This window comes from Dendrobates tinctorius, unplaced genomic scaffold (assembly GCF_039654945.1).
Source record: "Dendrobates tinctorius isolate UK_male_01 unplaced genomic scaffold, ASM3965494v1 ptg000051l, whole genome shotgun sequence".
NCBI classification, from domain to species: domain Eukaryota; kingdom Metazoa; phylum Chordata; class Amphibia; order Anura; family Dendrobatidae; genus Dendrobates; species Dendrobates tinctorius.
The window spans coordinates 24,131,961-24,204,049 of NW_027361719.1; the positions used below are offsets into that span (position 1 = coordinate 24,131,961).

Consider the following 72,089-nt stretch of genomic DNA (forward strand, 5'->3'; position numbering starts at 1 on the left):
TTTTTGTAAATATCTTTATTTTCCAGCATTGCTGTGGCATCGCTGCTTAGAGCAGAAATCACAGTCTCATTAAAAACCCGGCCACAGGCAGGGTTTCAAAGGAGCTCCGTAATGACAAGCATGGGGGTCTTCAACAGACCCCCGGCTGTCATAGCCACCTAATGGCGACCCAAAATCACGTCACAGGCGTGTTGATGAATGCAAGGAATGATGCGCACCCATTCTGGCGCATGTTAAATGCCGCTGTCAGAGATTTACATCAGCATTTAACAGGTTAACAATCACGGGCTGAGTACGGCTCCACTCACGATTGTAAGAGGTAAATCTTGGCTGTAACACACAGCTATTACCTGCCAGGTATGGGACGCTCTCACCCCGCGAGCCCACTCCATACACCCGTTTCCAACTTGTGCTGTACATGTACGTCGCATGTCATGAAGATCATGGGAGAAAGGATCTCCAGAAGCATTTGTGATCGTAATGGGGGACTTTAACAAAGGAAAACTCAACCTGGATCTCCCCAAATTTACTCAACATATAAACTGCTTCACGAGAGAGAACAATACGCTTGATCACTGCTATACAGTCATAAAAGGGGCCTACAGGGCAGTGAGGAGAGCAGCAGTGGGCTTTTCAGATCATTGTCTAATTCATTTAATTCCAGCCTACAGGCAAAGGTTGAAAACATCCAAACCTACAGTTTATACAAAGAAGACATCGTCTGAGGAGGCAAAGTTGCAACTACAAGCATGCTTTGAATGCACGGACTGGGAGGTATTCCAGGAAACATGCTCGGGTCTGGATGAATGGGTTGATGCAGTGTCCTCATATATCCGTTTTTGTGAAGACACGTTTATTCCATCCAAATCTGTCCACTTTCGGGGAAACAACAAGCCGTGGTTTAAAAATAAAGTCAGGTTGATCCGTAAGAGAAAAGAGGAGGCTTATAAAGCAGGCGATATTACTGAATTCAAGAAACTTAGGAACTCGCTATCTAAAGAGATCAAGTTAGCCAAACACGAGTATGCAAAGATTCTGGAGGAAAGGTTCTCATCAAAAGATACTAGATCTGCATGGAGAGGATTAAGAGAGGTCACCAATTATAAAAGCCACCCCACTATAGTGAGCCCCAGCAGAAGTCTGGCAGCAGAGTTAAATGAATTCTACTGCAGATTTGAGGCAAGCTCTACACACAGTGGCTATTCATCTCTAAGCTCCTCAGTCTGTTCATATAAAGATCATTCATTGTGCAACACCCAAGTAGTGATCTCCGAGGCAGAGGTGATACGCATCCTGAAGGGACTTAAGGTCAAAAAGGCACCTGGCCCTGATGGTGTATCTCCAATGTGTCTGAAAGTATGTGCTACCCAGCTTGCCCCTATACTGACAAATATATACAATGTGTCACTGAAAGAGTGCGCTGTACCTCAGTGTTGGAAAAGTTCCACAATTATCCCTGTCCCCAAGAAAGTGGGATCCTCTGAGTTGAACGACTATAGACCAGTAGCACTCACATCTGTAGCTATGAAAGTCTTCAAAAGAATTATGATGTCCCACCTGATAAAATTCACGCAGAAGTTATGGGACCCGCTTCAGTTTGCCTATAAGGAGAATCGTTCGGCAAACGACACTGTCAATCTGGCACTGAAGTACATTTTGGATCATACAGATGAACTACACTCATTGTCACGCGGGGCTTAGGTCAACTAAGGCTGAAATACCCGAGGCCCCTGTGGTGTCCCTTTAACTAGGGGAAACCCTGTCTGACCCTCAACCCAGGGTTTTTGCTGATGGTGCAAATGCCTGAGCCTCCGACCTTTCCTTATCTCCTGCTCAGCCCTAAGCTTAACCCTCCACCCTCCACCCAGTGAGGAGACAAACCACCAAAGCCCCACACAATAATGACAGGCAGGGAGAACTTAAACTGCACCGCGCCGCATACACACAGGACTATACAGTAATGTGAACTGGGCACAAGAAAACACAAATATGGGAAGGTGAAAAGGTAACAATGGATCATACGCCACCAGATACGAATCTCTCTCTCTCCAACACCTCCACTCCTGACCGGAACCACTTGGTATGAAACACAAGCTATAATCGGCGATGCCCATAGGCCAGCACGACTATTTAAAGACCGTGGGTGTGACCAAACATCCAACCTGATCTCCAGCTAGATTAACCCCCGATAGCCTGAGAAAATCAAGCCGGTGCCACTGAGGCTATAGTGGACGGAGGTGAAACTACCTCTGCCTGCCGGACACTGTGGTGTGAATAGCGTCCGACATGACAGTACCCCGTCTTCTACGAGGGACCCCAGGGCCCTCAAGACTCATAGGACCCGGCTTGTCCGGATGACGATGGTGAAAAGAACTGACCAGCCGATCCGCATGTATGTCCGAGGCTGGTACCCAAGACCTCTCCTCCGGACCATACCCCCGCCAGTGTACCAAATACTGAAGAGTACGGCGCACTACTCGAGAGTCCACTACCTTGGAGACCTCAAACTTTAAATCGCCATCCACCATGACTGGAGGTGGCATCGGCGTCGTGTCCACAGAGCCTACCACCTTTTTCAATAAAGCCCTGTGAAACACGTTGTGTATCTTGTATACCGCAGGAAGTTCCAACCGATAAGCAACTGGGTTAATGATGGCAGCAATCTTAAAAGGCCCAATAAACCTTGGACCCAATTTTAAAGATGGAATTTTGAGTTTTATGTTTTTAGTCGCTAACCACACCCATTCACCCACACACAGGTCCGGACCTGGCACGCGTCTACTGTCAGCCACCCGTTTGTACCTCGCACTCATGCTCAACAATCGCTGTTTCACCCTCCTCCAGACCGATGATAATTGAGCTCCTAGCTGGTCCTCCTCCGGGACGCCCCCCGAGTCACCCTGCCGTAAGGTACAAAATTTAGGGCTGTTGACCGTAAACACAAAAGAACTGAGACTCTCCCGATGACTCTTGGCGGTGATTATTTAACGCAAACTCGGCCAGAGGAAGGAAAGTAGACCACTCCTCTTGGTTGTCGGACACAAAGCATCTTAAATACTGCTCCAAATTTTGGTTCATGTGCTCAGTTTGACCATTTGACTGTGGATGAAACGCCGATGAATGTGACAACTTGATCCCCAAACGTGAGCAAAAAGCTTTCCAAAACCTCACCACAAATTGAGTTCCCCTATCAGATACTATGTCCGACGGAACTCCGTGGAGTCTGACCACCTCCTGCACAAACACCTGAGCCGACATCTTTGCATTGGGCAAGGAAGGCAACGACACAAAATGCGCCATCTTTGAAAATCGGTCAACCACCACCAGGATGACCGTGTTCCCCGCCGAGGCTGGCAAGTCAGTGATAAAATCCATGGAGATTTCTGTCCATGGCCTATAAGGTACCCCCAGAGGCTGTAGCGTGCCAGCAGGACAGGCTCGGGGCGACTTGGCCCTAGCGCACGTGATGCAAGCTGCCACGTACGAGACCACGTCCTGCCGGATTTTGGGCCACCAGAAACGACGCGATACCAGCTCTAAGGTGCCCTTAACCCCTGGATGACCAGCCAGTACTGAGTCGTGGTGTTCCCTCAACACCTTAGGACGAAGATGAAGGGGTACAAATGATTTGTTGGCGGGAAGTCCTGGCGGTACCTCCTCTTGGGCCTCGGCAATCACCGCCTCTACCTCAGTCGTGAGAGCCGAGACCACTACACCTTCCTGGAGGATGGGTACCAGCTCTTCCCGAGGTTCTCCCCCCGGAAAACACCTAGACAAGGCATCCGCCTTGGTGTTTTTAGCCCCGAGACGGTAAGTCACCAGAAAATTGAAACGTGTAAAAAACAATGCCCAGCAAGCCTGCCTAGGAGACAGACGCTTGGCCGACTCCAGATAGAGCAGGTTCTTATGGTCGGTGATGACTGTGACCTGGTGAGCCGCCCCCTCCAAGAAGTGTCGCCATTCCTCAAAAGCCAATTTGATGGCCAACAACTCCCTGTTGCCGATATCATAATTCCGTTCGGCCGGCGACAGCTTCTTGGAGAAGTAGGCGCATGGATGCATATCGCTCAAGGATGAGCCTTGTGACAGTACTGCCCCCACTCCCACCTCAGATGCATCAACCTCCACCACAAAAGGTTTAGACACGTCCGGTTGCACCAGAATGGGGGCTGAAGCAAAACTGTTCTTCAGACGCTCAAATGCACATATCGCCACCTCAGACCAGCTAGCCAGATCGGTACCTTTTTTTGTCATGTCCGTGAGCGGTTTGGCTATAGTAGAAAAGTGTTTTATAAATTTCCTATAATAATTAGCAAACCCAAGGAACCGCTGGAGCGCTTTCAGATTATCAGGCCTTTCCCATTGCAGCACCGCTTGCACCTTCGCGGTGTCCATTTTAAACCCTGCAGCGGACACAATATATCCCAAAAAAGGCAACTCCTGAACAAAAAATAAGCATTTTTCCAGCTTAGCATAGAGCTTATTCTCCCGGAGCAACTGTAACACCTGCCTGACATGCTCTAAATGTGTTTCCCGGTCGCTCGAATAAATGAGGATATCATCCAGGTATACAATCACAAATTTCCCCAGGACATGAGCAAATACATCATTAATAAAATGTTGGAAAACAGCAGGCGCGGTTGTCAACCCAAATGGCATAACCAGGCTCTCAAAATGACCCTCGGGAGTGTTAAACGCTGTCTTCCACTCATCCCCCTGACGGACCCTTATGAGGTTATACGCCCCCCTGAGGTCAAGCTTGGAAAACCACTTCGTCCCCACCACCTGGTTGAACAAATCAGGGATCAAAGGCATCGGGTAAGGATCACGGATCGTAATCTGGTTTAACTCCCGGAAATCCAGACACGGGCGTAACCCCCCATCTTTCTTCTTAATGAAGAAAAACCCCGCTGCTACAGGCGAGGACGAAGGCTGGATGTGTCCTTTGCTCAGACTCTCCGCGATGTAGTCTTTCAGAGCTTGTCTCTCTGGACCAGAAATATTAAACATCCTGGCCTTAGGTAATTTGGCCCCGGGTTTTAACCTAATCACACAGTCATAGGCTCGATGTGGAGGCAGTTCTGAGCAACCCCTCTCAGAGAATACATCCGCGAAATCCTGCAAAGCCTCCGGAAGGCTGGGCGTCACGGCGGACACACATGTGGCCAAGCAATTGTCCTGGCAGAAACCACTCCATAGGACTATGTCCTGAGTTTTCCAATCAATCACCGGGTTGTGCCTGGACAACCATGGAAAACCCAGGACCATTTGTGCTGGGAGATTACGGAGGACCCTACATGTAACCCACTCAGAATGTAGGACCCCAATGTGGAGTTTCACCTCAGCCACAAACTCCGTAATCTCCCCTTGTGGGAGGGGAGCGGCATTAATGGTAACTACCTGAATGGGATGAGGGAGTTTTTCGATCTTAAACCCGGCAGTGCGTGCAAACTCCTCATCTATGAAATTGGTGGTGGAACCGCTATCCACAAACACTGATATTGGTAGCTCTCTGTCCGAGATAATAACCTTGGCAGGGAGCATACATTGAGATACCATCATGGAGGATATGCATACACTCAGTTGGGCCTCCTCCATACCCTCTGAGCTTAACAGTTTTCTGCCGGTGTGACCTTCTTCGGTAGCACAGGACAAACGTTAACATAATGATTTCTTTTACCACAGTAAAAACATGCTCCAGGCTTCCTGAACCCAGGAACGCGGCACTTAACCTGTGACACCCCCGCAATTTGCATAGGTTCAGTGGGCTCACCTGCAGCAACCACACTTGCACCTCTGCTTTCCCCCAGGGGTAGCGTCTCCTGTGCCCCCTGACGCAAACGGCGATCAATACGTATAACCAAACTCATGGCAGACTCCAACGATGCAGGAGTCTCATACATCAGCAGGGCCTGTTTAATGTTCCCTGATACCCCATGAATAAACTGGCTCCGCAGCGCTGGGTCGTTCCACTGTGTGTCTACTGCCCAACGGCGAAATTCCGAACAATAGTCCTCCGCCAAGCGCTCCCCCTGGCGGAGGGCGCGGATTTTAGATTCCGCTAGAGCCAATCTGTCAGGATCATCATAAATGAGCCCGAGTGCAGAAAAACATTATCGACAGAATGAAATGTAGCAGATTCAGCTGGTAAGGAAAATGCCCATGCTTGGGGGTCACCACTCAGTAATGATAACACCAGACCCACCCGCTGAGCCTCATTACCTGAGGAGATAGGGCGCATGCGGAAGTATAACTTGCAGGCCTCCCGAAATATGACAAATTTGCTGCGTTCCCCTGAGAATCGTTCTGGCAGCAGGATCTTCGGCTCTGCACTGATACCTGCAGATGCCGTTTGCACCTTCGCTACTACCAGGCCCTGCTGCTGAACTGCCCCTTTCAACTCGGAGACCTGTAAGGACAGCGCCGCCAAATGGCGGGTTATGGAATCCATGGGATCCATGGACTCCTGAAAAATGTGGGCCGATTATAATGTCACGCGGGGCTTAGGTCAACTAAGGCTGAAATACCCGAGGCCCCTGTGGTGTCCATTTAACTAGGGGAAACCCTGTCTGACCCTCAACCCAGGGTTTTTGCTGATGGTGCAAATGCCTGAGCCTCCAATCTTTCCTTATCTCCTGCTCAGCCCTAAGCTTAACCCTCCACCCAGTGAGGAGACAAACCACCAAAGCCCCGCACAATAATGACAGGCAGGGAGAACTTAAACTGCACCGCGCCGCATACACACAGGACTATACAGTAATGTGAACAGGGCACAACAAAACACAAATATAGGAAGGTGAAAAGGTAACAACGGATCATACGCCACCAGATACGAATCTCTCTCTCTCCAACACCTCCACTCCAGACCGGAACCACTTGGTATGAAACACAAGCTATAATCGGCGACGCCCATAGGCCAGCACGACTATTTAAAGACCGTGGGCGTGACCAAACATCCAACCTGATCTCCAGCTAGATTAACCCCCGATAGCCTGAGAAAATCAAGCCGGCGCCACTGAGGCTATAGTGGATGGAGGTGAAACTACCTCTGCCTGCCGGACGCTGTGGTGTGAATAGCGTCCGACATGACACTCATATGTCCGGATTCTTTTCATGGACTTTAGCTCAGCGTTCAATACCATTGATCCGAATTTACTTAATAAGAAAATGGTAGCTCTTGGAGTCCCTCTCAACTTATGCTTGTGGATTTATAACTTCCTGACAGCCAGGATACAGAGTGTAAAAGTTGGACCATTCACTTTGGACACCTTGGTCACAAACATCGGGGCACCTCAGGGGTGTGTTTTGTCCCCGTTACTGTATTCTCTCTATACGAATGATTGCATCTCTTCAGCAGACTCAGTAAAAATCTTGAAATTTGCCGATGATATGACACTGATTGGTCTCATCAGGGGAAATGCTGAAGACTTGTATCGGAGTGAGGTGGAAAGAATATGTGACTGGTGTAAAGCCAATAATCTTGTACTCAACACTAAAAAAACTGCTGAGATGGTTGTGGATTTTAGGAAAGATCAACATGAGATACTTCCAATCTACATCCATGACGAAGTGGTTCTTAGGGTCACAGAGACCAAATTCCTTGGTGTTATCATCTCTCATGATCTTAAATGGGGGAAAAACATGGATGCTGTTATAAGAAAAGCACAACAGAGGATGTTCTTCCTGCGTCAGCTGAAAAGATATGGTTTGTCTAAGAATCTGCTGATCTTATTCTTTAATGCTGTCATCAGATCTGTGATTTGTTCCTCTCTGATAGTCTGGTATGGGGGAGCCACTGCGCATGACAAACTCCGCTTACAAAGGACTTTCAGAAGAGCAGAGAGAATTCTAGGTTCCCCCCTGCCTAAAATCCAGGATCTTTATGATAAGAGTATTCAATCCCACGCATTGAAAATTTCATCTGATCCCTCTCACCCGGGACACTCCTCATTCCAACTACTCCCTTCAGGACGTCGCTTCAGAGTCCCCAAATGCAGCACCAACCGCCATATGAACAGCTTCTATCCACTCTTTGTTCAACAATTAAATCGTCATGTGTAGACTATATACTGTATCTGTCTTGTTAGATGTTACTTGTTGTATCTGTTGTTATATATTATGTTGCCTCTTTGCCACAAAGAATTCCTTGTATATATGTAATATGTACTTGGCGATAATAAATTTGATTGATTGATTGATGAAAGGGGTTAAAAGTAAAGCATGATCTGAGAACCACGCTGAATAAGGGAGCAGCTCCTGTATTAAAAAAGCAACTTTGTTTTACTCTGAAATGCTGCAGTGTTCCAGAGAAAAACATAGTAGATAAGATGGTTAGGATCAAGATGAGAAGTCCTAGAAGCAGGTCCCAGCCATCTCCCTGCCTGTTCAGCTAGACTGACAAGTCTCTCCCGCTATATACATAGACTAAACAGTTTAGGTCAGCAAACAGGGAGAATCATAGAATGTTAGAGTTGGAAGGGACCTCAAGGATCATCGTGTCCAACACCCTGCTCAAAGAAGGACTCAATAAACCATGTCAGACAGATGTCTGCCCAGCCTCCTGCCTCTGTTTGAAGACTTCCATTGAAGGAGAGCTCACCACCTCTCTTGGTAGCCTGTTCCACTCATTGATCACCCTCACTGTCAAAAAGTTTTTTCCAATACCTAATCAATATCTTCTCCCTTTCAGTTTTATTCCATTGGTTCTCGGGTTTCCATGTGTAAATGAGAATAATGATGATCCCTCTGCACTGTGACATCCCTTCAGATATTTGTAGACAGCAATTAAGTCTCCTGTTAACCTTTTTTTGCAAGAAACACATACCCAGATCCTTTAATCATTCCTCATAGGACATACTTTGCAGTCCGCTCACCATCCTGGTAGCTCTTCTCTGAACTTGCTCCAGTTCAATGTCTTTTTTAAAATGTGGAGCTCAGAACTGGAAAAAGTATTCCAGATGAGGCCTGACCAAGGAGGAGTAGAGAGGGATAATTACTTCATGTGATCTAGACTGTATGCTTCTCTTAATACATCCTAGGACTGTTTGCCATTTTTGCTGCTGCATCACACTGTTGACTCATGTGCAGTCTGTGATCTATTAATATACCCAAGTCTTTTTCACACGTGCTGTCCTATTCTGTAGCTGTAATTTTCGTTTTTCTAGCCCTGATGTAGAATCTTGCATTTCTCTCTAAATACCATTCTATTAGTCGCTGTTGCTGAGAAGCCAGTGAAGACTTGACTCTTGGACTAGTCCCATTATCCCTTTCACACCTTCAGCTATATTTTTTTCTTTGAAATGCCACAGTTCTTCAAAGTAAAGCATAGATGTTTGTAATGCAGGAACTGGTCCATGAGTCATGCTGCACTTCAGCAATCAGACAGTTAGACACCTGTCCTAAGAATGAGTGATAAGTTTTAATTGTGGGACAACATCTTTAAAGAGAACTTGTTATTTTCAGGACTGGTGTTGACAACTAATTTATTAATATGGATCTCACTTCTGCGATCATCGCGGGTCATAAGATCTGAGGTCCTCTGTTCCAAATTTGGACACAGCAGTAACACTTTATGCTTTTTGATTAGTGATGAGCGAGTGTGCTCGGATATCGTGTTATCCGAGCATCTTGGGCATGCTCGAATAATATGTTTGAGTCCCTGTGGCTGCATATCTTGCTGCTGTTTTACAGCTGCAACACATGCTGGGATTGGTTGATAGCCGCAACACATGCAGGGATTGACTATCTAACAGCAGCAAGATATGCAGCCACAGGGACTTGAACATATTATTTGAGAATGCCCAAGATACTCAGATAACACACGAGCATGTTCACTTAACACAATATCTGAGCACGCTCGCTCATCACTAGTTCTGACCTCTTTTCTTTGCCTGTCAGAATGACAAAAATAGCTGCGTGATGTACTTGGCTATCTCTGTGAGTTCTAAAGACATTCAGTAGAGCCACAGTGTCCATTTACCTTGGCAGTCTACTTAATCCAGGAACACCTATCTCTGGATGTGTGATGATAAGTTATGATTGTGTGACAATGTTTTGAAGTTCCTTCTTCTAAAACATGGCAACTATAATTGGAATCAAATACTTCCTAGTCAAACAAATTGTATTAAAGATCAGTGACAACACTCCAGCAGTAAAATGAAATAAAAAAATATGTAGGAGAGGGGTCACTAATCTAAGTTCCAGGGCCCTAGTATTAAACTGAACAGCCACTATCGTCATCTGTTATCAGTAGAGTTGAGCGATACCGTCCGATACTTCAAAGTATCGTATCGGATGGTATCGGCCGATCTTTAAAAAAAGTATCGGTATCGCCGATTCCGATACCGGAAGTCCCATTCAAGTCTATGGGACTTCCGGTATCGGAATAAGAAAAACCCTTTCCTGCCCTTGTACAGCCTCTCTGGGGTCTGTACGGGCCTTTCGGGGGGCTGTGCCGGCCTGCCAGGGGGTCTGTGCAGGCTCCGGTGGTCTGTGCCGGCCTGCCGGTGGTCTGTGCAGGCTCCGGGGGGCTGTGCCGGCCTGCCGGGGGGCTGTGCCGGCCTGCCGGGGGGCTGTGCAGGCTCCGGGGGGCTGTGCCGGCCTGCCGGGGGGCTGTGCCGGCCTGCCGGTGGTCTGTGCAGGCTCCGGGGGTCTGTGCAGGCATCGTCCGATGGGACTACAAGTCCCATCGGGCGATGCCTGCTACCATGACAGTGATTGACACATTAGCCAATGATGGGACAGTAGTAGTCCCATCATCCGGCTAATGTGTTAAATGTAAAAAAAAAAAAAAATTACATGCTACATACATACAACATGCATGCTACATACATGCTACATTCATACTACATACTACATACATGCTACATTCATACTACATATATACTACATGCAACATACATACTACATATATACTACATGCATGCTACATACATACTGCATGCTACATACATACCACATATATACTACATGCATGCTACATACATACTACATGCTACATACTACATGCATGCTACATGCTACATACATAACACATATATACTACATGCATGCTACATACATACAACATGCATGCTACATACATGCTACATTCATACTACATACTACATACATGCTACATTCATACTACATAAATACTACATGCAACATACATACTACATATATACTACATGCATGCTACATACATACTGCATGCTACATACATACCACATATATACTACATGCATGCTACATACATACTACATGCTACATACTACATGCATGCTACATGCTACATACATAACACATATATACTACATGCATGCTACATACATACTACATGCTACATACTACATGCATGCTACATACATACTACATGCTACATACTACATATATACTACATGCATGCTACATACATACTACATGCTACATACATACTACATATATACTACATGCATGCTACATACTACATGCTACATACATACTACATATATACTACATTCATACTACATACTACATATATACTACATGCATGCTACATACATACTACATGCATGCTACATACATACTACATGCATGCTACATACATACTACATACATACTACATGCATACCACATATATACTACATACATACAATACATTCATACAATACATACATAGACATACAGTACATATAACATAGAGTAACATACTTACCAATACTTGTCACATTGTTCCCCGAAGCCATTGTCTTTTCCGGGATAAATATTAACATAACAAACCACAAAAATACTCACCCACGATCCGAAGCAGTCCACGAGTGTGTCCCACGACGATCTTGGGTAGAGAACTGCAGCATCAGATGATGCTGCCGTTCTCTACGGGCTGCAGGAATCCAATGACGGAAGGTAGGTATCCTTCCGCACTGTATTCCTCCGCCACTTAAAAAAAAAAAAGTCCCTAGTCTCACTTTATGCCATTGCTGTGTGGGAATTTCCCACGCAGCAATGGCATAAAGTGAGACTAGGGACTTTTTTTTTTTTTAAGTGGCGGAGGAATACAGTGCGGAAGGATACCTACCTTCCGTCATTGGATTCCTGCAGCCCGTAGAGAACGGCAGCATCATCTGATGCTGCAGTTCTCTACCCAAGATCGTCGTGGGACACACTCGTGGACTGCTTCGGATCGTGGGTGAGTATTTTTGTGGTTTGTTATGTTAATATTTATCCCGGAAAAGACAATGGCTTCGGGGAACAATGTGACAAGTATTGGTAAGTATGTTACTCTATGTTATATGTACTGTATGTCTATGTATGTATTGTATGAATGTATTGTATGTATGTAGTATATATGTGGTATGTATGTAGCATGTAGTATGTATGTAGCATGCATGTAGTATGTATGTAGCATGCATGTAGTATATATGTAGTATGTATGTAGCATGTAGTATGTAGCATGCATGTAGTATATATGTAGTATGTATGTAGCATGTAGTATGTATGTAGCATGCATGTAGTATATATGTAGTATGTATGTAGCATGTAGTATGTATGTAGCATGCATGTAGTATATATGTAGTATGTATGTAGCATGTAGTATGTATGTAGCATGTAGTATGTATGTAGCATGCATGTAGTATATATGTGGTATGTATGTAGCATGCATGTAGCATGCATGTAGTATGTATGTAGTATGTATGTAGTATATATGTAGTATGTATGTAGCATGTATGTAGTATGTATGTAGTATGTATGTAGTATATATGTAGTATGTATGTAGCATGTATGTAGTATGTATGTAGCATGCATGTAGCATGCAGTATGTATGTAGCATGCATGTAGTATATATGTAGTATGTATGTAGCATGTAGTATGTAGCATGCATGTAGTATATATGTAGTATGTAGCATGTAGTATGTATGTAGCATGCATGTAGTATATATGTGTTATGTATGTAGCATGTAGCATGCATGTAGTATGTATGTAGTATATATGTGGTATGTATGTAGCATGCAGTATGTATGTAGCATGCATGTAGTATATATGTAGTATGTATGTTGCATGATGTAGTATGTATGTTGCATGTAGTATTTATGTAGTATGAATGTAGCATGTATGTAGTATGTAGTATGAATGTAGCATGTATGTAGTATGTATGTAGCATGCAGTATGTATGTAGCATGTATGTAGTATGTATGTAGTATATATGTAGTATGTATGTAGCATGCAGTATGTATGTAGTATATATGTAGTATGTATGTAGCATGCATGTAGTATGTATGTAGCATGCAGTATGTATGTAGCATGTATGTAGTATGTATGTAGTATATATGTAGTATGTATGTAGTATGTAGTATGTATGTAGTATATATGTAGTATGTATGTAGCATGCATGTAGTATGTATGTAGTATGTATGTAGCATGCAGTATGTATGTAGCATGTATGTAGTATGTATGTAGTATATATGTAGTATGTATGTAGCATGCATGTAGTATGTATGTAGTATTTTTTTTTTTTTTTTTAACATTTAACACATTAGCCGGATGATGGGACTACTACTGTCCCATCATTGGCTAATGTGTCAATCACTGTCATGGTAGCAGGCATCGCCCGATGGGACTTGTAGTGCCATCGGACGATGCTTGCACAGACCCCCGGACATCAGCACAGCCCCCCGGCAGGCCGGCACAGCCCCCCGGCAGGCCGGTACAGACCCCCACAGGGTGCACAGCCCCCCGGCAGGCCGGCACAGCCCCCCGGCAGGCCGGTACAGACCCCGGGCAGTCCACACAGCCCCCCGGCAGGCCGGCACAGCCCCCCGGCAGGCCGGTACAGACCCCCACAGGGTGCACAGCCCCCCGGCAGGCCGGCACAGCCCCCCGGCAGGCCGGTACAGACCCCGGGCAGTCCACACAGCCCCCCGGCAGGCCGGCACAGCCCCCCGGCAGGCCGGCAGAGACCCCCGGAAGGCCCGAAATGACGGCGCATCATGATGCGCACACACCGCGCATCATGATGACGTCAGGCCGTCAATCAACTGAACTTCCGATTCCGATGCCGAATTCCGATATTGAAAAAATATCGGAAGTCGGTATCGGAATTCCGATACAGCAAGTATCGGCCGATACCCGATACTTGCGGTATCGGAATGCTCAACACTAGTTATCAGTGCTGCTTTGATTGTCAGTGCAGGCTGTGACCTGCCAAGTTGCGCTAGTGTGTGGTGGGTGAACAGGAAATTACTACTCGAAGTAAATCTTTGAGAGCCAGAACGAGCCTTTCATAGACTTACACACTAACTAGTGATAAATGAACGTTCTTGGATAAACTGTTATCCGAGCATGCTTGTGTGCTAATCGAGTGGTGAAAAATATGTTCGAGTCCCCCCGGCTGCATGTCTCATGGCTGTTAGACAGCCGCAACACATGCAGGGTTTACCTGTTTGTTAGACAGCTGCAACACATGCACGAATTGCCTAACAAACAGGTAATCCCTGCATGTGTTTCATCTACTGCAACTTACAGCTGCGCGACATGCAGCCGCGGAGACTCGAACATATTTTTCGAGCACGCCGTAGGCACTATTTGGCACACAAACATGCTCGGATCTCACCTTTTCTCATCACTACTTGTGATTGTGACCTTTACCTCTGACTTCCGGTCAGTCAAAAGTTGTGATCACAAGATGGCGGTGCGTCACTGGAGTAGTGCCCAGAACAGTTTAAGATGACGAGTGGTGATTATAATACTAGGGTAAGGAAACTTGCATTAGTGGCTTCATTCCAGTGCTGTAACAAATAATGTCAGAGTGGTGCTTTAAGCTTTTCTATTGTATACATCTTTAAATATTTTGACACAGCTCACTTCTTCATGGGGACTGAGCAACACAAATGACGTCATGTCTACATGTACCTGATGGTATGTAAACCCAATAAGCAGTGGTCGCGCACCTGTTCTGGCTGCTATCTGGAGATATGTAATCATTGGCATGCTTACCTCCCGATGTGGACGTGAATAGCACCAGACAAATCACGGTTATGGTCAAAACTATGTTCAAAGCCCTTTGTACATGTAAAGCTTTCTCAGACCTTTGACCTGTTTGGGAATGCACGATATAGCATTATAGTACAAAGGACTAAGCAGAAATGATGAAAGCAGAAATTGAATTAGGGAAGGATGTTGCTTCATATGTGGTTGATTGAGCTTGCGGAAGAAGGTTGGGCAGACGCGGCGTCAACAGTATGCTGATTAAAGGGAACCTGTCACCAGTTTTTGAGCCTATGAACAAATGCCACCACCTTTTAAACTGGTGACAGGTTCACTTTAACCCCTTCCTGACATCAGACGTACTATCCCGTCCATGGGACCCGGGCCCCTATGCCCATGGACGGGATAGTACGTCTACCGCGATCAGCGGCGCCCACGTGGTGAGCGTCGCTGTTCACAGCCGGGTGTCAGCTGATTATCACAGCTGACACCCGGCACAATGTGTCAGGGGCGGTCACGGACCGCCCCCGACACGTTAACCCCTTGCACACCGCGATCAAACATGATCGCGGTGTACCGGGGGTTAAAGGGAAGCATCGGCAGGGAGGGGGCTCCCTCCGTGCTTCCCTGAGCCCCCCACGGCAGCGCAATGTGCAGCGCTGCTGCCGGGGGCTCCTTTCCTGCAGGCCCCCGAATCCAAGATGGCGACGGGGACCTTCGGGGGCCTGCAGGAAGCTGGCTTCCTCAGTGCCTGCAAAGCGCAGGCATGAGGAAGCCTTGTGCACTGCCTGTGACAGATCGCTGATCTGTCACAGTGATCTGTGATGTGACAGATCAGCGATCTGTCACAGAACAGTGATGTCCCACCTGGGACTATTTAATAAAGTAAAAAAAAAATTAAAAAAAAGTGTTAAAATAATTTAAAAAAAATCGCCAAATAAATTACAAAAAAAAAAAAATATTCCCCCAAATAAATCCATTTTTTAGAATTAAAAAAAAAACAATAAAAGTACACATATTAGGTATCGCCGCGTCCGTAGCGACCCGCCCTATAAAACTGTCCCATTAGTTAACCCCTTTAGCGAACCCCTTAAAAAATAAAAATAAAAAACGAAGCAAAAAATAATGATTTATTATCATACCGCCAAACAAAAAGTGTAATAACGCGCGATCAAAAGGACGCATATAAATATCCATGGTACCGCTGAAAATGTCATCTTGTCCCGCAAAAAAAGAGCTGCCACACAGCATCATCAGTGAAAAAATAAAAAAGTTATAGCTCGCAGAATAAAGCGATGCAAAAATAATTATTTTTTATATAAAATAGTTTTCATTGAATAAAACCGACAAAACTTAAAAAAACGACCTAAATGAGGTATCGCTGTAACCATACTGACCCGAAGAATAAAACCGCTTTATCAATTTTACCGCACGCGGAACGGTGTAAACGCACCCCCCCAAAAGAAATTCATGAAACGCTGGTTTTTGTTCATTCTGCGTCCCAAAAATTGGAATAAAAAGTGATCAAAAAATGTCACATGCCCGAAAATGGTACCAATAAAAATGTCAACTCGTCCCGCAAAAAATAAGACCTCACATGACTCGGTGGGTCAAAATACGGAAAAATTATAGCTCTCAATATGTGGTGATGCAAAAACTATTTTTACAATAAAAAGCGTCTTTTAGCGTGCGACAGCCGCCAAACATAAAAACCGCCATAAATAGTAAATCAAACCCCCCGTTATCACCCCCTTAGTTAGGGAAAAATAATAATAAAAAAAAAGTATTTATTTCCATTTTTCCATTAGGGTTAGGTTAGGGTTAGGGCTAGGGCTAGGGTTAGGGCTAGGGTTAGGGCTAGGGTTAGGGCTAGGGTTAGGGTTAGGGCTGAGATAAGGGTTAGGGGTGTGTTGGGGCTCGGGTTGGAGTTAGAATTGGGGGTTTCCACTGTTTGGGCACATCAGGGGCTCTCCAAATGCAACATGGCGTCTGACTTCAATTCCAGCCAATTCTGAGTTGAAAAAGTCAAATGGTGCTCCTTCCCTTCCAAGCTCTGACATGCGCCCAAACAGTGTTTTACCCCCACATGTAGGGTATCAGCCTACTCAGGACAAATTGCAAAACAATTTTGGGGTCCAATTTCTCCTGTTACCCTTAGAAAAATAAAAAATTGGGGGCAAAAATATCATTTTTGTGGAAAAAAATGATTTTTTTATTTTCACGTCCGAGCGTTATAAACTTCTGTGAAGCACTTGGGGGTTCAAAGTGCTCACCACACATCTAGATAAGTTCCGTGGGGGGTCTAGTGTCCAAAATGGGGTCACTTGTGGGGAGTTTCAATAGTTTAGGTACATCAGGGGCTCTCCAAACGCACATGACACCCGCAGACCATTCCATCAAAGTCTGCATTCCAAAACGTCACTGCTTCCCTTCCGAGCCCCGACGTGTCTCCATACAGTAGTTTCCTCCCACATATGGGGTGTCAGCGTACTCATGACAAATTGGACAACAACTTTTGGGGTCCAATTTCTCCTGTTACCCTTGGGAAAATGAAAAAATTGGGGACTAATTGATCATGTTTGTGGAAAAAATACGATTTTTTTATTTTCATGCCCGGGCATTATAAACTTCTGTGAAGCCCTTGGGGGTTCAAAGTGCTCACCTCACATCTAGATAAGTTCCTTAGGGGGTCTAGTTTTCAAAATGGGTTCATTTGTGGGGGGTTTCCACTGTTTAGGTACATTAGGGGCTCTCCAAAGGCAACATGACACCCGCAGACCATTCCATCAAAGTCTGCATTCCAAAACGTCACTACTTCCCTTCCGAGCCCCGACGTGTGCCCATACAGTAGTTTTCTCCCACATATGGGGTATCAGCACACTCAGGACAAATTGGACAACAACTTTTTGGGTCCAATTTCTCCTGGTAACCTTGGGAAAATAAAAAAATGGTGACTAAAAGATCATGTTTGTGGGAAAAAATACGAATTTTTTATTCTCACGCCCGGGCGTTATAAACTTCTGTGAAGCACTGGGGGGTTCAAAGTGCTCACCACACATCTAGATAAGTTCCTTGGGGGGTCTAGTTTACAAAATGGTGTCATTTGTGGGGGGTTTCCACTGTTTAGGTACATCAGGGGTTTTCCAATCGTGACATGGTGTCCGATCTCAATTCCAGCCAAAAAAAAGTCAAATGGCGCTGCTTCCCTTCCGAGCTCTGCCATGCGACCAAATAGTGGTTTACCCCCACATGTGGGGTATCAGCGTACTCAGGACAAATTGCACAATAGCTTTTAGGGTCCTGTTACCCTTGGAAAAATAAGAATTGAGGGTGAAAAGATCATTTTTGTGGAAAAAATATGATTTTTTAATTGTACGGCTTTATGTTATAAACTTCTGTGAAGCCATTGGGGGTTCAAAGTTCTCACCACACATCTAGATAAGTTCCTTAGGGGGTCTAGTTTCCAAAATGGTGTCATTTGTGGGGGGTTTCCACTGTTTTGGTACATCAGGGGTTTTCCAATCGCGACATGATGTCCGATCTCAATTCAAGCCAAAAACGTCAAATGGCGCTGCTTCCCTTCCGAGCTCTGCCATGTGCCCAAATAGTGGTTTACCCCCACATGTGGGGTATCAGCGTACTCAGGACAAATTGCACAATAACTTTTAGGGTCCTGTTACCCTTGGAAAAATAAGAATTGAGGGTGAAACGATCATTTTTGTGGAAAAAATATGATTTTTTAATTGTACGGCTGTGTGTTATAAACTTCTGTGAAGCCCTTGGGGGTTCAAAGTTCTCACCACACATCTAGATAAGTTCCTTGGGGGGTCTAGTTTCCAAAATGGTGTCATTTGTGGGGGGTTTCCACTGTTTTGGTACATCAGGGGTTTTACAATCGCGACATGATGTCTGATCTCAATTCCAGCCAAAAACGTCAAATGGTGCTGCTTCCCTTCCGAGCTCTGCCATGCGCCCAAATAGTGGTTTACCCCCACATGTGGGGTATCAGCGTACTCAGGACAAATTGCACAATAACTTTTAGGGTCCTGTTACCCTTGAGAAAATAAAATTTGGGGTGAAAAGATCATTTTTGTGGAAAAAATATGATTTTTTAATTGTACCGCTGTACGTTATAAACTTCTGTAAAGCCCTTGTGGGTTCAAAGTTCTCACCACATATCTAGATAAGTTCCTTGGGGGGTCTAGTTTCCAAAATGGGGTCACTTGTAGGGGGTTTCCACTGTTTAGGTACATCAGGGACTCTCCAAACGTGACATGGCGTCCGATCTGAATTCCAGACAATTTGTTCCCCCCCCACATATCAGGTATCAGCGTACTCAGGACAAATTGCACAATAACTTTTGCAGTCCAATTTCTCCTGTTACCCTTGGTAAAATAAAAAAAATTGAACCTGAAAACTTTTTTTGTGAAAAAAAGTTAGATGTTCATTTTTTTTTAAATATTCAAAAAAATTCCTGTGACGCACCTAAAGGGTTAATAAACTTCTTGAATGTGGTTTTGAGCACCTTAAGGGGTGCAGTTTTTAGAATGGTGTCACTTTTGGGTATTTTCTATCATATAGACCCCTCAAAGTGGCTTCAAATGTGATGTGGTCCGTAAAAATAAAATGGTGTTGTAAAAATGAGAAATCGGTGGTCAACTTTTAACCCTTATAACTTCCTAACAAAATATAATTTTGGTTCCAAAATTGTGCTGATGTAAAGTAAAAATGTGGGAAATGTTAGTTATCAAGTTTTTTGGGTGCCATATCTCTGTGATTTAAGGGCATAAAAATTCAAAGTTGGAAAATTGCGAAATTTTCAACATTTTCGCCAAATTTCCATTTTTCTCACAAATAAACGCAAGTTATTTGAATGAAATTTTACCACTAACATGAAGTACAATATGTCACGAGAAAACAATGTCAGAATCACCGGGATCCATGGAAGCGTTCCAGAGTTATGACCTCATAAAGGTACAGTGGTCAGAATTGTAAAAATTGGCCCGGTCATGAACGTGCAAACCACCCTTGGGGGTGAAGGGGTTAAACAACCGTTTACATTAAAGACGTATCTATTAGTAGTGTTGAAAATATTCTCTGGTGAGAATTCATTTACTTTTTGCACAGTTCTCTCAGCATATCATAGGGCTTATCCACCTATTGGACTTTTTGTAAATGTATACATTAAACATTTTACACCTTTTACATTCTGTTGCCTCTGTGTTGTACTGACTGTTACTGACTAAAGAACAGGAGCAGCCATACCATGTGTGCAACTTGTGTAGCTGCACAGGGGCCCAAGTAGCAAGAGGGACATTTTCCACCTTAAAAGCAGGTGGAATTGTGCATTGGAATCCACAATCTGCAATGAGCTATTGGACTGCACAGGGCCCATATATTGGTGTTTCACAGGGGCCCTCTTCTGTCTCTGTTTGCTTCTGCTGCACAGTGAGTTAACTGAAAATCCATCAGTCAGGACCCTATACTGTCAGAGTTTGTAACACTTTTAATTGTTTTTTTTTCTAAACTACACTCTGCTGATTTACTACCACAGAGCACAATAAAGTTGAATGTGCAGAGAAAAAAGATCCTGCAAAAACAAAACAGTGCAAAATTACGAAACTCAATTGCAATGTTGATTTTGAGACTTAAATACATACATTTAAGAAAAAAATGCCCTCCATGGTGGACAACTCTTTTGATTTCTTTAACTTAAGGCTATGTGCACACGTACCGGAACTCTCGCGGAAATTACAGCTAGAATTCCGGAATTCCAGTCCGCGGGAAAATCGCATTTTAAATTCCCGCGATTTTCCCGCGGAAAAACTACCATTTTGCAAGCGTATTTAGCTTGCAAAATGCTAGCGTTCTCCAATCGATCTGTAGCATCGCTTGGAGAACTGATTGACAGGTTGGTCACACTCGTCAAACATAGTGTTTGACAAGTGTGACCAACTTTTTATTACTGAGGCTGCCTATGCAGCATCAGTAGTAAAAGATAAAATGTAAAAAAAAATAAAAAATGGTGTTATTCTTACCTTCCGACGTCCCGTGCAGCCTTCCCGCCTCTCTCCACGCTCTCGTTCCCAGTAATCCTTTGCGAAAATGCCCACGATGACGTCCGTTCTCGCGGGATCGCGATGTCTCGTGGTAGTTCGCGATGACGTTGTGCGAATGACCGCGAGACTTCGCGATCCCACGAGAACGGACGCCATCGCGGACATTTTCGCAAAGGATTACTGGGAACAAGAGTGTGGAGAGAGGCGGGAAGGCTGCGCGGGACGCCAGAAGGTAAGAATAACAATATTTTTTATTTTAATTTCTACTTTTACAGGGATATGTACCCACAGCCCAGAGGACAGTCTCCTCTCCTCCGGACCGTGGGTACCATCCGCAAATGTTCTGCTTACTTTCCGCATAGTGTGCACAGCCACATGCGGGAAGTAAGCGGAACAATGCATTCCTATGGGTGCGGGATCGCCGCGATTCCGCAAAATTAATGAGCATGCTGCGGTTTTTACCGCAAAGCGATTCCGCCGCGGTAAAAACCGCAACATTAGCACAGCATTGCGGAATCCCATAGGAATGCATGGGATGCTTATTTTTCACGTTTTCATGGCAAAATCGCGCAGTTAAAACCGCCGCGGAAACGAGAAAAAAACGCTGCGTGTGAACTCAGCCTAACAGTGGGGGAAAAAGTATTTAGTCAGCCACCAATTGTGCAAGTTCTCCCACTTGAGAAGATGAGAGAGGCCTGTAATTGACATCATAGGTAGACCACAACTATGAGAGTCAAAATGAGAAAACAAATCCAGAAGATGACCTTGTCTGATTTGGCAAGATGAATTTTGCAAATTATGGTGGAAAATAAGTATTTGGTCACCTAAAAATATGCAAGATTTCTGGCTCTCACAGACCTGTAACTTCTTCTTTAAGAGGCTCCTCTGTCCTCCACTCGTTACCTGTAGTAATGGCACCTGTTTGAACTTGTTATCAGTATAAAAGACACCTGTCAATAACTTCAAACAGTCACATTCCAAACTCCACTATAGTGAAGACCAAAGAACTGTCGAAGAACACCAGAAACAAAATTATAGCCCTGCACCAGGCTGGGAAGATTGAATCTGAAATAAGCAAGCAGCTTGGTGTGATGAAAATAACTGTGGGAGCAATAATAAGAAAATGGAAGACAAACAAGACCACTGATAATCTCCCTCAATCTGGGGCTCCACGCAAGATCTCACTCCGTGAGGTTAAAATGTCAAAATGATCACAAGAACGGTGAGCAAAAATCCCTGAACCACTGCTCCGGTTGTAAACTGTTTGTCTGTTCAGCAGTATGATGAAAAAACATTTTTGTGAGAATTTTTTTTACAATGTTCACTTAAGGGGTTAACTAGTGGGACAGATGTATAAATCGGGTTGTTCCGGATGAGGAGATAGCATGTATTTGTACTTTGTTTTGTTTCTTTTTTGTTTTTTACATTAAATTTACTGTATGTAGTTTAATATTTTTTATTTGTTAATATATTTAATTTTTTGTTCTTTATTTTGTGATGTTTCTAAATATAATTTTACAATTTTTTAAAACTTTATTTTTTACTTTTTTTATCTTGTTCTTCCATAGGATATCATCTTTCTCTGTCCTGACCACTGATCTAGTAATATTTTATTGCAGGGCATTAGATCAGGGAACCGCACACAGAGTGGAGGCATGTCCTCTCCTGCTCTAAGCAGGAACTTACAGGCCACTGTTCCGGGACCATAGGCACAACGCAATCACATTTTGCCAGTCAGAGCAGAGAGGGAAAAGAGACCCTGAATCCAACTATGTATCAGTTTACTGGGTGCTGTACTTGTGCCCACAATCAAAGTTCATAGACGTAGCAGAGCTCAGAAAGCTAACCCCTTACACATCACTGAGACACATCTTTCTGTGTACATTCCCTATTGAAAGTAAGCTGCTTATCAGAGGAGGAGTGTCTGAGTTGGACAACTTGGCTTAAGGGAGTTAGTCTGTGCAGTGATAATCTACTGGTGATAAAACATTCACTGTATGGAAACATCAGCACAAAGTTTAATAAGTGACAAATCGATTAAATCTGTGTCTCAGCCCCCGATATCATGCTGCCATCAGATTACAAAGCAAAAACCTGCTGACAGCAGCACAATATAGTGTCAGAGACCCTGATTCCAGTAAGGATTTACTGGTTTGCTTAGTCTTATGCTAATAAAACTGTGATTTTATAAAAACTCTGGGACTAGTAGACCTGCTTTTAGGTAGTTCAACCATGTCCCCACCATAGAGTGTCAGCTTTCTGGATAGGCACAGCGTACACAGAAAGCTGCCAACCAGTGATGGAGGCGGGGTTATACAGAGCTCAGCATTCAGAGAACTGCTAGATCTGCAGCAGATAAGACAGTTTTTAACCAAAACTGCTACAAGCAACCGATTAAGTAACACATGGCTGGAACCAGGGACTCTGCCCCTAAATCATGCTGTTTTTAGATGAGATAGAAAAAACCTGGTGATATTTTGTATGTTTTTGTAGCAATTTAGGATAAAGGAAACTAAGAAAGATAATATAAAGACCAAAGTAAAAATTGTTTTCCATATTTTTAATGAAAATACAGTTTTACATATATGATACAGGTATTTAATAAAAAGTTCATTATTTACAACTGATTTCTGGGAAGTTATTAGAGTTCTTTTGTGAGTTGACGAGTTGATAAATAAGTCTAACTACAGCAAATTAATATTTACATTAATTACCTATTACAGTGTTTAGTAGGTGAACTTAAAGAGGAGCTGTCACTTGCAAGAAATATGTAATTTATTTTTTTACTTGTTGCAAAACTGATGTTCTCTTGAATCTAAAGGTTGTTGTTCCATTGTTCCTTCACCGACCCTCATGAGATATAGCTATTTTCCAATGATGTATTCTCGCTGCCCGTGCCTAGTTGGCTAAGAAGCTAGACTTGTATAAAGGAAAGGGGGCTGTTTCTCAGAAATGGAGGTGCAAGAATAAGAAATAAAGAATGCCAGAAACAGGAGGAAGGCAACATTTCCAATGGGTGAAAAAGAGTCAGATATTTATTGCAAGTGAGAGATCTTCAAACATAGGATAACACATAGGTATTGAGTTATTACTTTTCAACCTTTTTCCGCATGCCTTGTTTTGGAATATGAACATTATGTAGAAGATGGAGCACCTACCTGGAACCCTTCATATGGTTCTAGCAGGGCATCACTAACCTGTATTCTATGGCAATCATTTGCCAAAGAACAGATTGGACAAATAATTTTGGGTTACGCAGGCAAAGAACCTCTTAACAGAAATGTATATGGTATACTAAAGAAGAACTGCCTGTTAGGAGTTATACATTTATTACTTAGGCCTGTTTCACACTTCCGTTTTTGATCATCAGTCAAGATCCGCCATTTTTTTTTTTGCGGATCCGTTTTTTTCCCCACTGATTTGCGTTACCGGCGGATCTTGACGGATGGCCATCCGTTGGATCCTTTTTTTGCGGATCCGTCAATTTTTTTGCATCCGCCGAGGTGCCAAGATGGACCATGTAACGTTTTTTGTGCTGCAGGATCTGCATTTTTATAGTGCGCATGCCCGGAGGAATGAACTCAGGCGGAAATTTAACCCTGAAATCATTTTCTGGCGGACAGAAAAAATTGTCTCTGTCTCTGTCTCTGTCTCTGTCTCTGTCTCTGTCTCTGTCTCTGTCTCTGTCTCTGTCTCTGTCTCTCTCTCTCTCGCAGTGGTTCCTTTAAAATTCTTCATTCGGCGGATCCGTAAAAAAAAAACTGTCCGGTGGCATCCGTTCACATCAGTTAACAACGGATCCGCTTTCCGGCATTTTGGCGGATTTTAACTGACACAAAAAAACTGATGAGTGAAACAGGCCTTAGGCAAAGCTTAATGCTACATGACTTTATCTTCTGAGACATTGATTACATTAGTCAAAACTGCAGGTTCAGCAGTTATTACAACAGAATGATCCGTGGTAGACGTAGATTGTTCGGCATGGTTGCCATTACCTTGTTTTTCCTTAGGAACGTACTTAATTACAGCATTGATAAATCTGCCTCTGAAATCCTTACTAAAAACATTGTAAAGAATCGGATTAGCCATACAGTGAAACAGTGAAATGCAGTCAATGATATCATAGAGGAAATAAAGAACGGCGGTCGCATGGCAGTTCAGATAGATGTAGCTTCCATGGAGAACTAGAGCAATCTGGGTAGAATGGTATGGAAGCCAGCTGAGTAAGAACGTCAATATATAGGCATAGATAAGCCGACAGTGTCTATTGCTTTCCGGTCGTCTAGATTTCCTAATGTGACAGGCGGTCATCACGTTGAAGATAAGGATTATGAAGAAAGGTATCAGGAATCCAAGAATAATTGTCATTAGGGTAACAGCCAGTGCCCACTCATCGTAAGTCTCAAATGGGGCCATAAACATACACTCTGGGTCTATGATATCCACCAATTGCATATGGATGACTTCTGGTATAGGTAATATGGCGGATATTACCCAGATGCCAATGCAAAGAGCTTTACGGATTTTTTGCTGGTTTTGCTGCCAGAAAACCGAGGACGAAGTTAAAGTCAAGTAACGGTCCACACTCAGAGCGGTAAGGAAGTAAATGCTACTGAACATGTTTGCAAAATAGAAGTAATGGGTAAATTTGCACAGGAATTTGCCCCACAGCCACGTGTAATCCAACATTGCCTCTAACATCCAGAAAGGTAAGGAGAAGACCACCCCAAGGTCAGCCACTGCCATGTTGAGGATGTAGAGATTAATAGAGCTTTTTCTTCTTCTTGACTGCCAGTTGACCCATACCACTAGCAGATTTCCAGCCAGTCCAAGAACAAATGTAACAAGGTAGAGAATGAAGAGGAAGATCTTCTTTACACCTTCATCCAAGTCGACCGCACACAGAGAAAATGTGGAATTAAGAAAATGTAGAAGCTCTGTATAGTTGTGAACATTTTCCTCATCCATTGGAAGTAAAGACAAAGGCCTAAAAAAAACAAAATTGTTTAGAAATTTGTCCTGATAGTTAAAATTAATTTAAAATGATCCCTAATCATTTCCTTCTAAAGCTCGGTGAACTTTACTTATTTCCTGTTGATTGTATAGTAGAAACATCTGCACAATTTAACTTCCGTACACACACATTCGGGACATAGGTTTTTTTTTTCATGAAACTAATTAACAGAGTTGAGAAAAAAGATTTGGAGGGCCCTGGTCCAGCACCCACGTCGGTACTCCATGTCAGTGCAAACTCCTATGACCGGCACTTTAACGCCAGCATCATGGGCATCTGGTGATTACCAGGTCCCCACATCCAAGTACCAGGTAAGGAAGTCTACACTGACCTGGTCTGGTTCCAACTGAGTACTAAGCTCCTGCAAATCTTTTTACTTATTTCTTCCAATTAACATATCTGCGTGGATTTGAAATAAGGGGAATATACAAATTCCAATCTGTTGTTGATCTTTGTTGGTTGAGACCTCAGGAAACTATTGCTGCAAGGCAACTGTGCTTATCATTGAGCCAATATGCTGCCCTATTGGTAATGCAGTTGGGCTTGTCTGTAAGAAAACTGATATACAGTACATTTCCATAAAAAATAGAGCACCATAGTGAATTAATATGCACTATGGTGCTCTGTTAGATGTTATATTTAGATATTTAAGGACCTATGATGGTGAGTAACAGATCAACCTCCTGATGAAGCATCTTTTGTATGCAAAGCACATATTGGTGACCACACCTCGCGCAACATATTATGGGCAAGAGCCCGTAGCCATAACATATATATGTATGCATTGGTCGGGGATTGGATTATCTTTTTGACATTGTGTCTATAATAATCTTTTCTCCTACAGTCGCCCTTTTACTTTGTCCATGGATGCAAGATTTACGTCTAATTATATACTTATGTAATTTGGATGTTGAGCTATGCAGTATGTTATAGACAAGGGCCAGTTTTGTTACATACTGCATGTTATGGTGGTACAATTTGAGGTCTGTATACTTATCTGGCCAGTGTGTATATTCTCTATGTACCTATTTTACCTATTTCTATGCGCTGTTTGGTTGCCATTGTACCTGTATTCGCCTTTTGATATATTGTCCGTCATGTCATCCAGTTTTACACATTTCCAAATAAAAGTGATATGATTTTGGTCGGTAAACTGCTCGTTTTCCTCCTTGCAGAAATTGGTTTGGCATAACTAATACATTGAGATGTTTTCACGAGAATATTGGTGTAAAACACTTTCAAATGCTGCCAAAAATTTTGCTCATTTCAGTTGTGCTACAAAATTGTGACTTTTTTTCACTCCAGTTTCAGACTGCTCTGCAAAAGTGGATAGAGCTGTGGCAGGACGGCGCGCTAAAGCCTGCGCAATAAATTATTCAAAAGTTTATGGCATAAATTACACCAGGAATATTACTCCAGTCCCTCAATGAATTTCGTGCATCTACTCCTGCAAACCCATCATTAATATTGGCATATGAAATCCCTGTCTTAATGAATCGGGTCCATAAATACAGTATGAATTGTATGTACTGGGATGTAAAGTGACAATAGATCTATGTCACTAGTCACAAACTAATTGTAATTTTTTTTAAAGTCTTGGAGTTGCATGGACACACATGAAGGCTGCACATTTTACATTGTCCTTATCAGTGTGCACACAATCTTTAGTGTAAACCTCTTTGACCGTACTAATTTTATTAAAGGGGTTGTCTACTACTCAAACTACTCCTTCTCAAGCACAATATTTCCCCACGTAGAGAATACACATGTAGCTGAGAATTGCCAGCACCAGATGCGAGTGTAAGGAGTCTTTTTTCTATAATTGAGAAGGGGTTAGCCAAATAGTGGACAACTCCCTTATTTCGTTGCAATAATTACAGCTAGAGTAAAAAAAAATCCAATAAATTTCAATTTCTTCAACGACACAAGCAATTTTTAACTGGTTGCAATAATAGTCTGTGCAATCACTTAGTGGTTAAGCATTAGGTGAAGAGTAACATTTACAGAAAAGGATCCTATCTCATTTAGTAATAATTTGAAAGTCTATCCATGCTTAATCTCTGCATTCATGTAATTCGTATGCCATAAATTAATGTTTACAGGCAAAGATGAGAAGGAAAAAACCCCCGCAGATATGCACAAAAGAATATGCAATTTTCTGTTTGTGTCAGTTACGTACAATTATTGATGCCACATTACATGAAGGCGGTTGTGAGATTGATGGATTTGGACACCTTTGACATAGGAAAAAAAACACGTTTACAGATGTGCCATTAGTAAAATTGCAATTAATAACCTTTTCTCTCTGCATTCTTCATTCAGTCATTCTTTTTTGGACCCCTTAATACTCAGTTTGCAGCCTGCTCCCAAGTTTCAAATTTTACCTCTCCAAGTAATATTGGTAAGATGTGAGCTCTGTTTATATCCAGAGTAATGCTGTCTTTATTAGTTCATTGATCAGCATCGCTTATATACTGTACATGCTTCCTTTCTAAAGCGTGTTTTCTCTGCCCTCCCTGAGACTGTAGTTACTTTCTTTCCTCCCCACTCTAGAAATTAGATTCCTGTTGCTATCTTTAACTATGGCAGAATTGAGGGGAGAAAGTGCTATCAGGACTGAGAATGAACTCTGATGCATTTCTAACTTTTTTTTATGCAGAAGAGTTAGCTAGATGCAGGACATAGTCTTTTTGTCACTGTGCTGCGCCCACTAGATGGATTCTGCCCAGAATCATGCATATCGCATACCTGACTAGCATTCTCAAGGCAGAAAATGATGAATTCCCACAGCCCACAGTGCGTGCGCTGGGAGGCTTCATAGGCTTCATAAGTCTGCCGTCACACAGAGTGCATCCCTTTAAAGAATAAAAAAGCAAATAATTTTGCTGGAAATAACTGTCCAAGCAGAATACACCTCTAAAGGGCAAATTATAAAGTGCTATTTCTACAATCTAAAAATCAGTACTTGTGAGCGAACATGCTGGTTGATACTCGGTTATTACTCTAGTTTCACGGTGCTTCGATGTGCTCATTACTCAGCGAGTAATTGGCAGTACTTGATGTAAAACTCGAATCACCGCCAAGCATCTTTGGCACCTGTATAAGCCAATAAGTATTCAAGGATTTCCTGTCAGTCACTGTAATGCCGTAGCCATCTTGGTTGTGGCATTACTATGATTGGCTGTCCGTGTGACATCATCAGAAGTTATAAAAAGACAGGTGCCACCCGGCTCAGTTGACTCATGCCATTGCACAGCTCTGTGACACTTCGTATTGGAGGAACAGAGTGCTTGTCAAGGCCTGTGTGGACAGTATAACAAATCATAGGCCTGTAGTGGTGATACTGGTGCTGAAGCTGAACCATCATACTAACAGTCCGTCCAAGAGCTTATCATTTGCAGCACATACAAGTGACAGAATCCAGTCTGTAGGCAGGGATTAGTAATGTGCAGACTGATGGCAAACATATAGTTACTGTTTTTTTAGGTACCGGAAAAATTTAATGTATCAAGTATTATGTGCTTTGATGTCCTTTTTTGTGTTATATAACATACCCAAAAATTGTTTAAACATTTTCCCGGCTCCATTTCTCAGCATACATACAGTAATTCCGTAGTGTAAAGTACATTTCTGTGATCTCTAAAATGTTGTATGCCTCCATTTCTCAGACATATAGTGTTACATGGTCTGTGAACATTTCCGTGATCTGCAAAACTGCCAAAAAGCTTTTAAAAAATTTGTAGGCCTCCAGACATACAGTGTTGCTTTGTCTGTGAATACTTCTGTGATCTCTAAAAGTGAACAAAAGCTTTTAAAAATGTTGTCGGCTTCCATTTCTCTGATGCACAGTGTTATGTAGTCTGTGAACATTTCTGTGATCTCTAAAACTGAGAAAAAGCATTGAATCTTTTTTCTGGATTGAATATGATTGTCATCCATACTGTTTTGCGTTCATTCTGTTTCATTACGGTGAAGTAAACTCACAAAAACTACTTTGCTGCAGGTGGACAATTGTCTTCTTTTATTAAAAATAAAGTTGGTTTCAAGAGACTTAGCAATTACAAAATGCGTAAGGTGTGCATTAAGGGACGGAAAAGTGGAAGTGCTGAAGGTGGTGCTGAGGACGTAGGACAGGAGCGATTACACCTGTTGCTGGAGCACAAGAAACACGACGGCCATCCATGACAGGTTCCTGTCCCACATTGCAGGGAGGCACAGTACACTACTTCTAAAGCCAGAGAAGTGCAAACTGGCAGTTGGTAGGATAGCATTTAATGCTTCTAGAAGGCATGACAGCACCACACAGTCTTCCACACGGTTCAGTCTCACTAGCCCAAAGTCTGGATCATTTAATCCTCACCCTTATCCTCCTCCCTCCCACCATGTTGAGTCCCAGGAGATTAGTGATCCCACACTAGGACACTCCGATGAGCTGTTTACTACAGCATTTCTTGATTGTGACTAGAGTTCAGTTCCGAATATGATCGGCAGTGAATATTGTTTTTGCAATATTTGTCAAACACAGCTGAACGTCATTAGAGTCAATGGGAGAAGACATTACCGAATATTTTCAGAACTGATCATCAAACATACATTCGTCATGAATAGGGACCCAATATGCCACAAATATGGCAAATTCAGATTCGGCGACCAAATCTGAACAAATTTGCTCAACTCTAATTGTGAACTCACAACCTTCATATTCCAAGAGGGACAGGACGACACGCTGTTTAGTGATGCACAAAACTTAAAGCAGCCACAAGAACATGATGTTGGGGAACAGCAAATTTGGAATAAGGAGGAGGAACATGATGACACCCAGTTTGCCGCTAAGTCTTTATTTTTAAGTCATGAAGTCAAGAAGTCAAGACGACCAAGGTATTGTAGTGGAAGACGAAGTAGCAGATGACAAAGGCACTTACCAAAACTGGGAAGCTGGCATGCAGAGTGAAGCCAGCAGCGCTGAGGGGCAGAGATTCGCAGCACCAGTAAGAGTCAGTGGAGTGGCCAATCAGGGAATTTTTTATAGAGAATTCTGAGACAAACAAAAGGGGCCTTTAGCAACCTGTGCCATGAACAGATCAGCAGGCGCCTGACAACTAAGAGCCTAACCACCACCAGCATGATCTTGCACATGTCACCTAAGCACCTGACTTGGTGGGCAGAATGCCTGGGTACATGACTGGTGCCATGAGGTGACACCATTGCCTCTTCCACTGTGCAAGGTACTTCCCAATCCCTTGTCCAAATCAATGACATGGATGTCTCCTGCCCTTGCACCTTCTGACTTACCATCATCATGGACTTCCAAATACTTGGCTCAGCCAAGCATTCAGCTGTCCCTACCACAGGCCTTTGATCAGAAAAGAAAGTTCTCTGCCGCCAACCCACTTGCAGGCCCAAATCCTAAATGGGCACATTTCTGCTTGCCATACAAATCTTGCCTTTTAGGCTGGTTGATGTGAAAGATTTCTGCCGACTCATGGCGGCAGCTGTCCCTTGGTTCTTGGTCCCGATCCACCACTTTTACTCTTACAGTTGTGGCCAAAAGTATTGTCACCTCTGCAATTCTGTCAGATAATACTCAGTTTCTTCCTGAAAATGATTGCAAACACAAATTCTTTGGTATTATTATCTTCATTTAATTTGTCTTAAAGAGGCTAGTAACCTCACAACTCCCGTTCCGTCTCTCCTACGGGGATGGCCTAAGCATGGGAATGAGGAATGTTGCTTTTTATTTTATCTTTATTACAGGAGATTGAGGGCTTTGCATAGATTAGGAGTGGTTGTAATTATGGTTTAATAATGAATAATAAAGGAGTCAAGGAGGTGGAATAAGATTCTGCAGGTGAACAACTGGCTACGTCGATGGTGCCGTCAGCAACTATTTGGATTTCTGGATCACGGAGTGAACTACTTATACGATGGACTACTTGCTAGAGATTGGGTGCACCTTACGAAGACTGGAAAGCATGTATTTGGAAGTCGCCTTGCTACACTTGTAAGGAGAGCTTTAAACTAGAACAACATGGGAAGGGAAGCAAAAGACCAGAAAAAGCCATACACCTGACAAATGCTATTGAGAACTCTGCTAATAGAAGTGGAAAGGAAGAACAAAGACGAAAGAATCTAATTAATAAAAATATTGGAGAAAGAGAAACCAATCACAAACTAAAATGTTTCTATACTAATGCACAAAGCATGGGCAACAAACAAGGAGAATTGGAACTACTAACACAGGAAAAGAAATATGATGTCATTGGAATCACTGAAACTTGGTGGGACGATACACATGATTGGAATACAAGACTAGAAGGATACAACTTATTTGCAAGAAACAGACTTGATAAACGAGGAGGGGGTGTTGCATTGTATGTTAGAAACGCATATATCTGCACAGAGATTGAAGCTTCAGAGACTGGGAGTTCTGTGGAAACTGTTTGGGTAAGAATACAAGGACAGAACAATGGAAAGGACACCATTGTAGGCATTTACTACAGGCCGCCTGTGCAAGCTGAAGATATGGATGAACTCTTTATGCATCAAATGGCCAAGTTCTCCAAAAAATATGACATAGTTGTCATGGGAGATTTCAACTATCCAGACATTTGTTGGGAATCTCTCTCAGGCAAAACTAACTGGTCAAGGAAATTCTTATCCTCTCTTGCTGACAACTTTATCTTCCAAAAGGTAGGGGAGAAAACAAGGGGAACTGCTACCTTGGATCTAATCCTTATAAACAGGGAGGAAATGGTTGAGGAGGTAAAAGTGGCTGGGACCCTAGGAGGTAGCGACCATGCTATTTTAGAATTTTGGATAACTAGAGGCGGAAGACCTGTGAAGACTCAGACGTCAAGGTTAGATTTCAGAAAGGCAGATTTTAAGGGATTCAGAAAGATAATTGGAGGGATCCAATGGCTGGATATCCTTAAAGACATAAATGTCCAGGAAGGATGGGAAATCTTGAAAAATGAAATTCTCAAAGCACAGTTGTTAACAATTCCGAAAAGAGGGAAGAATAGGAAGCATTTAAGGAAACCAGGATGGATGAACACAGAACTTAAGCACATGCTAAAAAGGAAGAAAAAAATGTTTATAAAATGGAAAGAGGGAGGCATATCTAAAGAAGAATATAATGCTGTCTGCAGAATCTGCAGGGCACAAATCGATTAGCTAAAGCTGAAAATGAATTGAGGCTTGCAAGAGATGTCAAAAGCAATAATAAAGGATTTTGGGGATATGTCAAAAGTAAAAGAAAAGTCAAAGATGCTATAGGATTTTTACAGGATGAAAATGATGAAATGGTAAGACAGGATGTTGAGAAGGCTGAACTTTTAAATTCCTATTTTGCATTTGTTTTCTCTCAGAAAGGAAATGTAACACCAACTGTTATTCACTGTCCTATTAAGGGAATAGAAGAATCCAGGATATCTATAAACAGAAAGATAGTGAGGAAACACTTAGCTAACCTAAATGAATTCAAGTCTCCAGGTCCAGATGAATTACACCCCAGAGTACTGAAGGAGATAGCAGAAGAAATTTCTGAACCACTCTCCATAATCTTTGAAAATTCTTGGAGAACAGAAGTGCCAGAAGACTGGAGAAGAGCAAATGTTGTTCCTATCTTCAAAAAGGGGAAGAAGGTGGACCCAGGCAACTATAGGCCGGTGAGTCTGACTTCTATACCAGGAAAGATCTTTGAACAAATTATTAAACAACATGTAAGTCAATACCTGGATAAGAATGAAGTGATCAAACAGAGTCAGCATGGGTTTGTAACTAATAAGTCATGTCAGACTAACTTAATTTCCTTCTATGACGGTATCACTGATTGGGTGGATCAAGGAAATGCTGTAGATATAGTATATCTTGACTTCAGCAAAGCATTTGACAAAGTCTCTCATACAATCCTTATTGAAAAAATTACTAAGTATGGAATGGACAAGGCAACTGTTAGGTGGATTCATAGCTGGCTTAGTGATCGGACCCAAAGAGTGGTCGTAAATGGCTGCACATCCAGTTGGAAGAATGTCTCAAGTGGGGTACCACAGGGCTCTGTCCTGGGCCCTGTATTGTTCAACATCTTTATCAATGATTTAGATGAAGGAATTGAGGGTAAACTGATTAAATTTGCTGATGACACAAAGCTAGGAGGGATAGCTAATACTAGAGAAGAGAGAGAGAGGATTCAAAAAGATTTAAATAAACTGGAGAAGTGGGCAGTAACTAACAGAATGGTTTTTAACAGGGAGAAATGCAAAGTACTACATCTGGGCAATAAAAATGAAAAAAGCATATATAGAATGGGAGGAATAGGGCTAAGTGACAGCACATGTGAAAAAGACTTGGGTATACTAATAGATCACAGACTGAATATGAGTCAACAGTGTGATGCAGCAGCAAAAAAGGCAAATGCAGTTCTAGGATGTATTAACAGAAGCATACAGTCTAGATCACGTGAAGTCATTATTTCCCTCTACTCCTCTTTGGTCAGACCTCATCTGGAATATTGTGTCCAGTTTTGGGCACCACATTTTAAAAAAGACATCAACAAACTGGAGCAAGTTCAGAAAAGAGCGACCAGAATGGTGACCGGTCTGCAAACCCTGTCTTATGAGGAAAGGTTGCAGGATTTGGGAATGTTTAGTTTGCAAAAGAGAAGACTGAGAGGAGACTTAATTGCTGTCTACAAATATCTAAAGGGCTGTCACATTGTTGAAGGCTCAACTTTATTCTCATTTGCACAAGGAAAGACTAGAAGCAATGGGATGAAACTGAATGGGAGGAGACACAGATTAGATATTAGAAAAAAACTTTTTGACAGTTAGAGTGATCAATGAGTGGAACAGGCTGCCACGAGAAGTGGTGAGTTCTCCTTCAATGGAAGTCTTCAAACAGAGGCTGGACAGACATCTGACTGGGATGATTTAGCGAATCCTGCTTTGAGCAGGGGGTTGGACCAGATGGCCCAGGAGGTCCCTTCCAACTCTACGATTCTATGATTCTATGAGTCTTCTGTGTATTTTTTTCAATTAAAAGATTTTTTTCAGAGTGTTTGTGTTTTATTTACAATTTGACTATGGGATTAGTAATAGGGGCATCTTATTGACGCCTCTCCATTACTAACCTTGGAGCTTGATGTCACAAAGGTGACAACAACCCATCCAACTATTACCCCATATGCCACTGCTACAGGGCAGTAGGAAGAACAAGGCTATGTGCCAGAATTTGGGCATCTTATAGATGTGCCTTTTCTGGGGCGGCTGAGAGCTGATGGTTTTAGCCAGAGGGGGCATTATCCATGGCCCCTTTCTAGGCTATTAACATCAGCTCTCAGCTGTCTGCATAGCCATTACTGGCTATTAATTATTGGGGGACCACACATGATTTTTTTCCATAAAACAATCTTTTATTAATTAAATACATGTCCAGTAGAGTTGAGCGAAACAGGTCAGTCAAATTAAAAAGTTGCCGACTTTAGCTAAAGTCGGGTTTCGCCGATTGAAACCCGACCATAGCGTGAGGTCGACCATGAGGTCGCCGACCCGCGCGCCAAAGTCGCATTTAAAATAATGCTTCCAGCGCCTTTTCTCAGCCAATGATGGAGGACGCACACTGTGGGCAACTTGATGACATGGGCAGCAGCCACCACCATCTTAGAGAAGGGCATTGAAGTGATTGGCTGGCTTTGTGTGGCGTCTCAGTGGCTATAAAAGGCTGTGACCTCCGACCGCCATCTTACTTCTGTCAATCTTAGAATAGGGAGAGGTGCTGCTGCTGATTCTGAATAGGGAGAGAGTTAGGCAGGGAAGAAGAAAAAAAAATAGCTTCTGCTTTTCACTGTACAGTTAGTGTGCAGTGAAAGGGGAGGATTTTTGTTGTGTGCAGCAGTGCTGGTGGTGATTAGGCTGCCTTTTAAGGCTACCTGATAGCTGCATTGCTGTGTGCACACTGCTGTTCAAACTGCTTTTTTCAAAGCACTCCAACTTTTATTATTTTGTTCTGGTCAGTTACCGAGTGTTCATTTTTTCACACACCGTATAGTGGTGTACGCTCCTCACAGACTACCATGTACCGGCTGGTATTACGGACAAATACAAGCTATCTGTGTGTGACTATGGAAAAACAAACCGAGGAGATTTGCCATTTTTCCAGACCTACACCATATAGAACTGTCAGCTTTTCAAACAGTTTCGTATATCTGCTGTTTGATCACAGTCAAAACGATACAGAGACAGTGTGTGTCACTCCGTATAAAAATAGACAGAGATTTAAAATTTTCCATACAGACACCGTATAGCGGTGTACGCTCCTCACACACTACCGTGTACCGGCTGATATCACGGGCAAATACAAGCTATCTGTGTGTGACTCTGGAAAAACAAACGAAGTAGATTTTCCATTTTTCCAGACCTACACCGTATAGAACTGTCTGCTTTTCAAACAGTTTCGTATATCTGCTGTTTGATTACGTTCAAAACTATACAGAGACAGTGTGTTACTCCTTATAAAAATAGATGGAGATTTACAATTTTCCAAACAGACACCGTATAGCGGTGTACGCTCCTCACACACTACCGTGTACCGGCTGGTATCACGGGCAAATACAAGCTATTTGTGTGCGACTCTGGAAAAACAAATCGAGGAGATTTTCCATTTTTCCAGACCTACACCGCATAGAACTGTCCGATTTTCAAACAGTTTTGTATATCTGCTGTTTGATAATCGTCAAAACTATACAGAGACAGCGTGTGTCACTCCATATAAAAATAGACGGAGATTTACAATTTTCCATACAGACACCGTATAGAGCTGTCCGATTCTCAAACAGTATTGTATATCTGCCGTTTGCATTACGGTCACATCTATACAGAGTCAGCGTGTGTGTGACACTCCGTAAATACATATACGGACATTTCCATTTCTCCATAAACCGTATTGAGCTGTCCGATTCTCAAACGGTATTGTATATCTGCTGTTCGCATTTCAGTCACATCTATACAGAGTCAGCATGTGTGTGTGACACTCCGTAAATACATATACGGAGATTGCTAGTTACACAAAAAACATATACAGCTGTACACTTCTGATATAGTACCATATATCTGCTTGTTGGATTACGGTCAAATACATACTGGGAGAGCGTCTGTGACTAACAAAATATATACGTAGATTTAATTTTTTTAATACACCTCACACAGCTGGACGCTCCTCATACAGTACCATCTCTCTGCTGGTATTTTTGGCACATTTTCCCAAACGTGAGGAAGTATGGTGGAAGAGGCCACGGACGTGGGCAGGGGGGCGCGGCTGGTACTGAGGGTGGTGGTGCATCGGCTGGTTCTGGCAAAAGCACAATAGCAGCTAAGGCAGGAGGTGTTGAGCCTGCGTCATCGTCTGGCCCAAGAAGGCCTGTAAGGTTCCCTTTTCTTGGAGTAGGAAAACCGCTTTTAAAGCCAGAGCATCAGGAACAGGTTTTGGTGTACATTGCCGAAACAGCCACCAGCTCTATTGTCTCCTCTTCTGAACATTCGAAACCTGCAAGCACGGAGTCGTCAGTGCAGGGTTCTGGTCAGGAAAAACACCTTTCCTTGTGTCCTTCACCCCCACCAAAAGTTAAGGATGCGGCAGCCCACACTTCAGATTACTCTATGGAGCTCTTTTCACATGCCATGCCTGGGTTATCCAGTCAAATCCTGAATTCCCCAGTCCAAGATGAATCTGACATGGAGTGAACTGATGCACAGCCACTGCTAGATGATTCTGCTGGTACATTGACCCAGGGCACTACATTGCCCTCGCAGTCTACTGAGCCAGAATCTGACCCTGATGAAACTCAGGTGCCACTTCCCGCTTACTATACCACCTTACTCGGTGACACAGAGGAAGGTAAAGAGAAAGGTGCAGATGACTTTGAAGAGGAGGTGATGGATGACCCAGTTCTTGACCCGGATTGGCATCCATTGGGGGAGAAGGGTGGCGCTGGCAATAGTTCAGATAAGGAGAAGGATCCACAGCAGGCATTGACATCGCAGCAGCGGATATCTGGCAGGCCCATAGCTGTCCAAAAACGTGGACCAAAAACTAAAACAGTTGCAGGACAGCTTGGCCAGAAGGTCAACTTAGCACAGCGTGCAAGGCCAGAAAATGTATACCATAGTAGGAAGAGTGCAGTGTGGCACTTCTTTGTTCAAAATCCTACTGATAAGGCAAAGGTTACCTGTAAGAAGTGCGGAAGGACCTTTAGCTGAGATAAACAACTCAGAAATTTGAATTCCATTTGCATGCTTAGACATTTAATCAACATGCACTTGCAAGCGTGGACGGACTACAAAACCTCAGGTAGCACATGTACACCTGCTCCGACTGAAGGTAGCCAGCAACGCTCCATCCCCACTGTAAGATCACCGCTACCATTAAGCACACCACCAGCACTAAATTTTGAGGTGTCGTCGCAAGGCCAAAGCACTCAGGGAATCACAATGGTTTTGCAACACAACACTGAATCTAGGTCATCACCACCAATACCATCACCAACCCCCTCTCATTCCGTCCGGTCCACCGCTACTTCCCCCATATGCAGCTCTCCAGTCCAGCTCACACTACCAGACACTCTGAGTAGGACAAGAAAGTACTCATCCTCTCATCCGCATACACTGTGCTTGAATGCCTACATTGCCAAACTAATCTCATTAGAGATGATGCCCTACCATTTGGTTGAAAGCGAAGCTTTCCGCTAGCTCATGGCCTACGCAGTCCCTCACTATGACCTACCCAGTCGGCACTTCTTTTCTCGAAAAGCCATCCCAGCCCTCCACCTGCATGTGAAAGAACGCATTGTCCATGCACTCAAGCAATCAGTGAGTGGAAAGGTGCACCTCACAACAGATGCATGGTCCAGTAGGCATGGCCAGGACCGTTACGTGTCCATCACTGCGCACTGGGTTAATGTGGTGGATGCAGGGTCTACAGGGGACAGCGGCGGTGGAACACTGCTGCCTAGCCCACAGTATAGGAAACAGTTGGCTGTAGACTTTCGACCCTCCTCCTCCATAAGCGAAAGCTGGTCCACAGAGCGCAGTCGCACAAGCACTCCATCCGCAGCAGGCAGTGTTGCACATGAGGTGTCCCACTATCGAACAGCTAGTGGTAAGCGTCATCAGGCTGTGTTAAAGATGATGTCTTTGGGCGACAACAGACACACCGCGGAGGTACTGGCCGACTACTTGCAGCGACAAACTGAGTCATGGCTGGGCAGTCTACATCTTGAGCCAGGCAAGGTAGTCAGTGATAACGGCCGTAATTTTGTGGCAGCCATAGCCCTTGCAAAACTCACACACATACCTTGCCTGGCCCACACTTTGAATCTGGTGGTGCAGTGCTTCCTTAATAATTATCCGGAGTTAACACCCCTGCTCCATAAGGTGCGAAGACTGTGCTCGCACATCCGTCGCTCGCCCGTACACTCCAGTCGTATGCAGAAGCTGCAGCGATTGCTCCACCTCCCCAAGCACCGCCTAATCATAGACGTTGCAACAACGTGGAACTCCACCCTGCACATGGTTGAGAGGCTGTGCGAACAGAGTCAGGCTGTAATGCATTTGTGGGAGGATACACGGGCAGGCAGTTTGAGGGAAGACATGGAATTGTCCGGTGTGCAGTGGTCAAAGCTGAAAGGCCTCTGTAAAGTCCTTCAGTGTTTTGAGGCATGCACATGGCTGGTAAGCGCAGATGACGCCATCATAAGCATGAGCATCCCACTTATGCATCTGCTCATGCAAAGTTTGATGCACATTAAGGATCTGGTGTCTGCAGCGGAGGAGGAACAGGAGGAGGAGGAGGAGGAGGAGGGGGAGGGAAGCCTTGCTGACAGTCAGCCATTCTCTGGTCAGGGAACTGTCCTGGAGGAGGTGGAGGAAGAAGAGGAAGAGGAGGAGGAGGAGGATGAGGGGGATGATTATTTTGGGCAGGAGGATGCTTCTCAGAGGGCAAGAGAATATGTTGGCGTTGCAAGGTCAGGTACAGGTTTTGTGCGTGACTGTAGGGATGTGGATTTGCCAGAAAGTGCTCCTCCACCCAGCAGTGGCAGTGCATTATTGACACCTGGAACATTGGCCCACATGTGCGATTAAGCTTTGCGGATCCTAAAAAGGGACCCCCGCATTGCCAAGATGATGAAGGATGACGACTACTGGCTGGCCAGCATCCTCGATCCACGCTACAAAGGCAAATTACACAACATCATGCCACAGGAGAACCAAGAGATAATATTGGCTAGCAAACAAGCAACTCTGGTAAACCGTTTGAGGCTTTCCCAGCACACAGCAGCGGTGCTGGTTCTCCCATGAGCCGTAGTGGGCACAATGGAAGAGGTGTTCGTGGTGCACACAGCCAAAGTGGCGTTGGAGACAGGGGTTTCATGACCATGTTGTGGACTGATTTCTCAAGGACCGCTCACACGACTGCTAATACTGAATCGATTAAAAGTGACAGGAGACAGCAGTTGTCAACTATGGATACAAACTACTTTTCCTCCCATATCGATGTTCTCCCTCACAGGTCATTCCCCTTTGAAAATTGGGCCTCTAAACTGAACACCTGGCCTGAATTGGCACAATATGCCTTACAGAAGCTCGCTTGCCCTGCTGCTAGTATGTTATCTGAAAGAGTCTTCAGTGCTGCTGGATCAATCCTGACAGAAAAAAGGACCCGTCTGTCAACCCAAAAAGTTGATGATCTAACCTTCATTAAAATGAACCATGCATGGGTTTCAAAGGATTTTGTCCCACCTTCCCCTGATGACACATAGGTTGCCAGAAAACTGCCTCGCTTTTGTCCTCCTCATCCTCAGACTTGCCCACATCTGCCAATTGCAGCTGCTGAATGTCCAGCCTACACAACAACATATGCCATTTTTTAAACCTCCCTAACTTGGCTGCCCACCGATTTACGGGCAAGTGCCATTGCTCTGAACAGGTGGATGGGCCCACTGATGGCCGACGGCACTGGCACAGGGCCCCTCATAGTACAATACAGTGTCTCTGACGGTGGGGGGGCTCACTCGCCGTCAGAGACACCAGCGTACTATGAAGGGCCCTGTGCCAGTACCGTCGACCACGAGTGTGCCCCCCCTGCTTGGTCATGGCCACAGCACTTGCAAGTTGCAATACTTACCTCTCCCTGCTCCACCGCTGTGTAGTCTGGGCAGTTAAATCCTTCACAGGGACGGCCACTAGAAATTTGGTGTATTGATCGATGATGGTTAAGATGTAGCTATGGCCTGTCCTGCTGGCCTCTACCTTCAGATGATCAATGGCTACCATTTGTAATGGACGTCAACTTACAAGCGGATGCAGTGGTACTTTATGATCACCTTTCACAGTTGTGATAGTCACAGATGTGTGACATTCCTGCCACCATTTTTCAATGTCTCCTCTCATGGCAATCCAATAGAATCGCCTACAGCCTGTGGTTTCTGCCTTTTGCACTCCAAAATGACCAGACACATCATGATAGGCAGTGAGGACCATGTCTACATCTCTCCCTGTGATCACAATTTGATGGAGACAAGTAACGGTGATGTGATCCACGCTACTGCGATAAAGCAATCCTTTCTTCACAAAGAACCATTTTCGCTGTCTCCACAGACACAGTAATTGATGGTCTGCATCGCCTCTGCAACATCTACCAGGAGGTTTTCCTACGATGAGTAATTCCCAATTTTCTGCTAATTCTCGACTTCCCGTCTGTACTTGTATCCATGTAGTTTCCTGTAGCGGAGAGTCTGGATTGGCTTACTGAGAATGAAATATATACGAAGATTTTAAAGTACCACAACACTGTATACTGGAGTACGCTTCGAATGAATACCTTTCCCTTTTTCTACTTTTTAAATTCTGGTGTAATACATACTGAGCCTGTGAGTGTCTGTGTCTGACTCCGAAAGTATAGATGGAAATTTACAATTACCCCTAGACTGGATACACCTGGTATGTGCTTATACAGTACCTTTGTTCAAAATTTTTTATTATGGTATCATCCATAGTGAGTGAACGTGTGTGGTTTACGCCTTCTATATATACACGGTGAATCGGAGATACCAATTTTTACCCTATACTCGATACAGCTTGTATCTTGTTATACAGTACCTTTGTTTGACATTTAGTTTTACGGTCAAAGCCATACTAAGTAAGTGTCTGAGAGTGACTACGGGACTATCTATATGGAGATTTCAATTGTACCCTATAATATATATATACTTGCTATCTTGTTATCCAGTACCTTTTTTACAACATTTTTTATTATGGTCAAACCCAGACTGAGTGAGCGTCTGAGGGTGACTCCAGAAATATATACCGAGATTTCAAATTTGGCCAACACTGCATACAGCTGTACACTTCTGATACAGTACCCTTTTTTGCTATTTAGATTCTGGTGTAATCCATAATGAGCCTGTGAACGTCTGTCTGTTACTCCGGATATATAGTTTGAGATTTAAGATTACCCCAACATTGTATACAGCTGTACGCTTGTGTTACATTACCCATTTACAGCTTTTTTATATTCTTGTCTAATCCATACTGGGCCTGAGATCGTTTGTGTCTGCCTCCTGAAATATGTACAGAGATTCAGAATGTTTACACTATACTATATATACTTTGTATCTGGTGATACTGTACCCTTTTTCAACTTTTTATATTATTGTGTAATCCATACTAAGCCTGTGAGCGTCTGTGTATGACTCATGAAATATATATGGAGATTTACAATTATCCTTAGACTGTATAGAGCTGTACGCTTCTGATACAGTACCATATATCTGCTGGTATTTTGGGTCCATTTTCCAAAACATAAGGAAGTATGGTGGAAGAGGACATGGACGTGGGCATGGGGGGGCCACCTGGTACTGATGGTGGTGGTGGTGCATCTGCTGGTAGCAGCAAAAACACAATAGCAGCTAAGGCAGGAGGTGTTGAGCATGCGTCATGGTGTAGCTCTGGAAGGCCTTTAACTTGGCTCCGTTTTCTGGGAGTAGGTAGACTGCTTTTAAAGCCAGAGCATCAGGAACTGTTTTTGGCTTACATTGCTGAAACAGCCTCCAGCTCTATCGCCTCCTCTTCTGAAGTTTCAAAAAATGCAAGCACTGAGTCGTCAGTGCAGGCTTCTGGTCAGGAGAAACCCCTTTCCTTGTGTCCTTCACTCACACCAAAAGTGAAGGATGCGGCAGGACACACTTCAGATTACTCCATGGAGCTCTTTTCACATACCATGCCTGGGTTCATTAAAAATGGGACGCATCATATACTGGAGCATTCCAAATGGGGACATCAGACACTGGAGCAGCATTTACTGGCCCATTATACACTGGATCATTATAAATGAGGACCATTATATTTGGAGCATTATTAGGGCCCATAAGACACTGGGGCATCATCCATGAGGCCCATCATATACTGGAGCATTCCAAATGGGGGACATCAGGCACTGGAGCAGCATTTACGGGGCCCATTATACACTGGAGCATTAGAAATGGAGCACATATTAGGAGCATTATTAGGGCCCATCATACACTGGAGCATCGTCCATGGGGACCATCATATACTGTAGCATTATGTGGAGCTCATCATATACTGTATGGAACATTATATGTGACCATGACCAATTATTCTGTATGGAGAAATATATGGGGCTCATTATTATGTATGGCGCAGAATGTGGTGGCCATAATACTGTATGGAGTAATATACTGTCCTTTTTTTGAGCTATTGTACAATTTACAATAGATCAGTCATGTCATGTAAGCAGTGAAGTATTTGTCATTGTACTAAACCTATATTTGTGTGCCGTATCGAAGCATCATGAGTTGTGGTATGTGTTAAAGGGATGCACTGACACTCTTTGGCCCAGGGCACATGAAAACCTGGAGCCAGCCCAACCCCCCCACAACTTTAGCCAAATAACCCCCAGTTTTCAATGCGTAACTATTATTATGAAGTAAATTAAGGTTGACAAGCTTCAGTAATAAGAATTTATGTTTTTGACATTGAAATGGGCACTGTAGGTGTGTTTACAGTCCTCCACTACCTGTCGACTTTGCTTCCCCATTGACTTGCATTGGGTTTTGTGTTTCAGTCGGCCTCCGACTTTTCCCTATAGTCGGCCGATTTCGTTCGACCTGACTTTTGCGAAAGTCGGGTTTCATGAAACCCGACTCGACCCTAAAAAAGGCAAAGTTGCTCATCTCTAATGTCCAGTATTTTGCACACACACTATACTAATTGTATATGTCAATGAAATCTATTTATCTTCCTATTTTATATGGATTTACTGTATGTAATTCATGTCTCCTATCCTGTCAACTCCTGCAGTGATTTTACAGAAGCTGGCAAATGAATTTTCATCTATTTTTCTATATCTCTCTCTCTGCAATATATATACATATATATATACACACAGCTGTGGCAAAAAATTAAGAGACCACTGCACAGTTTTATAAAAAATCAGCTTCTCTACTTGTCTGACAGCCATTGAATCCCAGTGTCAGTTGAATTCCAACCAGAGTACATCTCAGTCTACTTAATGTGCATCTGATTAGATGATCACCTGAACCAAATCTTATTTAATGAAGGAAAGTATAAAAACAAGCTGGATGGCATAACAAATGCTAGTAATATCCCAAAAGTAATAGGAAAGAAAAAGTAACTTTTAACCATGCTAAAGGAGTTGAATAGAAAAGTTGTGAGTGAGAAAAAGAAGGGATCAATTCTGGCTTTACAAGCAGAGGGATACAGTGAGTGTCATGTTGCCTCCATCCTTAAAATTTTTAAGACAGCAGTCCATTACAACAAGGTCAAGCAGTAGACATTGGGGACAACAAAGATACATACTGGCAGAGGGGGAAAACGACTCTCCACTGATTGGGATGACCGTCATCATATTATAATGTCACTCAGCAACCGCAGGATGACATCAAGTGACCTACAAAAGGAATGGCAAATGGCAGCTGGCATGAAGTGCATGGCAAGAACAGTTCGTAACAGGCTCCTAGAGACAGGGCTCAAGTCATGTAAAGGTAGAAAAAAGCCTTTCATCAATGAGAAGCAAAGGAGAGCCAAACAGAAGTTTGCCAAAGACCATAAGGATTGGACAATAGAGGATTGGAGTTAGGTAATCTCTGAGTCTAATTTTCAACTTTGCCCAACACCTGGTCATCAAATGGTTAGACGGAGACCTGGAGAGGCATACAAGCCACAGTTTCTTGCACCCACTGTGAAATTTGTTGGAAGATCGGTGATGATCTGGGGATGCTTCAGCAAGGCTGGAATTGGGCAGGTTAATCTTTGCGAAGGACGTATGAATCAAGCCGCATACAAGGTTATCCTGGAAAAACAGTTGATTCCTTCTGCTCATGCAATGTTCCCCAACTCTGAGGACTGTTCTTTTCCAGCAGGACAATGCGCCATGCCAAACATCAAGGTCAATCAATGTGTGGATGAAGGACCACCACCACCACATCAAATCCCTGTCATGGCCAGCCCAATCTCCAGACCTGAACCACATTGAAAACCTCTGGAATGTAATCAAGAGGAAGATGAATAGTCACAAGCCGTCAAACAAAATAGAACTGCTTACATTTTTGTACCAGGAGTGGTAATTGATTTCTGAACTCTTCCTGAGTTAAAACATTAGTATTGTTGCATTCTAAATGATTATGAACTTGCTTTCTTAGCATTATTTGAGGTCTTCAAGCTCTGCATTTTTTTGATATTTTGACCATTTCTTATTTTATGAAAATAAATACAAAATTTAGTGCTTGGTAATTCGAAGACATGTTGTAGGTAATTTATAGACTAAAAGAGCAATTTACATTTTGCTAAAAAAATATACCTATAAAGACAAATATCAGGCAAACTGAAAATTTTGCAGTAGATATATATATATATAGTTAAGTGCACAGCCTATGACATGGGAGACTGGGGTTCAAATCCAGGCTCTGACCTGTGAAAATAAATTGATGATAAATGGACAATCTGTTGATAAATGGGTAACTGGAACAAACCATTCATGGACAAGGCAAGAGAACATGGATCTGTTGAAATGCTACTATAACAGCAGACCAATTGAGAGAGGATATATGAAGCGTATGAGGAAACTCTGGATAGATATAAGACCTGCATGAGAAACAAACAACTAGTCTCCCAATGTTTTAATATCATAAAGAGAAAGCTATTATCACAACTTGATAACCAAATGGGAGAGGATATATGAAGCGTATGAGGAAACTCTGGATGGATATAAGACCTGCATGTCCACTGACTGAGAAACAACTAGTCACCCAACGTTTCAATATCATAAAGACAAAGCTATTATCACAACTTGAGATGGATCAACTGCACTGCAGAACCACCTCACATGAAGACCTGGAAAGGCAACATGTGCAACCGCTGATCCAATCTTGCAACTAGAGAGCACAGCAGCTGGTCTGAAACAGAAGATCTTAGATAAACTAAATACCATCAATACCAGAGAGCGACTGCCAAGGCCCAGCAAAGAAACACCACCAGACAGTATGCTAGAAGATGCCAATAGAGCACTTGCATCATTACCTACCTCCACTATAATTCAAATTAATAAACTGCTCTATGCTACTGCCTCAGCAATCATGGAAATGCTTGGCTATACAACCAACAAGAACAACAGAAGTATGTGCCCCCCTTGGAAAAGAAGGCTGGAGACAAAAATCAAGGTGACATGAAGGGAAGTCAGCCAACTAACAGAAATACAGAATAAGAACATGCTGAACAAGTCCAAAAACATGACACTAGCTGAAGCCCTATAGACTGCTAAGCAAAGGCTCACAGCACTCGCTACAAGACTAGGGAGATACACTAGAGAAGCTGAGGTCAAGAAGATAAATGCCCTGTTCTCCAAAGAACCATCCAAAGTGTACTCCCAACTACAGAACAACAGCACAAAGGCAGCAACTCCATCAATAGCAGAGACTGAACAATACTGGAGGGACATATGGGAAAAGGAAAAAACACACAACACCAGTGCAATGTGGCTGCAAGATCTGAGAATGAAACACAGCAACTACCTAGAGCAAGAATCAGTCACCATTAAAGAAGCAGACATCCAACATCGGGTCAAGAACATTGAAGAGCTGGACAGCACCTGGCCCATACATGATCCACACTTACGGGCTAAAGAAATTATCAGCGGTGCATAAACGCATGGCAAAGCAGATGAACCAACTGATAGAAGAAGGCCACCATCCAGCTTGGCTAACACAAGGTAGAACAGTGCTGATCTTGAAGGAACAGTTCCATCCATCTACCGCCCAATAACCTGCCTTACAACAACATGGAAACTCCTGTCAGGTATCATAGCCACCAAGCTACAGAACCAAATGAACCAGTACATGAATCCAGCTCAGAAACGCATCTGGAACGACACCAGAGGCTCTAAGCACCAGCTCCTAGTAGATAGAGCTGTCACTTAAGACTCAAGATCCAGACAGACTAATCTTAGCACAGCCTGGATTGACTACAGGAAAGCCTATGACTCAATGCCACACACATGGCTCTGTGAAGTCTTGGCTCTCTACATTGTCAACAGGAAATTAAGAACCTTCCTCAGAAACTCAATGGGGCTATGGAGAACAACATTGGAAGTCAGCTCAAGACAACTAGCACAAGTGACCATTAAATGCAGCATATACCAAGGTGATGCACTGTCCCCATTCCTCTTCTGCATAGGCTTGAACCCCCTCAGTCAGATAATTACAGAGTCTGGCTATGGATACAAGTTCAAGGGTGGAAGCACCATCAGCCACCTCCTCTACATGATTGATATGAAGCTGTATGTGAAAAATGAATGAGACATCGATTCACTGATCCACCTGACAAGGATCTACAGTGAAGACATTGGGATGTCCTTCGGACTGGAGAAGTGCGGCCATTTGGTAATAAAGAGAGGCAAGGTAGTCAAGACCGATGGAGTGGAATTACCAGCAGGGCATATAGCAGATGTACAGACATGCTACAAGTACCTCAGCATCACACAGGGATAAAGTAACCATGATGAGGAGGCAAGGAGAGCAGCAACATCCAAATACCATCAAATGGTAAAACAGGTCCTGAAGAGCCAGCTCAATGGGAAGAATAAAATCCATGCCATCCATACATATGCCCTGCCAGTTATTAGATACCCTGCTGGCATAGCGTGCTGGCCAAAAGAAGAGATGGAAGCCGCAGGTGTGAATACAATGCATGGAGGTCTCCACCCTAAGTCTAGCACCCAAAGATTGTATACCATCAGAAAGGAGGGTGGTCGAGGCTTGATAAGCATCCAGGCTACTATCATGGATGAAACAAGGAGCATCCAGGAATAGATCAGAAGAATGGCACCAGAAGATGAGATGCTGAGAGAAAGCCTAAGGCAGCAACAACAGACCTGGAAGGAAGAACAGGAGCATGAAGCGCCATGGCAAGACAAGCCGCTTCATGGGATGTACCACCGACAGATAATGGCAGTGGCTGACATGGAGAAATCCTACCATGGCTGGAGAAAGCTGGACTCTGAGACAGCACAGAGGCACTAATCATAGCGGCACAAGAACAAGCACTAAGTACAAGATCCTTAGAAGCAGGAATCTACTACACAAGACAAGACTCAAGGTGCAGACTATGCAAAGAAACCTCAGAAACAGTCCAACACATAGTGGCAGGATGCAAAATGCAAGCAGGAACAGCATATACTGAACGCCACAACCAAGTAGCAGGAATTGTATACAGGAACATCTGTGCAGCATATGGGCTAAGCCCCCCTAAGTGCAGGTGGGAGACCACAGAAGAAGTGGTGGAAAATGAAAAGGCTAAAATTTTGTGGGAATTCAAGTTCCAGACAGATAAGCAGGTGTTGACTAACCAATCAGACATTGTCATAATAGACAAGGATCAGAAGACATCAATGATAATAGGGCTGCCAAGTGACAGCAACATCAGGAAGAAGGAATATGAGAAGCTGGAGAAATACCAGGGCCTTAAAGGAGAACTGGAGAAGATGTGTAAGGTGAAGGCAACAGTGATTCCAGTGGTGATAGGAGCACTTGACCCCTAAGTTGGAAAAATGGCTACAATAGATCCCAGGAGCAACATCTGAGCTCTCTGTCCAGAAAAGCGCAATACTGGAAACAACGAAGATCCTGCGCAGAACCCTCAAACTTCCAGGCCTCTGGTAGACCCGAGAATGAGAAAGGACAACAAAGACCACCCCCATTGAAGGGTGAGAAGGAAGTTTTTTATAGAATATATATATATATGTATATATCTATTATATTCTAACCTGTCAGTGTGATTTTACTGTACACCACTCATGAATTGCCGGCTTTTCTATGGACGCCGGTGCGCAAAAAATCGGACAGCACTCACATGGTGCGAGTGCTGTGCAATTTTTTTTCTCACACCCATTGACTTGCATTGGCGAGTCTCGTCCGAGATACGCAGCAAATCACAGCATGCTGCAATTTTTTCTCATTCCAATTTCAGCTGAGAAAAAAAAATTGCAGATGAGATGTAACACATTGAATAACATTGTTCCGAGTGCAATCCGATTTTTTTATCGGCTTAATTGAATCGAATTATCAGATCACTTTAGAAATATTTTCATTCAAAATGTTGTTATGGATTCAATTTCTCATCCATACAGTTTAACACAGCTGTTGTTGCATTGTGGTGGCATATGAAATGTACAAAAAGTGTAATAAAATAGATCAGTATTAGATTACTCATCCATACAGTATGGCATGCTTTATGTCACATTTTTGCGGAATATAGCAGTAGAAAAAAAGCATTTGAAAATTTAGCTTGTTTCTTCACGTTTTTACCCATACACTATTCCGTGTTCTGGGGTACATTTGTGTGATAAATAAGAAAAAGGTAAAAATATTTTGCTAGGCTACATTTCTCAGCCATACAATATTACGTGCTTTTGGGTATATTTGGGTATATAGCCCTCCAAAAACTTTTTTAAGCTTTTATAGTTATTATATTGATCACCCATAGTCTATTCCATGGTTTGGAGTACATTTCATTGCTATATATGCCTCAAAATTTTGATTACATTTTTTATTGTTGTTATATTGCTCACCCATAGAACTTATAGAACATATAAGCCTCAAGACACTTGTTCTAAGTTTATTGGTGTCATATTGCCCATCAATAGGGTATTACATCTTCTTGGCTACATTTAGTTACTATATAAGTCTCAAAGACCTTGTTAAAAAGATTTATCGGTATTATAATGCTCACCTATAGAGTATTTTCACCATTAACTTCTCTCCAATTAATTAAAAACTCATGCAACAAAGTGCCAAAAATAGGACAAAAACGCCCAAAAAATGTGCATTTTGCAGCTGTGTTTTTCCTGCCAAAAGATGCAGAAATGATGCACAAATTTTACTCAGCATGTGCACATACTCTTATCTGTATTATAATGCTCACCCATAGAATATTCCGTGGTCTGGAGTGCATTTCCTTTGTATATAACCCTCAAATGTGCATAGCCTTTATGAATCTAGGAGTACCAATACATGATAGAGTGAACAGAATGTTTATGAGGCCGTCCTTTATGTCTAAAACAGGGTGTGTCTGAGCCTGTAAATTTTGGCAGTTCTTGCATCCTTCATAAATTCAACTGAAATTTCCATATTTTTTTTTTTATATAAAAAAATCAATTTTGGTTTACTTAAATTATATGTTTATTAAAATCCTTTTTACATTTTGTCTTATATACAATTTCTCGTCGATTTGGAACGTTTTATTGTCGCTCCTTAAAGTGGAGTAAAAGTGTGACACCATTGTTCTCAACAGCAAACTGGGAGTCAGAGATGCTTCCAAGGGACTTCCCCATGCTGTTCTCCTTCCACTCAGCACTTTTCCCATCCATTTGAACATTTTATCTACCCTCTGGACCTCTTTGTAGGGTCTTCTGGAAAAAATTTGGCTTTCCCATTGAATCCCATTATACTTGTTACTCGAAACAAGCATTTGAATATTAGGAATTGCCTGGTTCAAGAAACGAGCACCTGAGCATTTTACTGCTCACTCATCCCTAAATATCTGGTTTAACTTTAGAAAATATTGAAAGAAAATAATGTTACTGCAAAAAATCCAATAATCGCTTTCTCTTCTTTTGGTATGAAATATAGACTTTACATGGTGGTCAATAGGAGTTTAACATTTTCAAAATCTCCCATTTTAAAAATGTAGCATAAAATCACAGCTTGCTATTTCTTCATTGACATTGATTTAGAAAATCCACTGCATAAAAAAACACAAAATAAAATCATAAACACTTAAAAAAAATTATAGAAATATTAAAACTGTGATTTTAAGAAACCATATCTATACTTCAAAGAAATTAAGCACGGTTGTCAAACGAGTGAGGCTTTTTACTCAGGACCAGAGGAATTAATAGCATCAAGGATCTGATCCTCCTGCCCCGAACTTCTTGCCCATAGTCCCGGATCTCCTGCAACCACCAAACTTATCTGTTTCGCCGTCAACATGATGGAGGGCATAAGACCCCTAAGCCAGTCACAATTCAGCTTCTGAGGGCCTGCTGTTTTAGTAGCTGCGGGCCGGCACTTCACCTTTAAACAGTAACTGTGCGCGGCCTGTGGCATCACAGTATAACAGATGCATGCACCATGCTGTGTGTGGCAATGTCTGCTAACCTGATGTCATGGAGAGCAGGGGAATTGAAGAAGAAGATCCTGAACAGAAGTGTGCATTATACCGTAGATAAAGCACCACAGGTGATTGCTGTGTGGCTCAGTGCTTCAGTAGAGGGATGTAATAGCATCCCCAGTGCGTTTTTCTGGACTTGTGTGTATCTGTAAATGTATGTTTGTGTGTATAGACAGTATAGTATATTCTAAAAGCAATGACTGAAATGGTGCCTCCACCCCATGACTGAAGCCGAATGCTGGCAGGAAGAATAAAATTAGTTTTCTACCCGCTGCATTTGGCTGCATGCGTGAACAATATGTTTCTAAGATGTGCTCGCATGAAATAGTGTATTGTGGTGATTGTATGTGTAAACACATCTGTTGGTTTAGGCACATTTATCCCATTAATGACATATGATAGAGTACATCACATGCCAGCAAACTCACTTTGATACGGACTTGCAAGCTGAGCCCTCATCTTTGCCGGCAGAAAATGTCCTTTGTATAGAGTGTGTTTTAGGGTTAGCATAGTAACAGTGGTGTACTGTAAATATATATGTGTCGATCCTCTTATAAGTGGCGATGAGGTCATATGGGGAGGCATGCACTTTGGGGCTTGGGCCCCTGATCATTTATGACCCTACCAATGACCCTGCTCAGGACCTTTATGAATTAGTAAGAACTACTGCATATACTCGAGTATAAGCCGACCCGAGTATAACCCGGGGCACCTAATTTTGCCACGGAAAACTGGTTGACTTGACTATAAGCCAGGTATGCATTGTCCCCTCATCCCTGTCCTGGTATGGGTGGCTCCCCCCGTCCTTTCCAGATATGCGTGGCTCCCCCGTTGCTGTGCTGGTATGCATGGCTCCCCCCTCCTGTCCTGGTATGCTTGCTTCCTGTTACAAAGCATTAAAAAAATCCTACTCACCCTCCAGCGTACCCTCACAGCACCTCATTCCAGCTTCTAGCAGATCTTCCTGTGCTGAGCGATCACTTGGCACTGGAGGGTGAGTAGAAATTTTTTTTTAATGATTTTTAATAGGAAGCATGCATACCAACAAGATGCTGCGAGGGCGCCAGGTCCAACAAGATGCAGGGCACGCTGGAGGGTGAGTATGATGTCTTCTGGAAGCCGGCAGCTGCAGCTGTCACTGTGCATGCTATAAGAGAAATGAATATGCATTTCTCTTTAGCAGCGGCACAGGCGGTAGCCAGAGACGCGGGCTCCTGCCTCTGTCACCCGCTGCTCCCCCTCCCCTACTGGCTCTCTGAGACAATTGATTTGTGTATAAGCCAAGGGGGGGCGTTTTCAGCACAAAAAAAGTGCTGAAAAACTCGGCTTATACATGAGTATATACGGTAAGTGGGTCTACAGAGAGCTTCTCTTTCTGGAGGATCCAGCACTTCTGTACATTACATAATGGTGCTGGCACAGTAGGGGAATTGAACACTTATTGCCAGTTGGGAGGACCCTAGCAGTGTGATTCTCTTATTATTAGTGGACCCACTAAACAAAAAGAAATTGTCCAATGTGCGCAACCCCACTCACAATTATTAAGAGTTTGAAGGATAGTGGCATAGACTTTCCCCTCCCGGCACTGGGAGCCATTGAAGATTATTATAAAAAATAAAATGCTACCTTTGTGACCTATATTTGTGTCTTACTTCTTTAGGAAATATATTTAGTTAATGTCGGTGTTTATATATGAATCGCACAGGCTACATTACACATAGTTCTGAGAGCAACACCATAGTAGTATAAACATCACCACCGACCTGCAGAATAACAGATCCATAACATATTCCATAGATACAGAGAAATCCAACATTTCAATAGGAAGATGAAATGTTCCATGTTGACGGATATCTGCTAAGTGCATGGATGTCACAAAGCATTCCACAATGCGAGGTCAGGCCCTCCATCGCAGCTTTCCAAAGCGATGGGGAAATGTGTGTAAATATTTAACTGCTGAGAGAATAGTGGAGCCATAGAACAAAAGCCTTAAATATGTGCTCCGAATATCACGATGCATAGAATTATATCAAGGATAGAGTTGTGTCATGCCAAGATACTGAGATATTGTAGAGTCTGTAGTATCGGGGATTATTTTGTATCTGTACCTCCAGGATCATGCTGACACACTTCATGGAAAATGGTTCCTATGGTACGTGAGACGTGGACATCCTGTGTGTGGTTCTCTCATTAATACAAGAAATCATACATGAATTTAAAATGACATTGAATATAGTTAATGATGATAATGCTGATATTTAATGGGTCCTCAAAAACATTTTTCCCTTAAAATTATTATAGTAAACTATATTTAATGTTCTATATATTTAACATATAAGAGAAAAAGAAAAATTCATTTGTCCATAAATAACATCACACCAATAGATAAAACTAATATCGTTTATTTTGTTCAAAAGTAGGTAAAGATATGAGTCACATGGTGGAAGAAGCGACCAACCTCAACAAGGAGAAATAAAAAATATCATAAATATTTGACATATATGCATGAGAATTGGAGAACATTACGATGAATAGAGGTATATCAGTTATGTGGGAACAGGATTGTAGTGTAGTATGCTAGAATATGATAGAATATGTACGCCAGGGTAAGTGAATTATATTCATGGATGTGTAGTTCATTTTCCCCAAAACAGCAAATTTGAATCCTATATCCAATAATACCTAATATGCATATAGTGATGGAAAGTTATAGAAACGCAAGAAAATGAAAGTTCCTTCAAGGATCCTCATACAACCCTACGCGCATTTCGTCAGGGGATGGTGTCCTAGCGGGAGGGGCCTCTTTAAAAGGTTGTTGCACCCAACAGGAGCGTCATGTGAGTAAATGTCAAATGACGTGTCAGTGCTGGCTACGATAGCAACGCATGCGCTGTCCTGGCAGAACCTGGAAGTCCTCCGCAGTCCGTGTCATGCCACAAGTGATGTCAGGAGCACATGTGGTGAGTTATGCGATCTGACATCAGGGCCAGCACAAAGATGCAAGTGGCACATAAAACCCAGGAGACAGGGGCGCTTGCGCACTACCCAACAATGAGAAACAAAATAAAGACTGGACACTAAGTGGCAGTGTATATAATAATGAGGGAAAAGAAAGCTTTCCAAAGAGATTGATTCTATTGATTCTGTACATGAGAGAGGGTTAAATAAAAAATACAGATAGTAATTACAATGAACAGACTAGCAATAATAGACTCGTGCAGAGGGGAGAGGACCCTGCCCTTGTGGGCTTATAGTCTACTGGGGATAAATGTGGACAGGTGTCTAAAGGGATTAAAAGACTATGTATACAAGCATATGAGAATACTCAATTGTGTATATGTGAATAAGAGAAATATAAATGTGAATGAAGTAAAAAATCAGTGGACATATATATCTCCAGTATACTGTATATGTGTGTATATATATATATATATATATATATATATATATATATATATATACTGTGTGTATGTGTATATATATATATATATATATATATATATATATATATGCACATGTACGGTAAGTGCATAATGTATAAGTGGAGGGATGTAAATAATATGTTATAAATAATAAAAATAATAACTATGGTGTAAAATAATAAGTCCATCATTGATATATATAGATTTGCCAGTATAGTGAGGGAGATCAGCAACCCGATGGGCTTGATACAATCACGATAATGGCGGAGGAGACCCTGGTGGACGTACCTAGACTTGCACAAGATCGATCTTCCTACAGAAAGTTTATCCATCAAGTCGCCATGGCTCAAGATCGAGCCGAAGGCCATAAAAAAAAAAAAAAAAAAAATATATAAATTAAATGTAAAATAATAAGTGAGCGGTGCATTGTAGAATAAGACCCACAATTAATATGTGTGTAGATATAAACACATATATGCTGATATTTACAGACGTGCAGATATATATGGAGAGCACGGTAAATTGTATGTAGATACAATCACATACATATTAAACAAATACACACATAATTGACGCATATAAAAATTCTAAAATAATAGCAATAAACTTAGTATAGTGCTGATATAAATGGTGGACAGAAAAACATGCAGTGATGCATGTGATTATGCATGGATAAAAATTGGTATTGTAGAATAATGCAAAAGGCAGGCATTATATATATATATATATATATATATATATATATATATATATATATATATATATATATATATAGCAGTTAATGTTAGCCTGTAGCTCTTTAGTAGTCGTAAGTTTCCAGTCTTGCTGGGTATGCTGGGAATTGTAGTTTTGCAACAGTAGGAGAGTCACATGTTGTAAACCACTGGTGTAGAGATCTAAACAGGTATGATTAGGAGAAATGGACTCTGGATGTATGCTTGTAGAGATACTGTACCTGGCACATCTGTGTAGTCTTTATCAAAAACTGAGAAAATGAGAAACCAGTCTAGGCAACGATAGATACTATGTGACAGATATACGTGAACCATGCTGCTTAAATTGTAAAATTCAACATAATTCAACAGGAGACCAATTGCAAGACCAGTAAATGTGCATACTACATATACTACATGCAAGCATGAGGGTCACAGCTGTTTTCTACCACCCAGATAAAATAATACTACTTACTGATTCGTTTTGAAGGCGTTCTTCTTACCTGAGAAGACGTAGACGTTTCTTACAATTTTAGTTTGGGTTCACTCCCAGCTCTTTAGTTCTCTCCGTCTCCGCAGCAAGTGACATGGGCTATTTTACACTTGTTAGCATCACTCACATTCAGGAAATGATCCCACATATCCTGAAGCCGCAATCATTGCCGTGGCTCTTGTAGCCCAGGATATCCTCTTATGCAAAGGCAAACACCTTCTAAGATTGTCCGAGCCATAAAGTGGAACAGTCCCTTTGTCCGGGTGCAAGGAATGCAGCTAAAAAGAATTTCTAAACAAATAAGTCTTTCCTTTCTCCCATGGAGCACATAAAGAGATTGGCTTATTTATTTTCATTCTTTCTATAGCTTACGCGTGTGATTAACACTTTGGCTTGAGTTTTCAAGCTGTGATAATTACCCCGTTCTACAGTGCAAATATTTTACTAGTTATTTCAAAGGACTCCATAAAATCAAACTTCGGAGATCTGTGTAGATGACAAAAGGTCTATTGAGGAAATGTGTTTTTGTTTAATGTGACATAATTCATAAAGTGATGGTATCCTTACCGGGAAGCTTCAACTTTTCATGTTTATGTTAGAGAAACAATTGACTAGCAGTTAACGTATAGTTATTACATCTATAATTATTTTATGATAGCTTGTTCAATCTTTAATAGATTTGATTTTGTAGAAATATTAATAATAATAATTATTTGCAAGTTGTAAAGTAATAAGGAAAGTGACACCAAAGGTAGAGCTTCTCTATAATGTAACCATCTTACAATTTTTTTTTATGTATCCTAAGAATATTTCTTAATACACAGATCAAAGGGACAGGGCTGACTACTAGTTGGACTTTATAGCCATTTCCACCAGTTATTCTAATATGTTTGACTCTTATAAATAGAAGATAAAAAGCTTTAGGGCTCATACTCACTTGCGAGAGTCTTGCACGATTCTCGTGCAAGTCTCTCGCATGAAAACCTGACACTGCCGTCGGCACTCAAACCAGAGCGTGTGGCTACATAGAAATACATGTAGCCGCACGCTCTGATCCGAGAACTGTGCGAGCCTCTCGCAAGTGAGTATGAGCCCTTTGAGATGAGCGAGCTCTAAAATGCTCGGATGCTCATTACTCAAACCGAGCAATTCCGAATGCTCGTTTCGAGTAACGAGTATAATGGGAGTCAATCAGAAATCCAAGCATTTTTCTAGCAGACCCTACAAAGAGGTTTGGGGGGTAGTGAAAATGTTGAAATGGATCACTGCTTAGCATAATGGTGTCACACTTTTACTACACTTTAATGACTGACAATAAAACATTCAAAATCAACAAGAAATTGGAGTTTAGATGAAAAAAATGTTAAGAAACATTATTTCCTGTATGACTTTCAAATAATTTTCAAATAATTTTTTTAAAAATAATAATTTAAGTAAACTAAAATTGAATTTGTTAATACTAGGAAATTTTAGTGTAATTTATGAAGGAAGCAAGAACTGTCAAAAATTTGATCTAGGAGGGACTCAGAAACATCCTGTATTAGACCCAGAGGAGGGTCTCATACACATTCTGTTCAAATTATCATGAAGTGGTACTCCTAGACTAATAAGTGCAAAGCCTTCCACAACTTGCAAGCAGGGTCATCCATAAACCAACAATAGCGCCTTATGGAAATATTGTAAGCAAAGTATAGTTGTATTTCTCCTACACTCAAAAATTCTGCACAGTGCAAAGCCTGCCCAAACCTACAAGCAGAGTCTTCGATACAACCTTGAAGGCACGAAATGAAGGACCTCATTCGTATATTGTGAGGAAAGTATAGTTGTGGTACCCCTACACTCCTTAAAGTTAGGCAGAGTGCAAAGTCTTAAAAAATGAAAAGCAAGGTAATCTATACATCTATATGAAGGCAACAACTGGACAGCCTCATTAAAATATTAAGAAAGTATACAAGTACAGCAGGTCAGTTTTGGTTTTTATTTCAAATGAACAAAATTTCACACAAAATTATGTTGTAAACTTTTAAAAGGTCAAGCGATTTTTTAAAATTTTTAATCCACCATAATTTTACACAAAAGCACATTAAACTGTATGGATGAATCATTGAATCCATAAAACGTTTTGAAAGTTTTTTTTCTTTAGAGTTTAATATACCAGCGAAATGCAACAAGAACTACGTTACAGTGTATGGATAAATCAATGACTGAGAGGAAGCAGAGAGCCCCACTAGCATCCTGTAGTCTGCTCCAAAAATAAAAGCCCATGGCAGGTTTTCTTAAATCTGCCTTGGGCAAATAGCTTGCCCAAGACCAACACTTACTTTTATTTTGCATTGCAATCACAGGTATGCCTGTGACTTTAATGCACTCTCACAGCCTTAATATGCTTCTGTGCGCATCCTGAGGAACACATAACAACCCTCGCATATAACACCAGTCACTGCCTCACATACCCCCCCGTTTAAACTTGTGGGGTTGAACATTTTTCACTATACAGGGGGCCCGTCATCCGCATTTTCCTGTGACTTCCCCGCCCAATGTTCCCCTGAAAAACTGACGTTTTGTAGGGACAGGAACCATCTGGTGACCCAAGCATTCCTTTCCTTTCAGTTTCTCATCTAGATGAGGGGTGAATGGTCCGTTACTAAACGAAACTGATGCCTGAGCAAATAGTAGCATAGGGACTCCAAGGCCCACGTAATCACCAAGCACTCCTTCTCAACTACGCTATAATTTTTCTCTGCTGGGGACAATTTCCTGTTCAAGTAGATGACTGGATGCTCATCCCCATTCACCTCTTGTGACAGCATCGCTCCCACTGGCAGTAGTAACCAATGATTCCAAAGAATGCCCTAGCTGTTTGGTACTTAACAGCTTGGACCAGTTTTGAATGGCCTTGATCTTGTTTACTTGGGGTCTGATAACACTGTGAACGATCACGTAGCTTAAAGGGAATCTGTCACCTATTTTTTTCGCATACAAGATGCGGCCACCGCCATCAAGGACTTATCACAGAATGCTGTAGATAAGCCCCTGATGGTGGTGGCCGCATCTTATATGTGAAAAAATAGGTGAGAGATTCCCTTTAAGTACCAGGCTTCCGTGAGTCCTATTGTGCATTTCTTTGGCTCACTGTTAACCCGGTGACTCTGAGAGACTCCAGCACAGCTTGTACATGGAGTAGGTGGGTATTCCATTCCACACTAAAGATGACTATGTCAACTAAATATGCTGACGCATATTTCTGATGAGGCTCTAACACTATGTTCATCAGCCTCTGGAATGTGGCTGGAGTCCCATGTAACCCAAAAGGCAAGACAACTTATTGATAGAGACCTTCTGTCATTATAAAAGAGGTCTTTTCGTTCGACGATTCTGTTAACAAGACATGCCAGTAACCTTTGGTGAGAACGAGTGTGGTGAAGTATTGGGCCTCCCCCATTCTCTCGATCAGTTCTTCCACCTGGGGCATTGGATAGAGGTAAAATTTTGATACCTCATTTAATTTTCTGAAGTCATTACAGAATCGTAATGATCCATCTGGCATTGGTATCAGCACAATGGAGCTAACCCACTCACTCCGAGACTCCTCTATGAATCCGAACAGAAGCATTTGCTTCACTTCGGCTGCTATGGCTTGCCTCCGGCTTCTGGCACCCGGTACAGTTTCATCCACACCCTTACCTGTGGCTTGGTGACAATGTCAAGCTGGATCAGCAAGGTTCACCCTGGCAGCTCTGAAAATACATCCGCATTCTGGTGCATCAAAACCCGAGCCTCCCATCGCTGCTTTTTGGTGAAAGAGCATCATTTATTTTAAACTGATCCCTGGCCGTGTTCTTGGCTGGTACCAGAGGGTTCCTCGTTAGCAGGTTTACATAGTAGAGTTATGAAAACCGAATATGTGATGATCAACTCAATACAGTGAACATATATGTCACTAAAGTGATCATCATTGTAAAGACAGTATCAAATCACATATTTTATATCACTGTAATATTTTATTATTGAAACATCATACAAAATTTATATATCTGAAAAAGTAACAATATAATTGAGTGAGAACTGGTAAAAGACATAACTTGACATGGCACAACAACTAGGGTCAAGCAGAGAAATCCCCACCTTAGAATGGGATAGTAGAAAAAATTTTAATAATATCAGGATCTTAGTATTAGTCACCTAGTAGGATTATATACAGGAAGTCTATTATAACGTAGACTATCATAAATAGATGTAAAATATACAATAGGAAAATGCCCAGATAAGCACAAATCACAATGATAGTCAGCCAACACTATTGCGTTCACTATACACTCATATTATCTTCACTATACACTCATATTATCTTACTCATATTATAATACCCTGTCTTTGTTATCATCTTTTACTAGCACTTGCTGCTTACTGTTACATATGTTTTACAACAGAGTATTCATGCACGTTTGTCATACTGTGTGTTTTTTCTGTGTCTCAGTCTTTGGGTGCTGTGAACATTGTCTTACTGACCTGTTCATTTTTGTGCATGTCCCATGTGTTTTTAATTTATTAATTTCTTGCTCATGCAAGCTTTGGGAGATTCCCGCCTCTCTCTTGTGGTACAAGCACATAAAGAGCCATTTTGCCCAGCGTGCCCATACCGGGCAGCGCCTTTCTGAATCCTGCTCATGTAGGTATTGTTCACATGATCAGGTTTAAATACATTAGATAGGACTGCTCTGAGAAGGGTATACCATGACGTGGTGGAGTGGCTTCATATACATTTTTTTTGCAAAAAACGTATCAACTAAATACCCTGTTTTTGTTATCATCTTTTACTATCACTTGCTGCTTACTGTTACATATGTTTTACACCAGAGTATTCATGCACGTTTGTCATACTGTGTGTTTTTTCTGTCTCACTCATATTATCTTGTATAAGGATTAAATGTCCCACCTTTCCAATTAACTTGAACATATAGTTCAAGATGGAACTGGGCTACATAGATACAATATTAAAGCATAGATGTGCCTATATCAACATATAATTATACCTGCTGTCATGGTTCCCGTATGTAAGGCAGGGAGACGCTGCAATGTTCCACTCAGATGCACCTCGACACGTGTTTCACCTGAGCGGCTTCATTCGTTTTAAGCTGCTGCTGACTGTGTTGCTTCAATTGGAGATGCTACTGCTGCCGTTGCTCTTCTAATTGCCGCTGCTCCTGCTGCCATTGCTCTTGTTGTTGCCACTGAAACTGCAGCTGCTGCTGTGTGAGGGCCAACTGCTTAAGTATTTCCTCCATCTTTTCAGCAGGCTTGAGCTGTAGCATTACAGGCTTGATTATTGACATGCAGCATGCTTTGGGGTATGCCTCAGTTCACATTTCCCACATTTTTCAACTATATGTAGTGCAGCAGGGTTGATGCAGTGTGACAGACAGGCAGTAACCACAGAAAAGTTCAAGACAAATGTCTTTTAATGTCCAAAGTAACTTACGATTGGAACACAAAAGTTATCCTCCGTATCACAGCCGGGAAACAAAACAGTCCATAACTGAGACCAATTGGCGAGGCCGACTGCACCACCGTGTCATGCTGAGGGGTACCAGGCTCCACTTGGCTCTGTGTTGCTTCACACAGGCTGAAGCTTTGCAGAGCCTCCTGCTCCGTAAGGTTGCAAACCAAGACTAACACACACAACCCTATGCTGCAGGGTTTTTACAAGGAACCAGTTGCCATAAGCCACTTGAAGCCCTGGCCATGTAGTCCACTCCAAAAATAAAAGCCCATGCCAGGTTTTCTTAAAATCTGCCTTGGGCAATTAGCTTGCCCAAAACCAACACATACTTTTATTTTGCATTGCAATCACAGCTGTGTCTTTGACTGCAATGCACTCCTGCGGCCTCAATACGCATCTGTGCGCATCCTGGGAGACACATAGCGACCCTCGCATATAACACCAGCCTCTACCTCACAGTGGTGAAAATAAAATCCAAAATTTGTTAAAAAAAGAAAAAAAAAGTGTAATTTTCCGAGACCGGTAACGTCTCCATTTTTCATGATTTGGGGCAGGGTGAGGGCTTATATTTGTGTGCCAAGCTGACGTTTGTATTTAATATATTCCTAAACATTTTTTTTTGGAGTTTTATATAACACGAAAATATAACAGAAAGCACATAATGCTGTATGGATCAGGAATTAAATCAATACAAATTTTTTACAATTTTTTTTTGATTTATATAACACTAAAATATAACAAAGTATGTAAAGTGGTATGGATGAGACTTAGAATACAAAAAAAGTATCAATTTTTTTCTGAAGTGTTTCATATACCACCAAAATGTACCCAAGAATACGTAATCCTGTATGGAGGAGCAATATAATACCGAAGAAAATACTTATTTTGAGTGTTATATGCCATCGAAAACTACCCAAAAAATGTAATACTCTATGGATGAGCAATGTAATACTGAAAAAATTTTGATCTATTTTTTTGATGGTTATATACCATTGAAATGTACCCCAGAGCATTTAATTGTATATGGATAAGTATTTGAATCCAGATAACTTTTTCTACACTTTCCTGGAGTGTTGTATGCATGAGAAATTGAATCCAAATAATTTTTTTAATGCTTTTTAGGAGAGTTATAATTAAAGATGAGCAAATATTTCAATGTTTGGTTCGGATTGTGTTCACCGAATTTTCAATATTCGCCAATTAATTAATTGAATGTTCGCCGAACATAACCGAACGCCATTCATCTCAATGGGAGGCAAAAACAAACGCATGCACACCTTATAACGACCCCAAATGCTGCCAAAACACATCAAATTATTGGCAGACACCAGGAAAGTGGCCTTAATTCACCCACAGTACTAGTTGTAGCATGGCACTGCAGCAATCAGCCAGGCATGAGTTATCTGGGTCTGGGACAGCATTTACAGATTTTAATTGAATCTCATAGTAAGACAAAGTGGGTGAGGGATCGGTGTAGGTGTCCTGTGCTGGAAGCTCTGATACCACATGCAACAGCTCAACCAACCTGCTTTCATACTCAGCCACACTCAGGTGATACAAATATCATATATATTTTGTAGACTGTGAGAAAAATCTAAGGATAGTAACATGGAGTCAAGAAAGTGGAGGCCTTACAGTCTTGGAGGCCTACTGCTACAGGCAACATGCATGAAGGAGACCCAATCAAGAGTCTACATATTTACAAAAATTAGTGGCAGACACCACACAAAGGGGCATCAATTGCAATAAAGTAGAATTAGTATAGCGGGGACCGACACCTCTTCCGCTACAGCCAACCCAGCAGATGGAGACTGTAATGGGCAAGGTGGTGGAATCACTGTTCCATATCCCTCTGAAAGCCTGGAAGGGACATAACTTGGTGGCCTACAAATTCCCTACTCGGACAAGTGGCAGCAGGGAACCTGCGACCCAAGGAGGTACAAAGAGGTGGGACCAGGTGCTACTCCATGGCTGACCTACAGAAGGTGGCAGTTGACCCTCTACAGCTGGCAAGCTGATACTGCCCAAAGGAGGAATGAAAATTACAGGCAGGCACTATAGGGACTCTGGAACCACGGGAGCAGATGGAACCGGCTGAAGAACAGAAAAGCACTGGCAGGTGCGGGCTGGACAGGCTGATAGACAGAAGAGTGCAGACAGGTATGAGCAGACGAACACAGACAGTTAAGAACAAATGGGTACAGGGTAGACAAGCAGGCAGATGGACTTGAGGAACCTGGCAACTAACAAGCATTCAAGGCAAACTAACAGGCTCCTTATTCAAGAAGCCTTAAATAGAAGGTGTGCGCCGAGCTATAGATTGGGAATACCTTAGATTAATAAAGGCGGTCTCTTTAAGAGGAAGGGAGTATGCACCCTCTAAGCATAGTTCCTGGTCATACAATTGAACCTTGGTGGACACTGACACATAGGGGGTGAGATGAGGAGGTAGTGTGTGAGTTAGAGACACTGAATGTCCTGTACGAGGAGATCCTACAAAGGGCCAAGTCTGTAATGTCAACAGATCAGAAAGTTTGTAGTAAGAGGGAATGGTCCACTGTGTCAAAGGCAGATGCCAGGTCCAGGAGAAGGAAGAGGACAAACTCACGTCACTTTCATTTGTAGGTTGTTGGTGACTTTATTCAGGGCAGTTTCAGTGGAATGGTGTGATCTGAAGTCAGATTGTAAGCGGTCAACGAGGGAGTAAGAGGAGAGGTAGGAGGACAGTTCAAAATGGACGTGTTGTTCCAGTAGTTTAGAGGCATAGATTAGAAATGATATGGGGCGATAGGTAGACACAAAGGATGGGTCACAGGCTTTTTGAGGATGGGTGTGATTGAGGTATGTTTAAATTAGGATGGAAGACACCAATTATTATTGACAGGTAGAAGAGGTGGGTTAGACTTGTGATGAAGAAGTGACGAAACGTGCGTTGGGGTAAGGAAAAGACGCCACCAGCACTCTGCACTTTATTATTTTTTGGCCTTGGTAATTATAATATGGTAATCTCTCTAATTTATGCTTAGTAGAGAAACTTTTGAACTTATTGATGTGCATTAGTACTTACACTCTGTTCCCTATAGAAGGTTATTGTATATACTCTGTGCAATAGCGCCTACACTCTGTTTTACATAGAGATTTATTTTACATACTCTGTGCAATAGCGCTTACACTCTGTTCCTCACAGAGATTCATTGTATACTCTCTGTGCAATAGCGCTCACACTTTGTTCCCCATAGAGATTCATTATATACACTCTGTGCAATAGCGCTTATATTCTGTTTATAGAGATTTATTTTATACACTCTGTGCAATAGCGCTTATATTTTCCTCCTCATAGAGATTCATTGTATACACTCTGTGCAATAGCGCTCATACTCTGTTTCCCATAGAGATCCATTGTATACACTCTGTGCAATAGCGCTTACACTCTGTTGTTTATAGAGATTAATTTTATACACTCTGTGCAATAGCGCTTACACTCTGTTCCTCATAGAGATTCATTATATACACTCTGTATAATAGCACTCACACTTTGTTTCCCATAGAGATCCATTGTATACACTCTGTGCAATAGCGCTTACACTCTGTTTCTCATAGAGATTCATTGTATACACTTTGTGCAATAGCGTTCTCACTCTGTTTCCCATAGAGATCCATTATATACACACTGTAATAGCGTTTATACTCTGTTGTTTATAGAGATTTATTTTATACACTCTGTGCAATAGCACTTATACTCTGTTCCTCATAGAGATTCATTATATACACTCTGTGCAATAGCGCTCACACTCTGTTCCCCATAGAGATCCATTGTATACACTCTGTGTAATAGCGCTTATACTCTGTTCCTCATAGAGATTCACTGTATACACTCTGTGTAATTGCGCTTATACTCTGTTTTTTATAGAGATTTATTTTATACACTCTGTGTAATAGCGCTTATACTCTGTTTTTTATAGAGATTTAGTTTATACACTCTGTGCAATAGCGCTTACATTCTATTCCTCATAGAGATCCATTGTATACACTCTGTGCAATAGCACTCACACTTTGTTTCCCATAGAGATCCATTGTATACACTCTGTGCAATAGCGCTTACACTCTGTTTCTCATAGAGATTCATTGTATACACTTTGTGCAATAGCGCTTATACTCTGTTTCTCATAGAGATTCATTGTATACACTTTGTGCAATAGCGCTTATACTCTGTTCCCCATAGAGATCCATTGTATACACTCTGTGCAATAGCACTTATACTTTGTTCCCCAAAGAGAGTCACTGTATCCACTTTCCATTTACATTTATTTTGATACGGATAATTTGTGTATACTCTCTTTTACAATTGTTAATAGGGGATTTTATGTAACAGCGCTTATATTTGGTTTAATAGATATCTCTATAGTGACCTTATATTCTACCTACTTTTTCCTTCCTAACAGGTAAAACTTTATCTTTATGGATTTTGTGCATATATTTCTTTTACAGTAGATGTTCTTGAGTGATAATTCTTAGCACAAAAAGACAATTCATATGTACTTTGCACATTGATTTGTGATTTCATCTATACATAGGCCTTTGAAAGATATCCAATATGAAGATAAATTATTAATTTAATTACCTTTCTCAACTATAGTACAAAAAGGTTTCTTTCTATGTAATCTATATTGGATGGTCTATTCATCTTTATATGTATACATTGCATGGTGGTTCTGTTTCCTTTAAATTTAGAGGCACCTGATAAATGACTTTTTGCTTTTAAATTGGTTCATTAACTTTTAATATTAATTAACTTTTAATATTAATTAATAAAAATTATTTTAAACGTAACCAATTGCTTTCATGGTTCATGCTTTGTGCTCTGGACGGTGGTGATTGTCTGGATTCACATTGTTGATTTGATGTTGTGATGAAGACTGTGGTAAAGTTTGGAATGAGGTGAGATGTTATTGTGTCAAGTTCACAGGTAGTGAGGCAAAGAATTCAGCTGAGATGAGAGAGAAGGGGAACTGGTGTACGCAGGAAAGAATTGAAAGTACTGAATAGCTGTTTATGGTTGTGAGACAGATATGATATGAGGGATGAGAAGTCAGTTTGTCTTGCTGCAGTCAGAATTTTCGCAGCATTTTTACAACTTCTCTTACTGGACGGGCAACTCTGCTCCTTTTCTTTGGTAACCATACAACACTATGCTTTGTAGATAAGGGCCAGGAAGAACATGTGCTCCAGTAGATGGCAAGCTCTGCATCAAGTGGCCTCTGCTCCTCTTCCTTCACCTTAACTTCACACACGGTACAGTCCTCAGTGGTGGTACCCCAATTACCATTTTTTTCCCCCATCACAACTCTCCAAGTGCCCAACTGACTGTTGGGAACCACAGATGGCTGAGTCTGCAGATCTCTTCACACATTGTATGCCATGGGCATAGGAAGTGTACTCTAAATATTCACAGAGACAAGAGGAGGAAATCATCTGCACCAATGGCCAAATTTTTTCTCACTTTGAACCATGGCCGGAAAAAGTTTTCTCCGAGCATAAACCAAACCCACGTCAACAAACATTAACCCTGTTGGGTCCCGTGAAGATGATCCATTTATGACGAGACTCAGATATTTGAGCCGCCTGTGGACTGTACTGTGCTGTCAAGGCAGGAAGAGGAGGAGGGTGACTCTCAGGGCGAGGAGTGGGAAAACAGAGAGGATGATGATGAGGTAGTAGATAACCCTTGGTGTAAACCCAGAGGCATGCAGCTGAGTAGCTTAGCAGAGGAGGAGGAGGAAGATGAGGTTATGTAGACACAGGGTTATGCAACCACGACAACCAATGCATCCTGAGGCCCAACTCTGGCAGTGGACAGCAGTGCTTGCGGTTCTGCAGTTGCCTAGCTTGAGTCTTTTCTTCAGACTGGTAAAAATCGAAAAAATCATGTTATCTGTCAACTTTTTTAAAAACAACCTAGTAGAGTAAAAAAAACGAATTAATTTCAGTACTGCATGCATGACCTGGCACATTCGTGATCAACATGTGCTAATCTGGTAATGTCACTGTGCTAAAATGCACGCTGGCGGGTCTTGCCAACCACTGTCCACCCCATCAACCGCATCTTCTGATTCTTCCTCCTCCCTCACCGTGGTAAGTGTTGTCAAAAAGGTATCCAGCCGAAGAGCCTCCAGTTGTTTACCCCCTACAGTTGTGGTGACTAAGAGCCTGTATGGAATTGGACATGCCTGCTGTTTATGAATTCTCCTACATATCAAGCACACTCCATCTTGCTCCATCCACCACAACATCTCCGCCTGCTCCTCTCTCACAGTCCAGCAGCTTGTCGTGTTCACCCTACTCCACCCTGTGTCAGCACAGCAGCAAACACTCATTTGTGCATTTGTTCTCATGTAAAAGATTCTTTTCTCCTACACATGGCAAAGTTAACAGCTTGAATTTCACCATCTTCAATCTACTAATATTAATAACCTTTTTTTTAGATATCGCAAACACATTCCACATAGCTTTACAAGTCAGCAGTTCATATAAAACAGTCCAAAGTTACCAAGTTTAAGATAATCAAACAAAGCAAAAATAATGACGACCCTGCTCTTCAGAGCTTACAAACTACAATGAGGTCGGGTGACATCAATTACAGGTTTCTACAATGCCTCTCTTGCATCAGCCATCTACTCGGTTGCATCTATCATGCATAACAGAGTGCGACAAATCAATAGACAACCCTGGCACAAAAACACCACTAAAAAGTTTGGGCAAGCATCCAGAATTGCTGAACGGCGCTGGAAGAAAACGCACTCACAAGATGACTTCACTGCACTCAAACAAGCAACACTTGCATTCAAATCAGCTCTCACCTCTGCTAAACAGGCCTTCTTTACATCCCTTGTGTCTTCCTTATCTCACAACCTTAAACAGTTGTTCAAAACTTTTAACTCCCTCCTCCGCCCACTACTGCCCCCTCCAACCTTCCTAATCTCTGCTGAGGACTTCGCCATGCACTTCAAAAACAAGATAGACCAAACACGGCAAGTCTTTATTATTCAACCACCACATCCCCTTTGTATAGCAGACCAATGCTCAATCCCCATAACCTCCTTATCCAACATCACTGAAAGGGAGCTTGCTCATCTTCTCTCCAAATCACACCTCACCACTTGTGCACTCGACCCCATCCCATCCCACCTCCTCCCCAACCTCGCCACCACTCTTTTCCCATCCCTAACCCACTTCTTCAACCTATCTCTAACTTCTGGTACCTTTCCTTCTGCTTTCAAACATGCCACAATCACGCCTATCCTCAAAAAGCCAACTCTCGACCCAACTGCTATGTCCAGCTATCACCCAATATTGCTGCTCCCATTCACTTCCAAACTCCTGGAACAGCACGTCCACGCTGAACTTTCCTCCCATCTCTCATCTAACCTGCTCTTTGACAACCTACAATCTGGTTTCCTCCCCCATCACTCCACTTAGACAGCCCTGACCAAAATTACTAACAACCTACTTACAACCAAAGCTAATGGACAATACTTTATACTGCTTCTAGACCTGTCTTCTGCCTTTGACACAGTTGACCACTGCCTGCTACTACAGATACTCTCTTCCTTTGGCATCAAAGACCTCACCCTATCCTGGATCTCCTCATACCTCTCCAACCGCACATTCAGCGTCTTCCACTCCCACACTACCTCCTCATCCGACCCTCTCTCTATTGGAGTCTCCAAAGGCTCTGTTCTAGGACCCCTTCTCTTCTCAATCTATACACTTGGCCTGGGGCAACTCATAAAGTCCCACGGATTCCAGTACCACCTTTATGTCGATGATTCTCAGATCTACCTCTCTGGCCCTGACGTCACCTCTCTGCTCTCCAGAATCTCAGAGTGTTTATCAGCCATATCCTCCTTCTTCGCCTCCCGCTTCCTCAAACTGAATGTGGACAAATCTGAACTGATGAGCTTTCCCCCATCTCACAGACCTTCCTTACCTGACCTATCTATAACAATTGATGACATAACGCTTTCTGCCGTACCGGAGGTCTGCTGCCTCGGAGTAACCCTTGACTCTGCCCTGTCCCTCAAACCGCACATCCAAGCTCTCTCCACCTCCTGCCGCCTCCAGCTCAAAAATATTTCCAAAATTCCAAAATTCCCTTCCTCAACCGTTACTCTACAAAAATGCTTGTGCATGCCCTCATCTTCTCCTGTCTTGACTACTGCAACATCCTTTTCTGTGGCCTCCCTGCTAACACCCTCGCACCTCTCCAGTCCATCCTTAACTCTGCTGCCCGACTAATTCATCTCTCTCCTCGCTACTCCTCCGCTTCTCCCATCTGAAAATCTCTTCACTGGCTCCCACTCCCTCAGCGTATCCAATTCAAATTACAAATACTGACCTTCAAGGCCATCTATATCCTGTCTCCTCCATATATCGCTGAAATAATCTCCCGAAATCTTTCCTCACGTATTCTCCGATCCTCCCAAGACCTCCTTCTCTCCTCCACACTTATTCACTTCTCACCCATCCGCCTCCAAGACTTCTCCCGAATTTCCCCCATCCTCTGGAATTCCTTGCCCCAACATATCCGGCTATCAACCACACTCGGATTTTTCAGACGGAACCTGAAAACCCATTTCTTCATGAAAGCCTACAGCCTGCAATGATACCCACTGCCTCTTCACCACTACTTGAGCTACTGCCTCACCAACACCGGAGCTGCTGCAAACCCCCAACCTACAGTCTCCTTCCCCACCATCCTGTAATCAGAACCTGGACTGCAGTTATCAAGTAAAGGTACAGTAATTGCACTTCGCTGTGTCTTGTCTGCTTCCTACCTTTCCGGCACCGTTACATCCCCGTGCCAACCACATCTATACTGCCCTGGGACTATAGCTTCTTCTGTGGGGAGCGTTTACATCTTTGCTGCACCATACCATCAGTCCCAGCGGATCTGCATGCAGCGTCGGCTTAACACTTCCCTTGCCGAGCACCACAGGTGGTGTCACGAACTATTCATCTAACTACATTCCACCATTCACATCTTCCTATTACTTGGGTGCCCAGGGTCACGGTCCGGGTCACCACTGCTGTGACACATCCCACTGATACCGACCTGGTACCGGATACCCCACAGCCCTGGGAGGGCGACCAATAATTAATCACATTACTCACAGCAGAAAGAATTGTTTCAGCGTTGATGAGGCCTGTATGACAAAGAAGATCTGCTCCAAAAAATTTCAAAGTGAGATGTCCCCTCCCCTACTGTATAACATTAATAACAGATTTTTTTTGTTTTTTTTTGGTGTGGATGAGGACTGTATAACATTGACTAGATGCTCCAAACAATTTAAAAGTGATATGTCCCCTACTGTATGACGTTAGTAACAGAAGAATTTTTGGGGGCTCGTTGATAAGGCCTGTATAGCATTGACTAGATGCTACAAACAATTTCAAAGTGACATGTTCCCTACTGTATTATGTTAGTAACAGAAGAATTTTGGGGGGGGTCTGCCGATGAGGCCTGTATAACATTGACTAGATGCTTAAAACAATTTCAAACTGAGATCGCCCCTTCAGTATTTGGTTGGTGACATAAAATATTTTTTTTAGTGTGGATGAGGCCTCTATAATCTAGAAGATTGTCCGCGCCGTTGGAACCCCCTCTTTCCTACAGTTTCTGCTGATAAGGTGCAGGTTTGCGGGAGAAATATGGCAGACGTATCATTCATGAACTAATCAGGAAAAGGGCCACAATGACGGTAGGAGTGGGAATGTACAACAAGATCAATAACAGGGCGGATATGGGAAGTACAACATCCAGGATCCAGCCTACAAGGATTACTCATTTACCCCACCAATTACCAGAGAGCATTTGAGAGAGAGCTCAAAACAATTTCAAACTCAGATCTCGGCTGCTGCGTCACGTTTGTAAAAAAAAATAAAATAAATTAATTTTAATGTGCAACAGCTCCGCACACAAATGAAAAGGTTGAATATAGTGGGCTGTATCATGTTTGTCAACAGAAAAAAATAAATATTTTAATGTGCTTGAGGTCTGCAGACAGGTTCATTTCACCGCCACAAAATGACAACGTGGGATACGGCAGGCTGTTTCACATTTAGCAACAGAAAAAATTATAATTTTTTTAATCTTCCATAGGTCTGCAGACAGTTTGATATCATCACAGCGCTAAA

The 72,089-nt window shown here is 42.4% G+C and overlaps 1 protein-coding gene across 2 annotated transcripts; it reads right to left on the reverse strand.

Annotated features, from left to right (window-relative positions):
- Positions 1-23,547: 23,547 nt before the first annotated feature.
- On the reverse strand, positions 23,548-56,615 carry GPR182 (G protein-coupled receptor 182). 2 transcript variants are annotated; one of them, XM_073576862.1, is made up of 2 exons: positions 56,378-56,615; positions 23,548-25,989 (listed from the first exon to the last, which is right to left on the reverse strand). In XM_073576862.1, the coding sequence occupies exon 2, from the start codon at positions 25,968-25,970 to the stop codon at positions 24,882-24,884; it is 1,089 nt and encodes a 362-aa protein (XP_073432963.1). In that variant the 5' UTR covers positions 25,971-25,989; positions 56,378-56,615; the 3' UTR covers positions 23,548-24,881. The 2 variants fall into 2 exon arrangements, with proteins under 2 accessions (XP_073432963.1, XP_073432962.1); XM_073576861.1 differs by having other exon boundaries at positions 56,406-56,614.
- Between the last annotated feature and the right edge of the window lie 15,474 nt (positions 56,616-72,089).

Excerpts from the sequence above, each read along its gene's own strand:
- GPR182 (XM_073576862.1), bottom strand. The coding sequence starts at position 25,970 with ATGGATGAGGAAAATGTTCACAACTATACAGAGCTTCTACATTTTCTT.